The 72,089-nt window shown below is 39.9% G+C and overlaps 1 protein-coding gene across 1 annotated transcript; it reads right to left on the bottom strand.

The window, feature by feature from the left end:
* Positions 1 to 28,410: 28,410 nt before the first annotated feature.
* On the bottom strand, positions 28,411 to 50,111 carry LOC308091906 (peroxisomal succinyl-coenzyme A thioesterase-like). The gene is made up of 12 exons (XM_080437655.1): positions 50,042 to 50,111; positions 49,658 to 49,764; positions 49,069 to 49,167; positions 48,195 to 48,294; positions 46,071 to 46,261; positions 44,466 to 44,635; positions 41,796 to 41,915; positions 34,629 to 34,711; positions 33,615 to 33,708; positions 32,465 to 32,545; positions 31,001 to 31,142; positions 28,411 to 29,047 (listed from the first exon to the last, which is right to left on the bottom strand). The coding sequence occupies exons 2-12, from the start codon at positions 49,734 to 49,736 to the stop codon at positions 28,908 to 28,910; spliced, it is 1,299 nt and encodes a 432-aa protein (XP_080293781.1). The 5' UTR covers positions 49,737 to 49,764; positions 50,042 to 50,111; the 3' UTR covers positions 28,411 to 28,907.
* Between the last annotated feature and the right edge of the window lie 21,978 nt (positions 50,112 to 72,089).

The raw sequence follows: 72,089 nt of genomic DNA, 5'->3' as shown, positions 1-72,089 counted from the left end.
GTCCTTGGCATGAAAAAGGTTGAAAACCACAGCAGTAGGGACACTGGCTCTCATAACGTCGGGTCCGGGGACCACCGGGTCCGTCTCAAGAGACTACCCAAAAATATTTTGCCAACTCAGCGCAAAAGAAGGACTTTTCCCATGAGGGTAACCCACTTTGCAGCATCATTCCATTAAGTTTAACTGTACAAACTGTGCAAAGGCTTTGGCTGTGTTCACGTTGCAGGAATCCCATGGTCTTACTGGACAATTTCTGCAAAGACACTATTTGAATTAGGAATCTGGTGGTACGGATTGATTTGAATTAAAACGGTAAAATCAACACACTTTTTATTTATAAAAACAGAAAGAAAATGTTACAACAATTGGCATAAGCAACTTGTTTGCATTAGTTGTGTGGAAAGAAGGAGTGCCTTTGAAATCTTGTTTCACTGTGCAGTGTAACTCAATGAGGAGACTATTTGGATTGTACATTTTTAACCTACGGAGTAACGACTGAAGATAATATTGGCAATATTATGGAGTTACATCATGGCAAAGTAATACACATCGTGCAATTTTTGTTCTTTAACTGTATCATACAGTAGTTACTCCTGAGGTTTACTTTTATGCTTGAATGAGTGTCTTTCCTTTGTTAATAGAGCACTGGGTAGAAATCACATTGTGTCAACAGTAAGCTGCACTAGCCCTCCTGCTTTCGTGCCTAGAGGGGCGGGTTTAACATCTCCGGCGAGAGAATGCGTGTGATCCCATTGGTTCACCGATCTGTGCGTAAGCCCCCGCCCCTTCAACACAACATTACGAGCGACGCCCACTGCACTCTGGTTGGTTGGGGAAATGAAACACTTCCTATAGGCTACCGGGTACAGGCTGGTCCAGGCTTTTATCTTTTAGCAAAATTAAACAACAAAACAGTAACAGTAACAACCATCAAGGGTTTATTCCAATGCTTTTCCCCCCAATTCTTAGCTTCCCCCCCTTTTCTCCAGATTTAGTCGCTCTGCCGATTCTCTCTTGTAGTCCCTTGTCATTGGTGACCCCTACGGGTTGGTTTGTTAGGGAGGTTGTAGAAACATGTCCCCTCCCGTAGCACGTTAAGACACAAGCTGTTTTTTTTTTACCTGACAGCAGGAGCGGAGTTGGATTTTACAAGATCTTTTTTTCCCTTCTTTTTTCTGGTTGGTCCCTATAATGTTCTCTGGGAAGCAGTGGGGTAAAGTAATTAAGTACATTTACTCAAGTACTGTACTGTACTGTGTCACGATGCGACGCATTGGGAGCTTGTAGATCTGCTATTTTCAAAAAGATTTGTATACATTTGAAAACTTGAAGTGGGACATTCTGCACAATGAGTACTTTTACTACTTTTAAGTACATTTATCCAATACTTTTGTACTTTTACTCAAGAAAATGTTGAATTCTGGACTTTTACTTGTAACAGAGTATTTCTACATTGCAGTATAGCAATTGAGAACTTTTTCCACCACATTCCCTCCGCTTATGCAATACCCATTGTACCTGCCATACCCATACTTGCAATACCCATTGTCATGGAGGCAAGCCTATGACGTCAGTTACTATGATGTCATATTGGTGACATCAGTCATCTCCATATATGGGCATTAAATGGGACATGACAGGAAGACAGACAGATAAACAGATATCTCCATATATGGGCATTAAATGGGACACGGACAGGCATACCGATACAGTGTTTTTTTTATTTTCTGTTCTGGACAGAGATGATTTCAATGCATTTATAGATAGATTTCACTATTTGCCAGAACCAGGGGGTCGGCCTACATGAGGCTTTGTCGGTCGGTCTGTCCCTCTTTTCCTACCTTTTCAACCACTAGGGGTCTGGCAGTGCTCCGAGGAGCACTTTTTCTAGTTTTATAGAGGCCTCTATTTGAAAAGATCTTTCAAAGATATTTTCATAGACAGTTGTCAGGTCTGCTTATTGTAATTTTTCCCCAAGATTCTATTTGAAAATAGCAGATCTACAAGCACACAACGCGTCACGATGTGACGCGTTGTGAGCTTGTAGATCAGCTATTTTCATGCACATGTTTAAGGTTCTCATGTGGCGCATAGTCGCTTCTTTTTTCTAGACCTGGTTGCTTGTTTCTGTCACAGAATCTTGCAACACTGGTGGGGACATAGGCTAGCAGTGAAGAGAGTGAAACCTATGATCCTGATAGTCATTTGCACATCCTGCCTCTCGCTCTAGCACGCACGCAGCCGGGGTTGATCAAGCCCCAACTTACATCCCAGGTAGCTACCCACGGTCAGTCCTATAATACTCTGCCTGAACACAGGGAGGCTCTGGCACGTGGAGGGACAAGGCTCTGTGGGTGGCCTCCTGGCCTGAGCGCTGTACCAGATCAAAGGGTAAAGGGAGAGTGTTTATTTTGTGCGATTAATTCGCATGAATTTAAACTGCTGTTTGTGTTATGAGTACATACATGCACACTTAAGCACCATTATAACGAGGCAATGGAGTGACGTAATTATTTCAACAATTTCCAACCTAGCATATTTCTATTTTGGGCATTTAGGGCAAAAACATTATTTTTTTAAATGTCGGAAGCATGTTTATACATTTTCAATAATGTTCAAAAATAGCTAAAATAGCAGATCTGCAATGTGTCAACGCAATAGTGATCTTGTAGCCATTTTTGAACATTTGTTGAAAGCATATAAAATTGCTTTACATTGTTATCTGTCCCTGAATGCTTGGTGCTGTTTTCATTTGTCAGAAACATGTGTTGTGTTCTCACACTCAAGCTTTCCATGCCGTGTGTGTGTGTGTGTGTGTGTGTGTGTGTGTGTGTGTGTGTGTGTGTGTCTGTGTCTGTGTCTGTGTCTGTGTGTGTGTGTGTGTGTGTGTGTGTGTGTGTGTGTGTGTGTGTGTGTGTGTGTGTGTGTGTGCGCGTGTGTGTGAGTGGTGCTGTGAAAAAGTAAGTACACACCCGTGAAAGGTGTGAAATAGCTCTATATTTAGTTTATTCAGTAACAGGGTGACCCCGTCTCTCCAGTTCTGCAGAAAATACATCTTCAGATCAGGACACCAATTTGATCCAATCAAGAGAGAGAACTCTTACAGCAGGGGGTCAGCGACGGCAACCTTTTTGACATGAAGTGCCATGTTTTTATTTTGTTGATAGTGAGTGTACCATATCAACATTAAATTGAATTATGACACCACATAAAAGTAAAATATTTCCAACAGATTTTGATTTCCTATATACATTACAACCTTGGAATTATTTTTCTTCTTTGACATCAGGACATGGTAATTACCCAGAGCAATCCACCTATCTCCCAATTCCCTCCCAATTCAGAGTTTACAATATAGCAAACATGTAGTTATGTGCATTATTTGTGTTGGTCAATATCTATCTATTTATTTAATAATCTTAAAAAAAAACATATGCATGTTTATGTATTGGATTGGTGTAACTGAGTTGTTGTTGTTTTTTTGCCTTCTTGTGCCTTAGCCAGTGGCAGCTATCTTTGTGTGTGTGTGTGTGTGTGTGTGTGTGTGTGTGTGTGTGTGTGCCTGTACCTGTTCTTTCTCTCCCATAAAATGAAATAAAACATATATTCAAAAACAGATAAGCCTATAAACACATGCAGCCAAGTCCAATGGGCTGAGGAGCAGACTGTGACAGGAGCAACATGGATGGTTCTGTGATGATAAACTGGTCAGGTTCTGAGGCAGCATAAACCACCATGCTACTTTTAATAGTTCACCAAACAAGTGACCTGGCGTCGAGGCCAAATAACTCAGCCTTGGATATGGACTGAATATTTAGGACAGGTGAAAAAGCCCCACGAGAGCGATGGGATATCTCTGACTTGTGGAAAATTAAAAGTGCACATGCAGATGGCAACAGCTCCACCATATCTGTGCCAGAGGACACAGTCAAACATAGCAAACTAATCTTTAACTTTACCAAAGATTAAGAATAGCTCACTTCATTGATTACCTGGCATATATATATCTTTTAAATACATTTCTTAACCCATTAAGACCGGGAATGCATCTGTGTCATTTTTTGATTTCTTTGGGCTATTCAAAAATCGTGAAAATGTGTCCAAGTCTTTGAATATAGGCCATACATATTTAATGGGGGTCCCTGGAACAAAATATTTTGAGATGGGGGTCCGCGGCCAAATACATATAATTTTGAGGGTCCTTGACATGAGAAAGGTTTTGTTCCAGGGACCCTCCAGAAGCAAAGATTTGAGTTAAAAATGTTGTTTCAAAATATATATATATATTCAAAGATTTGCACACATCTTCATGATAAAAACAAAACGGCAGATCTACATGCTCATAGTGCGGCACTCGGTGCCGCGCTTTGAGCTTGTATATCTGCTATTTTTTAATAGCCAAAGTGTAAAATAAGGGTTATAGGTTATAGCTAATATAAATAAAAAAAAACACAGATGCGTTCCCGGTCTTAAAGGGTGAAAAACTTACTACTATGGGACACAGCAGCAGCAGGCTTTCCCACAAACTATTGATAGAAGTTGGCACAAAATGAAACGTTCATGACCTTGCGCTGAAATATAAAGTGAAGCCATCCTGTCCCTGAGTGACACACATCGCTGGTGAGCTCGGTTTGAGGATGGATGCCATTCATGTTGCCCTGCTGGTGTTGCTGTGCTGTCTGGGAGGACAGTGGTTCAGGGACACCATGGAACGGTCAGCGATATGGAGGTATAGGCAGTGGTGTAAAGTAACTAAGTACATTCACTCAAGTACTGTACTTAAGTAAAATTTTGAGGTATTTTTTACTTTACTGGAGTATTTCCAAATTTCAGTACTTTTACTTCTACTCCACTACTATCAGGCAGGCAAATATTGTACTTTTACTCCACTACAATTATTTGAAAACTTTAGTTACTAGTTACTTTGTAGATTTTGTCTATTGACCAAGTGGAGCTTACTATGTAACTCTGCCTGGGTTGTGTGTGTGTGTGTCTCCGTCTGTGTTCATGCAATGCCTAGTAGAGGGCCAGAGGGCGCCAGAGTGCAGGAATTTAGACACAGCCTGCAACACACACCCCCACACACACCCACAGCCGACACACCCACACACACACACACACACAGTCATATTCTCTCCCCATCACAGTGAAATAACACGGATTACAAGTCCGTAAATACACAATATTTTCGAGCTGCGTTCGCTTCCAGCGTTCGCGCGTCTTACTTGTTATTACTAAACCTACATTAACCACTTAAGCTCTGCATACATTTCGGCCACAAAAGATTTCTATACATTTGAAAACTTGAAATGGGACATATTCTGCCTAATGCGTACTTTCTACTTTTGGTACTTTAAGTACATTTTCATACCAATACTTTTTGTACTTTTACTCAAGTAAAGTTTTGAATTCCGGACTTTTACTTGTAATAGAGTACTTCTACACTGCAGTATTGATACTTTTACTTTTACTTTTTCCACCACTGAAGTCAGGTGGAGAAAGCAGCTCCGCCTCAGCCCCTCCAGACCTCTGGACTGAACTGGTGAGACTGAGAGACGAGGTGACGGAGCAGAGGGTGGAGCTTCAGCACACCAATAGCAGGGTGGTACAGCTGGAGACAGAGAATGCAGGTAAGATAAAAAAATGGAAAAGGATATTAAAGGAGCACTAACTACTAACTTTCCTCTTCTATTTCCTGCACACGTGCTGGGATTTTTACCATTGAGCCTGCTTGCTCAGGGGATAAATTGAATCTCAACCATGAAGTCAAAATTGGTGTCAGATCCTGTAGGTGAGACATGACCTTTGACACCATCTAAATGTCTCAATAGAAGAGCAGGGAGACCAAGTACAACCACCACAATTGTATAAGTTATGTTGTATTAACATACTCAACATTTTAACATTACCATACAGATTGGACAAAATGTAATTGTATTCATTACAACAAAGTGAGGCTTTAATGGTTCTGCTTAGAATCAGGTCATGTATCCAGTATTTTTCATTTTATTTTTGACGTATGGCCTTGTTCTGTTTATATTTATGATTTCTTTTTTTTTTAAATTAATACAATGTTTCAATTCTGTGTGTTTGACAGCACTGCATAGGGACGTGTCTGCCCTGAAGACTGACAACTCAGGTGAATTCATATATTCATTCTCATGTGAATTATTGAATATTAAATCAGAATGACAGAATGTTTTTATTAACAACATGTTGTGCAGCCTCCTCAGTGTTACCTACAGTACAACACAACAATAATGAAGACGTAATAAATAGAATACAAATAAACAAAAAGCAATCCACCTATCTCCCAATTCCCTCCCAATTCAGAGTTTACAATATAGCAAACATGTAGTTATGTGCATTATTTGTGTTGGTCAATATCTATCTATTTATTTAATAATCTTAAAAAAAAACATATGCATGTTTATGTATTGGATTGGTGTAACTGAGTTGTTGTTGTTTTTTTGCCTTCTTGTGCCTTAGCCAGTGGCAGCTATCTTTGTGTGTGTGTGTGTGTGTGTGTGTGTGTGTGTGTGTGTGTGTGTGTGTGTGTGCCTGTACCTGTTCTTTCTCTCCCATAAAATGAAATAAAACATATATTCAAAAACAGATAAGCCTATAAACACATGCAGCCAAGTCCAATGGGCTGAGGAGCAGACTGTGACAGGAGCAACATGGATGGTTCTGTGATGATAAACTGGTCAGGTTCTGAGGCAGCATAAACCACCATGCTACTTTTAATAGTTCACCAAACAAGTGACCTGGCGTCGAGGCCAAATAACTCAGCCTTGGATATGGACTGAATATTTAGGACAGGTGAAAAAGCCCCACGAGAGCGATGGGATATCTCTGACTTGTGGAAAATTAAAAGTGCACATGCAGATGGCAACAGCTCCACCATATCTGTGCCAGAGGACACAGTCAAACATAGCAAACTAATCTTTAACTTTACCAAAGATTAAGAATAGCTCACTTCATTGATTACCTGGCATATATATATCTTTTAAATACATTTCTTAACCCATTAAGACCGGGAATGCATCTGTGTCATTTTTTGATTTCTTTGGGCTATTCAAAAATCGTGAAAATGTGTCCAAGTCTTTGAATATAGGCCATACATATTTAATGGGGGTCCCTGGAACAAAATATTTTGAGATGGGGGTCCGCGGCCAAATACATATAATTTTGAGGGTCCTTGACATGAGAAAGGTTTTGTTCCAGGGACCCTCCAGAAGCAAAGATTTGAGTTAAAAATGTTGTTTCAAAATATATATATATATATTCAAAGATTTGCACACATCTTCATGATAAAAACAAAACGGCAGATCTACATGCTCATAGTGCGGCACTCGGTGCCGCGCTTTGAGCTTGTATATCTGCTATTTTTTAATAGCCAAAGTGTAAAATAAGGGTTATAGGTTATAGCTAATATAAATAAAAAAAAACACAGATGCGTTCCCGGTCTTAAAGGGTGAAAAACTTACTACTATGGGACACAGCAGCAGCAGGCTTTCCCACAAACTATTGATAGAAGTTGGCACAAAATGAAACGTTCATGACCTTGCGCTGAAATATAAAGTGAAGCCATCCTGTCCCTGAGTGACACACATCGCTGGTGAGCTCGGTTTGAGGATGGATGCCATTCATGTTGCCCTGCTGGTGTTGCTGTGCTGTCTGGGAGGACAGTGGTTCAGGGACACCATGGAACGGTCAGCGATATGGAGGTATAGGCAGTGGTGTAAAGTAACTAAGTACATTCACTCAAGTACTGTACTTAAGTACAATTTTGAGGTATTTTTTACTTTACTGGAGTATTTCCAAATTTCAGTACTTTTACTTCTACTCCACTACTATCAGGCAGGCAAATATTGTACTTTTACTCCACTACAATTATTTGAAAACTTTAGTTACTAGTTACTTTGTAGATTTTGTCTATTGACCAAGTGGAGCTTACTATGTAACTCTGCCTGGGTTGTGTGTGTGTGTGTCTCCGTCTGTGTTCATGCAATGCCTAGTAGAGGGCCAGAGGGCGCCAGAGTGCAGGAATTTAGACACAGCCTGCAACACACACCCCCACACACACCCACAGCCGACACACCCACACACACACACACACACAGTCATATTCTCTCCCCATCACAGTGAAATAACACGGATTACAAGTCCGTAAATACACAATATTTTCGAGCTGCGTTCGCTTCCAGCGTTCGCGCGTCTTACTTGTTATTACTAAACCTACATTAACCACTTAAGCTCTGCATACATTTCGGCCACAAAAGATTTCTATACATTTGAAAACTTGAAATGGGACATATTTTGCCTAATGCGTACTTTCTACTTTTGGTACTTTAAGTACATTTTCATACCAATACTTTTTGTACTTTTACTCAAGTAAAGTTTTGAATTCCGGACTTTTACTTGTAATAGAGTACTTCTACACTGCAGTATTGATACTTTTACTTTTACTTTTTCCACCACTGAAGTCAGGTGGAGAAAGCAGCTCCGCCTCAGCCCCTCCAGACCTCTGGACTGAACTGGTGAGACTGAGAGACGAGGTGACGGAGCAGAGGGTGGAGCTTCAGCACACCAATAGCAGGGTGGTACAGCTGGAGACAGAGAATGCAGGTAAGATAAAAAAAATGGAAAAGGATATTAAAGGAGCACTAACTACTAACTTTCCTCTTCTATTTCCTGCACACGTGCTGGGATTTTTACCATTGAGCCTGCTTGCTCAGGGGATAAATTGAATCTCAACCATGAAGTCAAAATTGGTGTCAGATCCTGTAGGTGAGACATGACCTTTGACACCATCTAAATGTCTCAATAGAAGAGCAGGGAGACCAAGTACAACCACCACAATTGTATAAGTTATGTTGTATTAACATACTCAACATTTTAACATTACCATACAGATTGGACAAAATGTAATTGTATTCATTACAACAAAGTGAGGCTTTAATGGTTCTGCTTAGAATCAGGTCATGTATCCAGTATTTTTCATTTTATTTTTGACGTATGGCCTTGTTCTGTTTATATTTATGATTTCTTTTTTTTTAAAATTAATACAATGTTTCAATTCTGTGTGTTTGACAGCACTGCATAGGGACGTGTCTGCCCTGAAGACTGACAACTCAGGTGAATTCATATATTCATTCTCATGTGAATTATTGAATATTAAATCAGAATGACAGAATGTTTTTATTAACAACATGTTGTGCAGCCTCCTCAGTGTTACCTACAGTACAACACAACAATAATGAAGACGTAATAAATAGAATACAAATAAAAAAATCACACCGTGTGAAGGAAGCGGTGCCTTTGATGAGGTTATTTAATTGGTGTGTGTGTGTTTGTGCGTGTGCACGTGCACGTGCACGTGTGCAGTGCTGGCGGGCCCCCTGGGTGCCACACGTGGTCCCTGGTGTGACTATTGTGATGGCAGACCCCTGGCAATTTTGGTGCGGATCGGAGCTGCGGTGCGCCTCGCAGGTCTGCATGTTACGTGTGTGTGTGTGTGTGTGTGTGTGCGCACGCACGTGTGCAGTCCTGGCTTGCACGTGTGCAGTGCTGGCTTGTGTGTGCGCATGTCTTTAAGTGGCGCATGTGTTGCAACGGTGCGCCTCGCAAGTCTGCATTTTACGTGTATAGTATGTGTGTGTGTGTGTGTGTGTGTGTGTGTGTGTGTGTGTGTGCGTGTGTGTGTGTGTGTGTGTGTGTGTATGCGTGTGCACGTGTGCAGTGCTGGCTTGTGTGTGTGTGTTTGTGTGTGTTTGTGTGCATTTCTTGAAGTGCCGCATGTGTTGCATCTTTGCCGTCCGCAAACATACGGACGGACGGACGGACGGACGGACGGACGCGGTCAAATTCAGAGCGGCTGGCACCACTAAATACCAGCAGAGATGAATATATGCAATAATCAATATGCAAAACCTCAATAAAATCTGTAAACAATACCAAAACACAATTAAGGAACCATAGCATGGTTCACCTGTATCATCAGGACATTTCATAAATCTTTATATTATTGCACAGCCCCATTTATGCCCAGAGTGTATAATACTATAGCACATTCCCACGATTACGCATCCAATCCAGTGTTGCCATATCTGCTTATTATAAGCAACTTTGGGCTTGTTTTTCTGTAAAGTTGCTTGTAAATATTGATAGCCACGGGTCGAGTTCTGTTTTGGCTTGTTTCTAAAGTGTAGTTGCTTATTTGGGCTTGTTTCTAAAGTGTAGTTGCTTATTTGGGCTTGTTTCTAAAGTGTAGTTGCTTATTTGGGCTTGTTTCCTAATGTCGTTTAAACCAGCAGGTTCTCAAACATTTTCATGTCAAGGACCCCCCTAATGAATACGTACAGTATGTGTCCCTAATCCCCATCTGGAAATGTTTTGTGCCAAGGAGCCCTGTACCAGATTTGTGTTGCTCATGTGGCCGTCACTTCTTTTGGGCTTGTTTTCCTAGACCGGGTTGCTCATTTCTATGACTGCCTATCCAACATGAGTTCAGTTCTCTGATAGCACGTGAGCAGACACTGTTCAGAAAGCTGGTGTTGCGGGTCTGAAAAGCAGGGGTGTAAAGTAACTAAGTACATTTACTCAAGTACTGTACTTAAGTACAATTTTGAGGTAACCTACTTTTACTTTACCGGAGTATTTCCAATTGTCTGTACTTTTATTTCTACTCCACTACATCTCAGAGGCAAATATTGTACTTTTACTCCACAACAATTATTTAAAATCTTAGTGACTAGTTACTTTGCAGATATAAATATATTAAATTATAAAACATACATTAACCATGTTAGCCCTATATGAAAATAGCCGATCTACAAGCAAACATTTTAGTACTTTTACTTTTGGTACCAATACTTTTATACTTTTACTCAAGTAAACTTTTAATTCCGGACTTTTACTTGTAACAGAGTACTTGTACATTGCAGTATTGATACTTTTACTTACGTAAAACATTTTCCGCCACAGCTGAAAAGACATAACATTTCTGGTGCCTCCTTGTAGTAATCAGAGTGAGCTGGGGTTGAGTGCCTTGCTTAGAGAAACCTTGACACTATGAGTCTCTCAAGCAGGAAGTTTGGTGGAGAGATTATTGTAAGGGAGCATGTTCCTGTTTCTTTTTCCTAAAGTCAATTATGAGCTCTTCTTGTCTTGGAGGTATTAAAGCAGCACATGTCACTTTTTTTTATGAATAAAATGCAATTTTGTCCAATCTGTATGGTAGAGTAAGCAAACTTTTGGCCATCTTGTATCAATCCCACTACAGTGGTGTCAACCACAAACATTATGACTGTATTTGTGCTGTGAGTTGGTATGCAATCTGTAGAGACAGGAGAGGAATATTTTTCATTTTATTTCTTAGATGTGTGGCCTTGCTCTGTTTATATTTATTATTATTATCAAAATTAATAAAAGATTCAATTGATGTGTGTTTACACTAACAGCACTGCAGACTGAAATGTCGGCCCTGAAGAGTGAGAACTCAGGTGAACTCATTTTACACAAACTGTAATATGTTTAATTATGACACTAACATGTGTATGCAGTCTTATTATTTTATTTTTGACATGAAACATTATTTAAATGCGTGTAAAAGTTAAAATTAACGTGTGTTTACAGCATTACAGAATGATGCGTTGAACCTGAAGAGAGAAAAGTCAGATGAATTCATCTTTTTATAGCTTTCTTCAAACAGTTATATCTTTCTTTATATTCGTTCTTCAAACAGTCCAATAGCACTACAGTATGTAACCTTTTTAATGAATAAAATGTAATTGTGTCCAATCTGTATGGTAGAGTATGTAAATACACAATATAATATACAATATAACTCATACAATTGGGGTGGTTTTATTTTGTCTCCCTGCTCTTTTATTGAGACATTCGCATCCTGTGTCTAGGTGAGACATGACCTTTGACATGATCCTGTTTCTGGTTTGACATGAATTGTGACCTGAAGGTCAAGATTCAATTCATCCCCATAGCATGCAGGCAGGCTCTATTATCAGTGGTAAAGATTTCAGCACTGGCGCAGGACACAAGGGTTCAAATCCGATGTAGAACAGTAAAGTTACATACTGTAGTGCTGCTTTAAAAACAAAGTGAGAACTTAATATAGCACAAACATAATGGTTTACTTGTTGCGTTCACAGAGAGACGACCACAGGTAGCGTTCTCCGCCGGGCTGAAGACAGACGTAGGGAATGTTGGACCCTTCAACAATGAAACCACACTGGTTTTCAAAAACATTTTCACCAACGTCGGCCAGGCCTACAACCCAGATACAGGTACCATTCTCTTCTACACAAACTGAATCAATGCATAAGTCTGTGATGAAGCCGTCTCTAAATCGTTTCAACCTTTAACCCATTAAAGAACCACTTCACCAATTTTGTTTTTTGATAAATAAAAAAGTTTGAAATCTTGTTGAAAAATCTTGTTGGAGGTGCTGCGATCAATTTTTTTGCAATCGAATCCGATTCCGATCAGGCAGCACCAAAACAGATCCGATTCCGATCAATACCGATCCGATACGGCACATAATAGTCTCTATACTGTCTATCTCATGTTGTACTTAAGTGCAGCACTTGAGTAAATGTACTTGGTTACTTTACACCACTGCGAGAGAGAGGCTCACGTCGCAAAAGCGAGTGTTGTTAATTCAGCCAAAATAATGTCACTTGTGTTTCAAATCGTACGTTTGATCGGCTGGTGATATAACTTAACCGTCACAAGGTATTTATAAACATACTTGTGTGACGGTGACGGAGAATTTTAATGAAGTCTTGATCAGGACGTGATCTCCATTTTTAAGCTGATATTGCGCCGATATAGGATCTGTTAATCGGATCGCGGCATCTCTAGAAAATACCAAACCTGCCTGTAATGATGGTAGCTTTCCGAACTGTCCACAGTCCTCCTCTGAGACACAGAGTGAGTAGACAGAAATGGATGTTATGATGGGCATCAGTGAGGACCAGTTATATGAAGATAAGGTTGCAAATCGGTGAAGTGGTCCTTAAAGAAAGTGAGGCGTTTTGCATAGGTTTGGCTCTTCAGATGTTTATATTTATTATTACACAGTAACCGTATGTGTATTTATCATTGTTTCATACATTTATAGGCTACTTGAGACATTTGAAAATAGCCGATCTACAAGCTCATGACACGTCGTATTGTGACGTGACACATTGTGAACCTGTAGATCAGCTATTTTCTGTTATTTTTGCAAGATATAGAAAATGTGTGTGCCTATAATGAAAAATAGATGGCACATTTAGACCTGAGGCCTTCTAAATCCTGACCTTCTAAATCCTTTTTCTGAAAAACGTCAAATTAATTAATAAAATGAATTAAACAAAAAAAACAAGATGTTACTATATAGTGTATATAGCAACAACTACACACAGAGGTGTTACCGGCTTGAAAGGTGTAACAGGTCTTCCAGGTCTAATAGAAAAAAAGGTATTGTAAATGTTATAAATGCTATTTTAACCCATTAAGACCAGGAAAGCCTATACGTTGTTATACCTTTAAAACTGGGAAAGCATCTGTGTGATTTGAGATGTTTCTATGTATAATAGCAACAGGATTTTCCCATTTTTGAGTGGTGCCAACCACTCCTACATTTGACCGTTTGTGTGTGTCCGTATGTTTGTGTCTGGCCTCAACAGCTGCAGCTGATTGCAACACAAAGATGCAACCAGTTACACTAATTAAACACAAACAGGAGTGCAACACATGCACATAATGAACTCATCAAAGGCACCACTCACTTCACACTGGGTGTGATGTTTTTGAATACAACATTTTAGTTTTACTGAAAACTTAGGTTAGGATTTAGAAGGCGTTTTTAAAATCGGCCTCAGGTCTAAATGGGATGTTATTCTAAATGTGAGATGCTATTATAAATATGTATAAATGATATTATAAATGTTATTATTAATTGAATCCAGCATCACTAATGTGTAATGTGTATATCATCCCGTGATACTAGGTATGTTCGCAGCTCCCGTGAGAGGAGTGTATTACTTCACCTTCACAGCGTTTAACTACCTCTCCTCTGAGCTGACGGGTGTGTACGTCTACCATAACGACAAGATGGTCCTCTACAACAACCAGCCCACTCAGGACTACGTCCGCCTGTCTAACGCGTTCGCTCTGGAGCTGGAGGAAGGAGACCTGGTCTACCTGAGTCTGCCTCCGTACCATCAGCTGTTTGACAACAGCCATTATACCCTCACCACGTTTACTGGCTTCCTGCTCTCTGCCATGTGAACTGAACATCCCTGAGTAAAACAGTGTATGGACTATAAATATCCCTGCTTCTCTCTCTCTCCCTCTTTCTTTCTCTTAATTCTCTCTCATTACTTTGTTTTCCACTTTAAAAGGAGTAGTTCACCCAGACTGCGTGGGGAAGGTGTTAGGACGTGTGGAGCCCCGAGGGGAGACAGTGGCCAATGATAACGCAGGAAAAAAGGTCAATTTGACAAAGTCCATCTGTGTGGTAGGTGGACTTTATGCCGTCACACAAGTGTCATGGTCTTCATCAGGGAGTGATCGGGTTCAGTTCTCGCGCTTTATATAATAATCTGCTTATTCACTTTTTATCCTCTCCTCCACATTTTTTGAGTTGTTCTTTTTAGACATACTGTACGTACAACCCAGTAAACAGATCATGTCATGCCCCAGAGAAGTGTGCATAGCTAAATATCCCAAGGCACAACACACACACATGACGTCGTAGACACCGATCCCGTGGGTGCTCCTCGTCATAAACACACACCTGCCAAAGTTTGCAGGATTGGTTCGTTTTGAACAAAATGCCTCAAATCCTGAACGCAGCATGCGATTTCCATAAAATTTTCCGCATAGATTCCCACTTTGCCAAGGAAGAAATGCCCTCCTTTTCACATTGGCCTGTTATAGCGCTACCTGGAGGCCATAATAACCTACCTGACCTGGCGGAGACTTGTGCTCCGAGGAGCACTTTTTCTAGTTTGATTTTGTGTTAGGATTTTATTTGTATTTCTATAACACATTGTCTATAATACCCTTATTTGCTCATTTCCAAATTAAAATAAAAGTTAAAGGGGATATTTATAATTGTTATATGTCTCATGTGTATGTCTTTTGTTATAAATAAAACAAATCATTATTGAAAAAAAATACAATTAAAGTGATTGTGAAGAACACAATTATTGATTATTGAAAAATGACATTGACTTTTATATTTCAATGACAAGATGCTCCTTAATGGTCAAAACAATATCAGAAAGGAATTATAAATGTCAGAATTAGTTGAATTAGTCTTATTGCACCTGTTTTTAGTCCTAACAATGGCCAAGTTATGGCCAAGGACCTTTCAAGGTCAACATCACCCAAAGTGGTCATAACAATATCAGAAATGAATTCCCCACCCCACAATTAGTCAAAATGGAGGTATTGCATGTGTATATACACTCAGAAACAAAGAAGTTGGATTTTCATCATAGCCGATGGCAGCCATATTTGATTTGGCCATTGCGCCAAATAACAACCCTAACCTAACCCTAAAACCGAAATAAAGTAACCAAAATCCAAGAAAGAAGCCTCCCAAATCCGCAATATAACCAAAATTCCGGCGGCCGCACGCTTCGCGCGCGAGGGACCCCCCCCCAGCCTCAAGACAGATTGACGCCCCTGGGTACAGGACTACTGTGCAGATAATGTGGGGAGATAATGGCAAAAAAAATAATATCCTAAAAAAGTATTAAAGCTACTGAAAAGGCTATCATATCAAGTACTTATATGGACCCTACAAACAAAATGGTGCCAAAGAGATTTTGCCACCTTTCGTGTCCCTGACTTCTGGTCTGGCCCATGGACTATTTAAATAACACGCCCTTAAATAATCTCAAAACGCCCCGATTTTACGACATGAAGAACCAGAATACGACCAAACACATCATGAAAAACCAATAAGAAAGAGTTAACCCCGCTCGCCTCGCCACACACGCACATCTCTCTCTCTCTCACACGCACGCACGCACGCACGCACGCCCAACTGTGTCTGTCATGTAATCCGTAGCGTAGCGGTACAATCTTTATCACGTAGGCTTGTAGCCTACTTGAATGACATATTATGATACCAATCACATCGCCATGAATGGAATACGTTTGTATATTAATTTATTTAACCCATACCGAGCAGTGCACGTTACACTACTACTACACACGAGTTACACTAAAATAAAGCAGTCAGACTCGGACCGTCAGACTGGCGAGTCCCGTCCCGCGCCGCATTAATGAGAGATAGCCTGGAGAGAACATTAATGGATGAAGGCTGGTGTGTGTTGGACCGTGGGTTAAATGTCTGATCTCCCGGTGGCCATGAAAATATAACAGCAGCGCCGCTGCGCTGGTCTAAACTCCTGAAAATGCTCTCGCAAAAGTGCTCGTATATTTTGAAAATAGCAGATCTACAAGCTCACAACGTGTTGCGACACTTGTGAGCTTGTAGATCTGCTATTTTCAATGCAGCCAGATCTGCAATCTTATCTGAATGACTGTTAAAGCAGTTTGTTTAAATTACTTTATAAAATGTTATATTTTCACAGGGATTATTTATTAGTGTAGATATACATTTTGGAGTGGATTATGTGTCCAGATGCCTGTCAGACAGTCAGACAATGCTGCTTCGCAGGTCTAGAATGGAATAAACGGGCACAGCCAACGTCAACAACTGCTATCGACCAGACGTGAGATCTCAGTGTACGGTAGGCTGAGACCAACGTCAGGATATATTGATAAATGACGAAAGTTGCGGTGATCTCGCCGTAAGCCCATTATTTGGTCTGCACCACGTTGATAAATGAGGGCCTCTGTGTTTGTCATTCATTTGACAGCCTGACTGGGGAAACCTTATATGGTGTTTATTGAGTTCCCTTTAACTCAGCCTAACTAAAGGGTGGCGTAGTCTATTTCACGCTGTGTTACATAAGTATTGTGGAGGCCGAGCCGCAGCTATTGTCTGTCAATCACCGAGTGTCAAAGTCTTCAGGATCACTCCGGACAGACATTTCAGGTTGGGATCAAAGTTCACAAAACAAAAACTCATATCTGCTGCTGTGTTTGTTTTACGACATGCCTTCCTGTGTCCTTCCTTGGCTTAATCAATGGCTTATAGTTGGTAATTGCGAACGCAGCGGAAGGAGGCGCGCCGAAGGCGCAAGTGGAGCTTACTATGAAACCGTGCTCGGCTTGGGTGTCCGTGTGTGTGTGTGTGTGTCTGCGTGCGTGCACTGCCTGTGTGCAGCCGCCAGAGTGCGCCAGAGTGCACTACAGTGTGGCTGAAATACAGCAGCTACAGTCAAAAATAACAAGGGCCATGAAGAACGCAGGAATGTAGACAACGCTCTGATTAAAATGCACAACAGCCTGCAACATGCCTAAACTAAACACATTTAAAAAAACTACAAAGACAAAAAACATTTACAAAAAAAACACAACAAACAAACATAACAATTTAAAAAAGACAAAAAGAATGGGGCCTTCTTGTGGCGGCCCTGTTCTCACAAATTTCACTGTACCACCCACTTCTCTACAATTGCTCATTCCTTTCGATTCTTCTTATTGTTATTGTCTCCGCCAGGCCGAAAGGCATGGCGAGAGAGTATGTTTTACCCCTTGTCCGTCCGTGTGTCCATCTGTCTGTGAACAGCTAATCTCCGGCACCGTTGGCCCGCTCGCTGCGAAACTGTGCACACACACTCCCTGGATGCCAATTCAAAACCTCTTTTCACATGGGCCTGTTATAGCGCCACCAGGAGGCCGATTTGTCCAAAACATTTTTTTAAATATTACTCTTACAGATTTTATCCAAACATCATGCAAATCGGTACACAGTATCTCTATAGTCATGTGATCAACATAGATCTGTCAGATTTTCCATATTCCATCCTGATTGGCTAAGATTGGCTTCCAAAGTTTGCAGGATTGGTTTGTTTTGAACAAAATGTCTCAATCATCTACGCAGTATGCGATTTCCGTGAAATTGTGCACGCACATTCCCACTAGGCTGAGGAAGAAATGCCACTTGAAAATGTTCAAATCAGCCTCATGGTGGCTATAACAGGCCGATTTGCGTATTTACCTATAACTGCACCGATCTGCGTGAAACTTTGCACGCACTCTCCCTAGAGGCCAAGGAAAAACCTTTGCCATGCATTTTTCACATCTGCCTTTTAGAGCGCCACCAGGAGGCTGACTTTTGTAAAACAAATGTTTTGCTATTACTCCTTCATAATCTGTCCAAAAATCACGCAAATCGGTACACAGTATCTCTATAATCATGTGATCAAGATGGAAGTGTTCGATATTTCATATTCCATCCTAATTGGCTAACATTGGCTTCCAAAGTTTGCTGGATAGGTATGGAGTTACATTTGTGTCTTTATTAACCAAACAAAAGAAAAACATTTGAGAGAGAAAAAATATAAACAGAGCAAAGAATAGTTTTGAATGAAAACAAATTAAAACAGCAAGCAAAAAATAATAATTTGTAAGCAAAGAAAATTATATAAACAGAACAAAAAAATATTTTTAATTAAAACAAATTAAAAACGCAATCAAAAAAATATATTTGCAAGCAAAAAAATATAAGATTTGAAAGAAAAGAAAAAAATTGAGAACAAAACTTTTAAAATTCAAGAGTAAAAAAATAAGGAAAAACTGTTTAAACTACATAAAACAAAATACTTAGTAAAATGTTTGGGTAATAAAATGTGTTGTGCTAAATAAAATGTTTTTAATGTTTTTTTTCCTCATTTGCGAATGAAAGTTGTTTTTTCTGATTGCAAAATGCCCTCTCTCTCAAAACCTATGTCTTTGGTCTCGATTTTTTTTTTCTCTCTCTTGGATTTGTTTGTGTGAGGGGTTAAAGTTCAGAAGGCGGGTCCTACGCTGATAGATGTAAGACACCTCTCCATTGGTCACTTGGAGTCTGAGTGACAGCTCCCCCTTCCTTATGTAGTTTGTTGAATGCAGGGATGGAGGTGTGTTACGGCCAGCATGGTTTTTTGATTGATTGAATTATTAGCAGTTTGCAAAAAAAAACTAAAAAACATGAAAGTATAATGCAAGGTCAGCCAAGAGTATTTAAAACCCAAGAAAGATGACTTGTTTCCATTGGGGTCCTTTGTACTCAATTCATAGAGACATTTAATGACAGACAGATATACACTACTATGCAAAACATCATAAAAAAACAAAAACAAAAAAAATATGTACAGTAAACAGTTTGAGTAAACAGATTGATGGAATACTTTATTAACAGTAGGATACAGAGGTACAATTGTACAATGATTGTTATAAGGATAACACAAAAAGGCTTGTTTCCATTGTGGTCCTCTGGGACTGAGGTCAGAGCTCCATCCCAGCTCTGGATGCTACACTATTCGTTACAATATTGAGCATTTTAGGCTATTAGCAATTCAGATGATTCCCTAATGTTAGGTTTCTGTTCTACAGTTTGTGATCTGTATTTAAAATTGTTGTATTGTTGTTACTGTTATAGTAGGCCAGTGGTTCCCAAACTTGGGATCGGGACCCTCAGAGGGGGTCCCCAGATTAGCTTAATGGGCAACATTGTTTTCTCTCTCAACAGTAAACAAACCAACCTATACAGTATAAGTGTATACAGGGTAACACATTTCTAAAGTGACAATTTAATGACTTTTAAGACCTTTTAAGGCATTGTGGGCTTGTAGTTCGGCTATTTTCACAATATTTATCTGTGCAACCGAGTCAAACTAAATCTAATGCCTGGGTCAGGGTGGGTGGTCCCCAGTTCAAGTATGATTATTTTGGGGGGTCCCCAGTTCAAATATGATTATTTTAGGGATTCACAGCCTGAAACATTTGGGAACCCTTTGAAATTATAAAATAAAGCTACATTATTTTATGTTATATTCGTTATTCTAATTAAGGCAAGGCTGAAGTGACTGGCCTATTGGCCAGGCCCATTCCAGATAGACTGCTTTGGAAACGTTTCGTCTGATAGTGTGCTTCAGGCTGTGAATCCCTAAATTTGAACTGGGGACCCCCCAAAATAATCATACTTGAACTGGGGACCACCCACCCTGACAAGCACTTGAAAGGCATTAGGCATTAGATTTAGTTTGACTCGGTTCCACAGATAAATATTGTGAAAATAGCCGAACTACAAGCGCACAATGCCTTAAAAAGGTCTTAAAAGTCATTAAATTGTCACTTTAGAAATGTGTTACCCTGTATACACTTATACTGTATAGGTTTGTTTGTTTACTGTTGAGAGAGAAAACAATGTTGCCCATTAAGCTAATCTGGGGACCCCCTCTGAGGGTCCCGATCCCAAGTTTGGGAACCTCTGGCCTACTATAACAGTAACAACAATACAACAATTTTAAATACAGATCACAAACTGTAAGTAGAACAGAAACCTAACATTAGGGAATCATCTGAATTGCTAATAGCCTAAAATGCTCAATATTGTAACGAATAGTGTAGCATCCAGAGCTGGAATGGAGCTCTGACCTCAGTCCCAGAGGACCACAATGGAAACAAGCCTTTTTGTGTTATCCTTATAACAATCATTGTACAATTGTACCTCTGTATCCTACTGTTAATAAAGTATTCCATCAATCTGTTTACTCAAACTGTTTACTGTACATATTTTTTTATGATGTTTTGCATAGTAGTGTATATCAGTGTGCTTTCAACATCTGGAGTGAACTGAGCTCCTGAACTTCTGGGTAGTGAGTATAGCATTTTTCTTATTTAGCAAGTTGCTAGCAGTTGTACTTTAAGTGCTTTGCTACTAGTGCTGTATTATTAGCTTGTGTTAGTCTGTAGTTTATATTTGTATTTGTGCTTTAAGCAGTAGCCCATTGATACTCTGTGTCTGTCTCACAGAGCACTTGAAGTAGTCTCAGGTAGAATAGCCAAATTGATTGACCTGTTAAAGTGGCTGGGAGGGCCAGCACTCCCCGGCAGACAATTAGCAATCAATTGAAGTGGTTTAAACCAGCTCTGAAAGCGGCAGCTTTCAAAGCGGCTAGTGAACAAAGGCAACAGGCGACTTTGTCAAAGCCCGACTTAGTCAATTTACGACCTTCCACATTGAGTGCTTCTTCTCTTCATAAGCAGCAACAGTGTTTAGTGATATATAATAGTGTGATAGCAGTAGTATTTATAGTAGTGTGTATATGTTTAGTGATCTACGATGTGTTTTCTTCCTATTCCTGTCCTCTCCTCTTCCTGGTGGTCGCAAAAACACTGGGTTACACCCAGATGTCGCGATACAACTAATCTAATATATCCTACTCTTTCCACTCACGTCGAGCAAGTGGTAACGGGAGGGCTTTGGAATTGCCACTCGGCTGTGGTGGAAGGCAAATCTGCTTTCATCTCAGCCTACGCATCCTTGCTCTCCCTTAACTTCCTGGCTCTGACTGAGACCTGGATCAGACCAGAAAACACTGCTACGCCCGCGGCTCTGTCAGATGTGTACTCTTTCTCTCACACTCCCAGAGCCGTGCGGACAGGTGGTGGGGCTGGTCTGCTAATTTCCAGAAAATGGAAATACTCTCCTGTTTCACTGTCACAATTCTCTCCTACCTCATTTGAATTTCATGTGGTCACTGTCTCTCATCCAGTCAAGCTCACCATTGCAGTTGTTTATCGCCCACCGGGCCCTGCTGGTGGCTTCCTGGAGGAGCTGGACCATCTAGTCTCCCACTTCCCTGTCGATGGCTCTGGATTCATCCTTCTGGGTGACTTCAACCTCCCGACTGAGAAGCAGCTAGACCCACTACTTTCGTTTCTCGCCGCCTTTGACCTAGTTATTTGCCCATCTCCTCCTACCCATGAGGCGGGCAACCAACTGGACCTGATTTTCACCAGAGGCTGCTCTATTGCTAACCTGTCTGTCACTCCTCTTTCCAGTGAAAAGGGTAAGAAACTCTCTGATCACTACTTCATGTCCTACTCTCTCTCTCTCTCCTCTCCCCCCTCACAGCCCCTCCCTACCCACATGATTGCCTCACGTCACAATCTTCGCTCACTTTCCTCCACTGTTCTTTCCTCCTCTGTTCTCTCTGCTCTCCCTGCCCCTGAATCCTTTGCTCTTCTATCCCCTGATACCGCCACAGATCTTCTTTTCTCTACTCTATCCTCTTCTCTCGACCATCTCTGTCCCCTCACCACCAGGCCTGCACGCCAAACTCCACCTGCCCCCTGGTTGTCGGACTCAGTGCGGACTGAGAGACGGAGCCTGAGAGCGGCTGAGCGCAAATGGAGAAATGGCAACCTCCTGGAGGACCTTCTCACCTTCCAATCTCTCATTTCTACTTTTTCCTCCTCTCTATCAGCTGCTAAAGCTGCTTTTTTCTGCACTAAAATTCAGGCTTCTGCTTCCAACCCTAAAAAACTCTTTGAAACTTTCTCCTCTCTCCTGCAACCTCCACCCCCTCCTCCCTCCTCGTCCCTCCTCCCCGACGATTTCGCCAACTTCTTTGACAAGAAGGTGAACGATATCCGATCCTCCTTCCCTCCTCCCCCGGCTGGTGCCCTGCGCACTACCCACACCCGTCTGCCTGCCACCCCCCCCTCTCTACCCTCATCTACTCCTCTCCCCCCCCCCATCCCCTCTCTATCCCACTTCTCTCCCCTCTCCCCTAACGAGGTCCTTCTCCTTGTTACCTCTAGTCGCCCCACCTCATGCTCTCTGGACCCGGTCCCATCCACTCTGTTGCAGTCTATTGCACCTGAACTTCTTCCCTTCTTAACCCACCTTATTAACACCTCTCTGACATCTGGCTACTTTCCCTCTACTTTCAAGACTGCCAGAGTCACCCCCCTCCTGAAGAAACCGACACTTGACCCCTCTGAGATCAAGAACTACAGACCGGTTTCCCTTCTATCCTTCCTATCTAAAACTCTCGAACGTGCTGTCTTAAACAACTGTCCTCCTATCTCCACCAGAACGACCTCCTGGACTCCAACCAGTCTGGGTTCAAAGTGGGTCACTCGACAGAGACTGCCCTCCTGGCAGTGACGGAGTCGCTCCATGCCGCTAGAGCGAACTCTCTCTCCTCCGTTCTGATACTCCTGGACCTGTCTGCAGCGTTCGACACGGTGAACCATCAGATCCTCCTCTCCACCCTCGAGGGGATGGGTGTCTCAGGCTCTGCACTCTCCCTGTTTGCATCCTACCTGACGGGTCGCTCCTACCAGGTGATGCTGAGAGGGTCTGTGTCAGAACCACACAGGCTCACAACTGGGGTTCCCCAAGGCTCGGTTCTGGGTCCTCTTCTTTTCTCTCTCTACACTACATCTCTGGGTGCTGTCATCCACTCCCATGGCTTTTCCTACCACTGCTATGCCGATGACACCCAGCTAATCCTCTCATTCCCCCCCTCTGATACCCAGGTGGAGACACGCATTGCTGCTTGTCTGGCTGACATCTCGGAGTGGATGTCGACAAACCACCTGAAGCTCAACCTGGACAAGACCGAGCTGATGTTCCTCCCGGGGAAGGGCTGTCCGCACCGAGACATGGCCATCACCATTGATAATGCTGTGGTGACCTCAACTCGGACTGCGAAGAATCTGGGTGTGACCCTGGACGATCAACTGACGTTCTCGGCAAACATCGCATCAGTGACGAGGTCCTGCAGATTCCTGCTCTACAACATCAGGAGGATTCGCCCATTCCTCACGGAGAAGGCAGCCCAGGTGCTCATCCAGGCTCTCGTCATCTCCCGCCTGGACTACTGCAACTCCCTCCTTGCTGGTGCTCCGGCATCTGCCATCAAACCCCTGGAGCTTGTTCAGAAAGCTGCGGCTCGTCTGGTGTTCAACCGCCCCAAGTTCTCCCACACAACCATCCTTCTCCGCTCTCTACACTGGCTCCCCGTAGCGGCTCGCATCCAGTTCAAAACCCTGGTGCTAGCCTATAGGGCAGTGAAAGGAACAGCTCCTTCCTACCTCCGGGCTATGGTCGATGCCTTACACCCCTGCCCGACCACTTCGGTCTGCCACCTCGGGGCGACTGATTGCCTCGTCACTCAAGGGTCCTTCTGGCCGATCCACACGGTCACGACTCTTTTCTGTTCTGGCCCCACAGTGGTGGAATGAACTTCCCACTGATGTTAGGACAGCAGAGTCACTGCCCATATTTCGCCGCAGGCTGAAAACTCACCTCTTCAGGAAACACTACCCTTCCTCTCTGCCTGACCTACTTGTTGTTAACTAGTTGTACGAACGCTTGTTTTCTATTGCTGTATTGTTTATTGGATTATTGGATTGTTTATTGGATCTTGTTTAGTCGATTCACTTATTTGTTTTAGCTCATGCTCATTTGATTTAGCTATTTTGTCTCATCTGTTTAAGGAAATAGGTAGCTGATATATTGCACTTTTACCTTAGCGCTAGGTATACTCTTGGTTGCTTGTTTTTGCAGATAATGCACTAAAGACTTCTGGTGATTAGTAGTTTTCGTTCCCTACCTATGTTGAATGCACTTATTGTAAGTCGCTTTGGATAAAAGCGTCTGCTAAATGACTGTAATGTATATCTGTCTGTCATTAAATGTCTCTATGAATTGAGTACAAAGGACCCCAATGGAAACAAGTCATCTTTCTTGGGTTTTAAATACTCTTGGCTGACCTTGCATTATACTTTCATGTTTTTTAGTTTTTTTTTGCAAACTGCTAATAATTCAATCAATCAAAAAACCATGCTGGCCGTAACACACCTCCATCCCTGCATTCAACAAACTACATAAGGAAGGGGGAGCTGTCACTCAGACTCCAAGTGACCAATGGAGAGGTGTCTTACATCTATCAGCGTAGGACCCGCCTTCTGAACTTTAACCCCTCACACAAACAAATCCAAGAGAGAGAAAAAAAAAATCGAGACCAAAGACATAGGTTTTGAGAGAGAGGGCATTTTGCAATCAGAAAAAACAACTTTCATTCGCAAATGAGGAAAAAAAACATTAAAAACATTTTATTTAGCACAACACATTTTATTACCCAAACATTTTACTAAGTATTTTGTTTTATGTAGTTTAAACAGTTTTTCCTTATTTTTTTACTCTTGAATTTTAAGTTTTGTTCTCATTTTTTTTTCTTTTCTTTCAAATCTTATATTTTTTTGCTTGCAAATATATTTTTTTGATTGCGTTTTTAATTTGTTTTAATTAAAAATATTTTTTTGTTCTGTTTATATAATTTTCTTTGCTTACAAATTATTATTTTTTGCTTGCTGTTTTAATTTGTTTTCATTCAAAACTATTCTTTGCTCTGTTTATATTTTTTCTCTCTCAAATGTTTTTCTTTTGTTTGGTTAATAAAGACACAAATGTAACTCCATAGATAGGTCTGTTTTAACCTCGCATCACCAGTCTTTCCACCTCGGAGGAAAGCCTGGTGTCTGTTACTAAAGACCCATATGATCCGGTCTAGGCCACGCCTACTGAAAAAAAAATTTAAAAAAGAATCCTGTTTCCGGATTCTGCCCATCCGGTTTTGCGGTGCTGCTTTGTTTTGGTTCCCCAATCCCTATTTAAATGGAATAGAATTTCCCCGTGGGATAATACAGACGCTAAATAGTCTCCGGATAGTGCACGCACATTTACATTTAAAAAATAAGCTAAACTATGCCGCATCAAGGATCATATACCCGAAAACTTCTGCTCCCGACCGGATCATATACCCGAAAAGGAATGGTGCCCAGGCTAGGTCTGTTTGAACAAAATGCCTCAAATCATGAACGCAAAGTGCGATTTCTGTGAAATTTTGCACACATATTCCCACTAGACCGAGGAAAAAATGCCACCCTTTTCACATTGGCCTGTTATAGCGCCACCAGCAGGTCTAATTTAGCAAAACACATTTTTGGAACAAAATGCCTCAAATCATGAATGCAGTGTCCGATTACCGTGCAAGGCTTAAGGAGAAATGCCGCCCCTTTTCACATTGGCTTATTATAGCGCCACCAGGAGGCCACAATAACCTACCTGACCTGGCGGAGACCTGTGCTCCGAGGAGCACGTTTCGAGCTGCGTTCGCTTCCAGCGTTCGCGCGTCTTACTTGTAAGTAATATATCCATATTCATATTAAAAGGTAGGGTAAGTGATTTTGTTTTGTTTAGTTTTTTTGTGTTAAAAGGTTAAAGTACTATATTCTGATAGTAATCATTGCTACAGAGCGTTTTTTCGGTCACAGGGGTCTCTCCAGCTCTTTAGTAAACAGAATATAGTACATTTTCAGGTAGGTGACAACAATTAAGCCAATCAGGAGAGAGCAGTGAAAATAGATGTTCTGTTTAATAAAGAGCTGGAGAGACATGGGAGACTCCTTTTACTGAACAAACACTCTATAGCAATGATTACTATCAGAATATAGAGCTATTTAACACTTATTTTAACCAAAATAAATCACAATACCCTACCTCAAGTCTTCCCACGAGATATAAGCAACACGTCTATCACTAGATATAGGCTACGTGCTGCGTAGCTACAGTAGCTTTGCAACTTGTTCCTGGCTTTGGCACTTTTTCCATTTACAACCCGCACATCTACATAAATGTTCAAATTTCAAATATAAAGTGCTGACCCCACGACGATAGATGTAATAAGTTGAAACGCTTGTGTCTAAGTATTCGCATCTTCTGTATTGTTAAAATAAAAAGCATTTTAATCCGATTGACGGACATTTTCTCACAGAGCTATAGTTGCGAACGCCGACCAAGTGGAGCTTACTATATCATCGTGCTTGGGTTGTGTGTGTGTCTGTCCCTTATTTATGGTCTGTCCGTGTGTGTTCACGCTCTCATTGGCTCGCGCCTCCATGTGACTCGAAACTCCGTGCTGAGATGCCAGCAGCTGCACTGCCTGTATACAGCCGGCAGAGTGCACTACTACAGTGTGGTTGAAATATAGCAGCCACAGTCAATCTGCGTTCACTTCCAGCGTTCGCGCGTCTTACTTGTGTATCAGAGTGCAATACACATCCCAAACGATAGAGTCACGAAGTTGAAAGCATATGAAGGAAATTTTGAAAAATGGCCACCGATCGGATTGAAACTGCTTTCTTAATGAACAATACGGAAGATACGGGTACTTAGACCAAAGCGTTTCAACTTGTTACATCTGTGGCCGTGGGGTCAGCACTTTATATTTGAAATTTGAACGTTTATGTAGATGCATGAGTTGTAAATGGAAAAAGAGACACAACCAAGAAGAGGTGGAGCTCTATCATAACGTAACTGTTAACACTTAATGCTCACCACCAGATGGCGCAATTGTTCTTTCTAGCCCAGTGTGTGGCAGCATATAGTCTGGGGGCGCCACCTGTCAGCGGGGGAGTGTTGGGCGGGAGGAGTAGGACGAAGGCTCTACGTCCTCCTGGTGGGGGCTCCTCAAGAAATGATTGGCTACTCAAAAAAATTAAAATAAGAAAACACACAACTCTTGTATGGGGGTCCCTGGCTCAAACTATTGTCAGATGGGGGTCTGTGGCCAAATACGTGTACATTTTGTCCTTGATACTGTATGACAACGTTTGAGAACCACTGTGTAGCATATCCCATCAACAAATCTACATTCATTGACAGCCTGATAGAGGCTATATCAAACAAGTAAAGTATAAGTACTTAGTCAAAGTACAGTGTAATTTGGAGGTACATACAATTCCATGATTATTTCCACGTTTCAATAATTTATACTATACTATTTGTGTCTGACTGACTGCAAACTGCAGAAAACTAGATCCCTGGTAGAGAACATCATACAAGATTCACTCATTCTGTGTGATTCTATATTTATATAATAAAGAGCATAGTCTGTTGTGTCTCTTGTGTAATTGACAGCACCGAAGTCTGACGTCACTGCCAGTAGACGGCACTGTTCCAGGGTTTGTGGCTTTATTTTTTGTGCTGAAATCCCCATTGGAGAATATTAGATCACGTCATATAAGAACTGTGTTCCAAACATAAACACACCACCCTGGCGAAAATGGAATTAATTCTGCCTTAAAAGTCTTAAGAACTACTACTTCCGGGTCTGAAATCACTGTCCCTACAGCAGCCGTGTTCATGGGAAATGTAGTCTTTGGGTTGTTTGACTCGTTTCTAGTGTTTATTTTGTGTTAATCTTTGGGTAAATGTGTACATTTACACCTTCAGTCGATGCTTCATATCCATATAAGTAAAAACGCCAGGATGGTGTGTTTATTTTTGGAACACAGTTCTTATATGAAGCGATCTAAGATTCCCCAATGAGGATATCAATACAAAAAGTAAAGCCATGAACCTGCGGAAAGCGCCCTCTACTGGCAGTGACGTCAGGACTTCGGCGCTCTATTCTCTCTACAACAAGGGTTCCCAAACTGAGGGTCGGGACCTCCAGATGATTAGCGTTGCAACATTGTTTTCTCACTCAACAGTAAACAAAACAACATACAGTATTTTAGGACGTTTAAGACCTTTTTAATACCTCTAAAATAGAATAAAATAAACTAATAATAAGACCATTACTACGTCAAAAGTAACCAACAAACTCTACTGTAAAATGATCAAACATTGGCCAAATTGTCAAATATTACCTAAGAAAGAGCAAAAATTGTGGAAAGTAGCCGATCTACAAGCTCACAACGCCTCACAATAGTTGGGCTATTTTCACAATATTTATCTGGTGAACCGAGTCAAACTAATTGTAATCGCTCACCTCCTACAATTCCAAGTGCTTGTACGGGTGTGTGTGTGTGTGTGTGTGTGTGTGTGTGTGTGTGTGTGTGTGTGTGTGGGGGGGGGGTCCCCAGTTCAAATGTGATTATTTTGGGGGGGGTCCATTGTTTCATCATCACAGACATGATGAAGGCATGGAGGTGTTCAGCTCTGTGCTGCGATAAAGGTTCTCCTCCAGGAAGTGCAGTGTCTTGTTCCAGGCATCTTCCTGTGCATGACTGTGCGCCTTCGTCTCCCCTCCCCATAGAACTACCACTGCAATGGAAACAAGCATGAGGACAATTATTATCGTGATGCCAGAGCAAGGGGCTAGCATCCGGGTTGTAAATTGATGCTATTTATTTCATATGAATGGTCTGTAGTCTCGCTGTTTCACCCCTGCTGGTGTCATAAGCAATTAAGCGGGTTTTTGCCAAACTTTACACTCGATTTCATTACCTTAATAAACATTGTCATAAATACTATATGCTTCCAGTCGCTAGTTTAAAGTCTTCTTTCAATCACCATGATATGCGTTTTGGTAAATGATGGTCCCATTTATTTTCAAATTGATGATAAAGTAGGGTATGCTGTAGGAGGGGCGTGGCTACCTTGTGATGATTTGATTGGCAAGCTACATAGCCTGAAAGAGCAAGCCCTATCGATGGTCTTGAAGGGCGGATCCAAACCCAGGCGGTTGGATTCCAGCGCCGCTTCCTATTGCTTCACCAATCTATGTCCCCGCCTCCCCTCCCCCCCGGCCTGTGCACGGAACACGCTGACGTCAGCAAATTTAGAGCGACGCCCCTCTGCACTCTGATTGGTTAGGAGATAACCAGGTTCACTCCCACTCCAAAACCACCGTTCCTGCATGGTTCCCCCAGACTTTTTGAGCGGTGTAGCCGCTCCTATAAGTGGGTTTGGGACCGTCGTGAAAAGACCGTCGTGAAAATGTGTCTTTCGCTGTACTGTGATTGGTTGACTCTATTCACACCCTTTGCTCAGTACTATTTTTTTTTTAAGTGATGGAAGCTCAATTTTTTTGAAGTGAGCTTCCATCACTGTGATGACCACTGTTGTTGCTAAATAACACCGCTCACTTCACACTGGGTGTGATTTTTTTCTTTTGTAACAAAAAAAAAGGCATGGGTTTCCGAGGCTACAAGCTACACAACCAACAACATTGATTCCCCACCCCCCGCTCTGGTCCCAACCAATAGCATTAATTTCCGCATACATTTTTCGGACCCAATATAGAAATTGGGTTTGAAATTGCTGAAATATAGGCTTCATTTATGGTCTGTAGTCTATGAACGTAACGCTGTCCATATTTTTTACAGTCTATGTGCCAGAGACCATCTGAAAAATGTTGCTTCGTCCGCGGGCTGAGCAGTGTTTCCAGCGTATTTACACGCCGATGTATCACTATTTCGGGACTATTTCTGCACCATTACTTGCATAAGACCCACACTCTGCTGTATACGTACGACGGACACCGTATACGTCCATGTATGTATACACAGTTGAGTGACAAATGGACACAAATGGAGCATTGCGCATGGATTAAAGCAAAATAAAATCTCAAAACTGAAAATGTTTGTATGGCCAAGTCCTAATGTGCGATTTGTGAAACAATATGAAAGGAGCCTCCCACGCTAGCGCTGATTCCTAAACGATGAACACAATGTGTGACATTATAATGTTTTATTAATATTGTTCCTGCTGTTCTTCTTACTGCCAACTCGGTGAAGAAATCACAGATTGAGGCTTTAAAAGGGATATTTCACTTTCAAACATCATTCTAACGTCTACTCGGGCTTAAAAGAGCACCTCAGACAGTTTTAAGTTGCTTGATTCAATATTCATTTTAACAGACACGCCCCCTTCCTATACAAACCTATTGTATCTTCAAACTCCATTTTAACCATGACGGATTCATCGAAAACACCCGTCCTTGGTTCTGGTGACTGATATTGTCCTTGTAATGCGTGAGGAGACCGTGTTTTTTCAAATAGTTTTTTTATTTATTTAATTTTTTATTTATTTTCATTTTCCCAAAAGTTATAAGAAAATATAGATTATTGAATCTATCATGGTTAAAATGGCGCTTGCACGGTTTATTTTGCAGTATCATAGGAGCAGAGACACTCCGCCAAGTACAACGCAATATCATTGCAATTAATGGTTTCCGTCTTGGCGAGCGTGTCTGACTGAACAACGTGATCCTACCTTTCTTCTTCAAGCCGCCTGCCATGAAGTTACTAGAGCGGGTGTGAGGGCTGTGAGGAGGCTCGATCAGATGGCCTGTGCCGGGGTAAGACAGGACGGTTAACAGGTGACTGTTGCCTGCCCTCTCCATCATCTCTTTCATCTGCATGGGGAAAGAAGAGCATGTATTTTCAATAACAAACTGTGCTTCGAACATCTCAAACACACCTCAAAGTTTGGGCCATTATTTATTTAGGTTCCTCGACTGGAAGAAGCCCCTAGGTCAGCATGTTTTTCAGTATCTGTTTGGGTTGTAATGAATTCATGAATTCATTCATTCAGCAGCATTCTTACAGTAAGGCAATGGACATGACAATTCAATTAAGACAGGCAGCATACCAGCAGATTGGCCTCATTATAAAATTACAGGGTTTACATACTAAAACCATTAAGCAGACAAATTGTTTTTGAAAGCAACAGATTTCAGTCAGTTCTACTGAACCGCAGTGTATAAAGAAGTAAGTACTGTACTTTTTCTCCATTGAGCTCTTGAATGTAATGGCAACAAAGTGTCAATGGATGTCCCTTAACTCGAGTAACATTAATTTGCCAAGCATGGAGTACATTTTGCGTGAGTAATCTCTGACGTGTTAATCTACTATACACCATTCGAGTTCCTCAAAAAGAGAATTGATACGAGGATGAAGTTTTAAAACGATTTAATTTGTGCTGTTTGTAATGTATGTTTGATATGTTGAGTTAGGACCACAATACCACACACTGGCAGCATAATCAATATGGCTTTGCCCATTGAATCTGTGAACGCATGTGTCATTTTTTATTTTAGTCATATTTTATACTTTGGCTATTGAAAAATAGCAGATGTACAAGCTCGTAGCAGCGCTACGAGCTTGTAAATCTGCTATTTTTGAAAAATCTTGAAAATCAGTGCAAATATATATGTTTTTTCAAGCAAATATTTTTAGATGGGGGGGCCAAATACATACCATTTTGGGTGGACCTTGACGTGAAAATGTTTGAGAACCACTGACATAGAAAACTGATAGGATTTAGAAGACATTTGTAGAATCGTATCTCAGGTCTAAATAGGTTAAAGCCCCAAGCTAACATTAGCACACATATAGCTGGTATTCGTGGTTTTCACTGGTGCACTTGTCATGCGTAACCAGCTCAGTGGCCTTGTGGTTAGAATGTCCTCCCTGAGACTGGGAGATGGGGGTTTCTATCCCAAGTCATACCAAAGACTATACAAATTCAATATCAATATCTATTCACTTCCTCCCTAGCAGGCTGCAGGTGTAATGCAGGTAATCAGTGTGTTGCCAGATTTTGCAAGAGAAACAAGCGGCCATGTCTATTAAAACAAGCCCATAAGAAGCAACTAAGCTACGTTTAGCACATATATCCATATTTCAGCCCTGATTAATCCCATCATAACACAATATGTAAAAGTCAGGAACTCACATCTTCAGCTGATTCTGCAGCAGCCCAGTTCTGGTCATCCTCACCCACAAGCAGTAGAAGAGGACACTGCAGCTGACCAACCTGATAGGATACAGTCTTTATTGCCGGGGTTTATTTCTCTAGCATTTTCCTCATTGTACCTCATCTGTACATGAAATGTTTTGCATTGAATGAGAGCTTGGTCCCTTTGGGACTATAAGAGGTACATACAGTCAGGGTTCAATTAAAAAAAAACAAAAAAACAACAACAATAACTCTATAAACTCTACTTCAACAAATAACACAAATAGCATATCTACAAGCTATAACAAAATGTCACACCGCAACGCTTTGTGACATGTAGATCTGCTATTTTCGCAATGTATGTATTTTTATTTATTTATTTTTGCACATTTTTGACAAATTCAGAAAAATTGCCCAAATTAGGGACACCAGGGTAAATTGTTAAATGTATAATATCAAACATAAATCAAACATATCAGACAGTCCACATTTCCCAAAAGGAATGTACAACCGGGAAAGCATTTTAGCTATATGAATATAGCAAATTGGTTGGCTATTCAAAAATAGCAGATCTACAAGCTCATAGCGTGTCACATATTTTATACTTTGGCTATTCAAAAATAGCAGATGTACAAGCTTGTAGCGGCGCTACGAGCTTGTAAATCTGCTATTTTTTTTAAATCTTGAAAATCTGAGCAAATCTTTGAATATATGTTTTTTCAAGCAAATATTTTTTGTGCTATGAATATAGCACATTGGTTGGCTATTAAAAAATAGCAGATCTACAAGCTCATAGCGTGTCACTGTGTGCCACGCTATGAGCTTGTAGATCGGCTATTTTTGAAAAGTCTTGAAAATGGGTGTAAATCTTTGAATATAATATATTTTTTAAGCGAAATCTTTTTACTCAAATCATTTGCTTCTGGGGGTCCCTGGAACAAAATATTTTGAGATGGGGGTCGGCGGCCAAATTATGTATAATTTCGGGGGTCCTTGACATGAAAAAGTTTGAGAACCACTGTTACAGCAACATAAGTTTTTCAGAATACTGTTAGGATTTAGAAGACATTTGTAGAATCAGCCTCAGGTCTTAATGGGTTAATTCAGTCTGACCAAAAACAGAGATGTGTCTCAAACACATACTTACATCCACTTTCTTGGAGGGGTCCGTTGGAATGGGCAGAATCAGATCGTGCCAGATAACTCTATTCTCCTCATCATATCGTGTGTTCTTGGCATTCCTAGTTGGAGGTTTACACAACGTCTGTAGTAAGTCAGTTCAGGTCCTGAAGTCACAGGAAAATTTGAAAGTGTGATAACAATTGCTATTTAGCACAAGACAGATCAGGCACTGCAATGCCCTGGCTCTTATTTAAAAAAATAGTTTTTAGGTAGCTGTAGTGGTATTTTTGACCTATTCATGGAAAACACAAATATTGATGATGCTTCCTGAGTTCAGGGGCATATACAGTTTTTTGCATCCACTTCATAGATTTACTTATGTCCTGCCCCCAATTCTATAAAATTTTCCAGTTTCCCACGGTACCAAACAAGGAACATTACTTTCTCTGGCCACCAGGCGGCAGCACTGTGCAGCAATAGGCTACAATGAGAAAGAGACAGCCAACACCGGTTTGACTGACCCAAAAATGATATTTATTTGGCTGCGGACCCCCCATCTCAAAAATATTTTGTGCCAGGGGCCTCCAGAAGAAAATATTTGAGTAAAATACGTTTGCTTTATAACATATATAATCATATTCAAAGATTTGCACACATTTTCAAAATGTTTCAAAAATAGTAGATCTACAAGCCCTGAGCTTGTATATCTGCTAATTTGGAATAGCCAAAGTATAAAATATGGTTAAAGTGGTTCAAATCATTGTGACACTATATTAACTACTTTTGCTGGGGACCCCCTGGAACCCCCCCAAGGAACCCTGGGGATCCTCGGACCCCACTTTGAGAACCAAAGCATTAATGTACGTTATAGTTTTAATTTGGCCAATCGCCACAGCACTCATGCACTAACTCACTTATATTGTGCTGCTAACGCTGTGCATGTGGCTGTTGTTTCTGGTGTGTTATCTTATGTCATGCAGCAGACTTTCTGCAGCATAGAATATGTTCTTTGATAGAAAAGCAGTTTGAAACAGCATACTTATTATATTCATGAAGGATTTCAGAGAGGGTTCCTCTGACAGGCTGGACATGACTCCCACTGACACTCACCAAACACCTGGGCTGGAAGAAAACATATAAATAATGAAGGCATGATTCATAAATGTATCCTAATATAAATCAAAATCATTTAAGCCAGGGGTGATGCAACTTTGATGATGGAGAGGGCCACTATATTTCCACACTCACTCCAGAGGGCCACATTGCATATACTGTCGGGCAGACACCTTATCTCCGTATTTTAACTTTTTCGTAAATTAATGCCGTACTTCGCCATTCTATATCACACAAAAGTAGCAAAAACAGCCGATCTACAAGCTTGCGACGCATTTTGAGCTTGTAGATCTGCTATTTTTGCTATTTTTTTTTAATTGATTTTTTTGTGCTATTTTTTTATTGCAAGCCTGAAAAGTAACAATTTAGCATTTAGTTACTGTATACTTATTTTAACTATGAACTTAAATACAAATAAATTGGACATAAAAAAGACAATAGAATTTTAATACTAGTCATTAAGCTACTAATATAGACTGAAGTAATTCATGCGGATCATGTATGCATGTTTGGAATTGTAACAGCTGAAATCAATAATATATCACTATTCCGATATTAACCTGCGGGCCGCATTAAGTGACGGTGGGGGCCGCATGTGGCCCCCGGGCCACCAGTTGCCCATGTATGATTTAAGCATAATAGCTTGCTGCTTAGCCGAAAAGGAAATAAGAAAATAAAATGTAAAGATATTTTTAAATATATTTTAACGGAAGTAAACGGAAATGATGAACATATGCCAGCTTCTGTGTTCGGATTTCAGGAGGTGTAGTTCCAGACTCTATATAGCATTCAGAGATTGTGGAATAGATGTCTGGCTACGCGAGACAGAATGTCCTCTCCATCAAGGGCAGCGTACGATGGAATAGCCTCCCAGCCACTCTAAGGGAAAGCCCCAACCTGTGTACCTTTCAAACACAACTAAAACAATGGTTAAAGTAGTTCACCCAAAAAATAACTTATTGTCTCCGCCAGGCCGAAGACGCACCCTGTCCGTCCGTCCTTCTGTCTGTGAACAGCTAATCTCCGGCACCGTTAGCCTGATCGCAGCAAAACTTTGCACACACACACTCCCTGGATGCCAATTCCGAACCTCTGCCCCAAAATGTTCAAATTTTTCACATGGGCCTGTTATAGCGCCACCAGGAGGCCGATTCTACCTGACCTGGCGGAGACCTGTGCTCCGAGGAACACTTTTCCAATTACACACCCCATGAAGCATTGAATTCATGGGGATTTTGTTGTTTTTGTCGCAATCCTAAGCCAATACTTTGATGATAATATTAAGACCCTAATGTATCTGGTAGGAGACACAAAGAGTCTCCTTTGTGTCTCCTACAGGATACATTAGGGTCTTATTATTATATTGGCTTAGGATTGTGTAGTGGATAAAATTCATATAACAGTCATTGTGGTATTGATTAATTGAATGTATTAGTAGATGCAACAATCATCACCTGTTCTTGCTTGTTAAACTCCTCTCCCTGACAAAGTCCTTTACAAACAGTCGACTCATGCAAACCTATTTCAAACATACTGACTCTGGGTGAGTCAGTTATAGAATAAAGCCCATGTAAGGAGTGACCATCTGTTGTTACCTCTTGTGTACCATCCTGCCAGTATAAATATGTGTAAGACATTGGTGTTGGAGGGTGATGGGAGAAGCCCTGGAGGGAGACACTAGTCTCTCTCTGCTGTGATGAGATCTACAATAAAGTATGGAGTTTGGTTCCTGACAACTGAGTCCTGCATCTTCCTGATTTGCTTAACGTACATAAAGTAACATGTAAAAGCTGCCATTACAATTGGCGCTGTGAGCAGGGTGGATGCTTTGCTGTTATAGCAAACACTCCACTTAGAAAATTATAGAAAATGAGAGAGAGAGAGCTCTCAAACCCAAACAAGTAGATCTACGTTGGATATTATTATTAGGTTAACGGCAGAGTCAGTGATGCCTTCTGTGTCAGGCAATTATGCATCAGTTATAAGTCGCACGTCCTGTCTCCTGATATTTTTGTCTGATTGATCATACAGTAAATGGTTGAGTAAATATATAGCTATATCAACATGTAGGTAGGAAAATGTCTATTGATTTGGCATTCTATAAATCACCTGTCGTATGTACATGAATATGATTATTTATGTACAAAAACAAAACTCTGGAATGTAATGGATAAATTAGAATGCCAACCTGTTCTTCTATCATTTCTGTACTATCTAACTTTATCTGAACTAAGAAAGTTTAAACTCACAGCAGGGGTCTTTAGTCAACCACTCTACACATGAATGTGCTAAATGTAACTCACCTACAGCTGTAAATGGAACAGCTGATCTGAATCCTTCATGCTACTCTCACTGTGTCAGCTATGTGTATTTGTGTAGCTATGGTTGTGTCTCTCTTATCTTTAGTCCATACCTTATAAGACCATTTAGAAAAGCCTCTTTGGTACAATGTGGAGTATAAAGAACTGTGGTAGAGGAGGTTTGGGAGGCTTGTGCCCCGAGGGGCTGGAGGAGAGGCTGCTGGAGCAGGCCTGGAGGCCTGCTTCTCATGATCTGTATGCTGTTGCTCTCTGCCTGAATCTTCCTAATAAATGATCTAAAACTTCACCCGAATGGAATATAATATTTCTATAACATTTGGCGATAAAATGAATTCGTTTGAGATAACCTCCTTAAAAAATTGCAGTACAGTCCGATCCAAAATTTAAAATTATATTCTACTAAATTAATGTAAGAAAAATATTGTTTAATGGTACTTCCTTAAAAATCGCAGTACAATCCGATCCAAAATTGAGAATTATATTCTACTAATTAATGTAAGGAAAATATTGTTTAATGGTGGGGTAATATGCCTAAAAGAAAAGACAATAATGTCATAGAACTTGAGTAAGTCAGTATTGTAATCTATTTCCACACACATGAACTATATAGTTCACTCATCAGTCTGGTTCCCCTACTTTCTTTCCTCTCCCCAGAATAGCTGACAGGGGGGAAGGGGGGTGGCAGGTGCGATAGGGGCTGTGTGTGTCTGTGTGTGTCAGTGAGATAGACCAAACACTGGAACAGGAATACATTTGAGTTTTTAAATGTATCAAAGTAATTATTCAAAATGTAGTGTTTCAAGGCGCTCAATTAGTAATGTGAAACGGGTAATTTAAAACATATTTTATTTGTCTCCAGTCCACTTATTCTGCTCTTGCTAGATACATGTTAAGTAAAACTCGGATTAAAATACATAATTCTATATATTTTATTCCATGTAGCGAAATGCCCGAGTAATGAAAATTCCATGGTGTGTTGATAGTGCCATACTGTGATGAAAAATCCATTCGGTTGCAAATTCCACGTGTTGATATAATTTAAAATAAAAGAACTAAAAGAATAATCCGTAGGCTAGAACTTTAGGGGTTATCAAGCAAATTGTTACAGCAATTTTTGAGTGACTGATGGAGATAGTATTAAGACAGGTTAAACTGTACCTCGGTTGAGTATTACATGTTACTGCAAAAAGTTTGTGTGCAGCTTTCCGGATCATGGGTCCGGCCGATGGTTTCTGCAGAACCATTGGTCAGTCCATTATTCTATGAAAGTACTCACAAACTGTGGGGGGTCAGGGAACATTTATTTCCGACCATTATTTGACCATTGGTCAGTCCATTATTCGACCATTGGTCAGTCCATTATTCGACCATTGGTCAGTCCATTATTCGACCATTGGTCAGTCCATTATTCCGTGAAAGTTACTCACAAACTTTGGGGGGTAAGGGAACATTTTTATTAAGGGAACATTTTTATTTAAATTGTATTTTCGATTGAGGACTTTTATGTCAACAAGATCAGGAGTCTAAAACAGAGACCTGTGACAGGCCGAGATAGTTCTATTTTCAAAGGGTAAATTACCTGACCTGATGGGTACATTTAGGTCTTAACTAGCTACTAAATAGGTAATTCAATAAAGCTATGAGGTGTAGTGTGGAACTACACCACCATAATAGTATTTATATATTTTCCCAAAAATGGCAGATCTACAAGCTGCAGATCAGATATAACATTTCCAAAAAATTGTATAAATCTACAAGCTGCATCAGTTGTTTAACAAATGTCAAAGAGCATAGCATTATCAAAGATACAGTATGCCAAAAGGTCCTATGATTTTTAAATACATAAGAAGTGAAGTGTGGGGGGAAAATGGTTATTGGTGTTGACTTTCTCTGTAACCATTACTGTAGAATTGTTGAATACACTGTTTGAGGATACGTGACCAGTAGCATATGCGCAATGCTTGCTTGTCACTGCCATCACACGTGTATCTAACAATACAGTTTTGTTTTGAATATTTGTACATGATTGCATCCTGTCATTCTATGAATTTTCTCTATTTTTATAGGACATAAATACTTTATATTTATGCCCTAAGGGGTCAAATGTAGTAGATAAAATTCATATAACAGTCATTGTGGTATTGATTAATTGAATGTATTAGTAGATGCAACAATCATCACCTGTTCTTGCTTGTTAAACTCCTCTCCCTGACAAAGTCCTTTACAAACAGTCGACTCATGCAAACCTATTTCAAACATACTGACTCTGGGTGAGTCAGTTATAGAATAAAGCCCATGTAAGGAGTGACCATCTGTTGTTACCTCTTGTGTACCATCCTGCCAGTATAAATATGTGTAAGACATTGGTGTTGGAGGGTGATGGGAGAAGCCCTGGAGGGAGACACTAGTCTCTCTCTGCTGTGATGAGATCTACAATAAAGTATGGAGTTTGGTTCCTGACAACTGAGTCCTGCATCTTCCTGATTTGCTTAACTTACATAAAGTAACATGTAAAAGCTGCCATTACAATTGTGACAAAAATCTCCATGAATTCAATGCTTCATGGGGTGTGTAATTGGTAGGCAATAAGTACTTTTTTGGGTGAACAACTCCTTTAAAAATGTCTCAAACATGTGACCATCGATACATGTTAAATCTTAGATATGTCAAAATAGGCTTTAGATATTCTATTAGGTAGGTAGGTTAGGTATTAGACTTTATAGTAGGTATTTAGGTTGTTAGTTAAATGTATGTGAAGGCAGTTATTGTATGTTTTTGTCATGTTTGTTGTTTTTAAATGTGGGACTACGGATGGAAATGAGCTTCTAGCTAAATCCGGCATGTTTCCATGAGATCATGTTCAATTGATTCATTTACATGCATCGAAAGTTCATTAATGTGCACTGTCCCGTAAATAAACAAATACAGTAAGTAAAGTAAGAAACAAATGTTCAATATGCAATTGTGTAAAGAAAAAAATCCCAAGTTCAACGACATGCGTGGCTGGATCTCTGCCTTCATGTGAACAGCCTGTCATGTGATGTCATGGTACTGATGTCATACTGATGTCACTGTAGATCACTGACGCAAGCACCCAGAACCCAGTGTTTGCATTGAATTTCATTGGACATGCTGGCCATAGGTACTGCAGCTTAAAACGGCTGGGGCCACTGTACATGAACGAGAGAAAACGGTTTCGACCAATGGGCTCGACTCACGAGCTTGCGCACGGGGCTGCGCACCTCTGTGACGCAAAACGCGTCACCTCTGTGACGCAAAACGTGTCACAGTGGCCCCAAATAGGCTACGCCCATCACATTTTCCAACCGGAAGAAGGGGTGATTTCGCCTCATGCACTGGGTGAGCAACTCAATGCAAGTGGATGGGACGGGATTTCGGGTGCCCTCTCTATTGTTTTTAACTCTATGCACTGACGTCAATACCAGTGGCCACATGACGTCTGAGATGCACATGGAAGCTATGCTGTTATTAGACACAGTTTTGATTCTTATCATACTGTACAGCAGTGGTTCTCAACCAGTGGTCCGGGGACCACCAGTGGTCCCTGAGGGGGTTCCAGGTGGTCCCAAGCTAAATGATGGAGAGTTGTTAACCAAATGGACCCTTATAGATCTTTAACTCTTTGAGAGCGTAAAATGAAACCAAATGGACCCTTATAGATCTTTAACTCTTTGAGAGCGTAAAATGAAACCAAATGGACCGTCACGGGTCGATTTGGTTTCATTTTACGCTCTCAAGAGTTAAATTATTGGTAAACATCTGCAAAATACTTAATTAAATACTTGTTATTTTCATCAACGTTTGCCTGTTATTATCTCTCCTATGGTACCAACAACAACACAGCATGGAATTGTGGACAAAATCGTATCCTACGATAACAAAATATTCGAAGTCTTGGGTCGGAGTCTAAATCTCCTCAAATGGTGGTCTGTGGCTCAAATGCAGAATAAATAATGGACCTTGATATGAAAAGGGTTGAAAACCACTGCTGTACAGCACCATGACACATTAACACACAATTTAGAGCAACTGACATGAGACACCCACACCTTTATGACTGTGGAGTACACAGACATTCTACACATCCATATACCTTTATGACTGTGGAGTACACAGACATTCTACACATCCATATACCTTTATAACTGTGGAGTACACAGACATTCTACACATCCATATACCTTTATGACTGTGGAGTACACAGACATTCTACACATCCATATACCTTTATGACTGTGGAGTACACAGACATTCTACACATCCATATAGCTTTATGACTGTGGAGTACACAGACATTCTACACATCCATATACCTTTATAACTGTGGAGTACACAGACATTCTACACATCCATATAGCTTTATGACTGGAGTACACAGACATTCTACACATCCATATAGCTTTATGACTGTGGAGTACACAGACATTCTACACATCCATATACCTTTATAACTGTGGAGTACACAGACATTCTACACATCCATATAGCTTTATGACTGTGGAGTACACAGACATTCTACACATCCATATAGCTTTATGACTGTGGAGTACACAGACATTCTACACATCCATATACCTTTATAACTGTGGAGTACACAGACATTCTACACATCCATATACCTTTATGACTGTGGAGTACACAGACATTCTACACATCCATATACCTTTATAACTGTGGAGTACACAGACATTCTACACATCCATATACCTTTATGACTGTGGAGTACACAGACATTCTACACATCCATATACCTTTATGACTGTGGAGTACACAGCCATTCCCAACATCACAGAGGTCCCGAAGGACAAGCCCATCATGGCAATCCTGTCACTGCACACCTTAGGATGCTCTTTAAGGAACGTGAACGCAGTCTGAGGAGAAAGACAGGAGAGAAACACTACTTCATATAAGACAAGAACATCATGTAACAAAGATATTGAACCAGTGTTTCTCAACTCCAGTCCTTTGTACTGTGACTGTTTCCAAACTCTGCTCTTCCTTGCATTCACCTAGTGTTTGTAATTAGTCCTTGATGAAATGGCTGAATTGAAACCTGCAGTCCTGTGGGTTCCTCAGACTGCAGCTGACAACTAATTACTAATACTTAGTGAGCAAAATGATTTACCCTTAATTTAGGGAACCCCTATACGTAACTATACCTTTCAATCCGGGAACGCCTTTTGGGGTAGTTGTTGCTATGTACAGTATATAGCAACATATTTAGGTAGTTGTTGCTATGTACAGTATATAGCAACATATTTAGGTAGTTGTTGCTATGTACAGTATATAGCAACCCATTTAGGCCTCAGGTCTAAATGGGTTAAGGACACTAATCTAATCTTATCTAATTTAATCTAATCTAAAGAATCACAACTTTCACAATAAGGATTTCTATGCAAAGTGTTTTTTGCATGATACTCAGTCATCAATATGTTTTGGGAAGTCACTAGACAGGACTGGTGTTGACTCTGTCTAGTTTGCTATAAAACATCTGTTAAAGATAACCAATGCCACTTTTGATGAAGGGGAGGAGTAGGGCGATGTTACAAATTTAAGTTGACGATCCATTGTCACACAAATAATTGCGATTAACGATTTAATTGTGTTTTTTGTATTGTGGCCATTAAGTGGTTTTGACAACATGTGTGGTTTGTGTATACACTGTTGTACTGTGGACACCCACAGATGGTACTTACTATTATGACATTAAAACATTGCATGAGGTAAAAAATATATTTAAACATATTCAGCCTTAGGCAACAGGAGTACATGCTCAGTCTACTGGGGAGTTAATTCTCTCTACTCACTCTGACTTTTGTCAGGAGATAGTCACAGAACACAGACAGATATGCTCTGCCCAGCTCGGCAACACACCCAGAGACAGATGCACATCGGCGTAGGCTGTTATTTAATTACAGGGGAGGAGAGAACAGATGTTTGCCTTATCATTTGTTAATTTACTCTCGTGGTGTTTTTTTCCTCTCTGTCACTCTCTCTGGTTCCATAAGGATATTTCCACATGTCTTCTCATCAAGTTGTAAACATTGACAACTGTTTTGACGTGAGGGGGAGGCGGAGCGCTCCGCAACTAGCGTAGGACTCGATCAGACCACCCGCAATTTTTCTAACAGTGAATAATTAAGTGTTTTTTGGTGAAGATTTAATTTCATCCTGAGGTCCTTTTATCATTGCAGGAAGGGGCATGTGGGGAAAATGTGAAAGCTGAATTAGTAATAAATAGCCAAAATAAAAACATATTGTATTGTATGCGCATTTGAGGTGACGGTACACCTTCTAGAGGTAGCGGAGCGCAGGAGGGAGGTCCCGGAGCCCAGCTCCAGCATTAATTAACCCATTAAGACCGGGAACGCGTCTGTGTCATTTTAGATGTCTTTGTCTATTCAAACATAGCAGATATACAAAATGAGCTTGTAGATCTGCTATTTATTTTTTTGAAAGTGAAAATGTGTGCAAATCTTTTAATGTACATTTATATATATATATATATATATATATATATCAACCCGATCTCCAGAGATTACCGTAACATTGCACGGAACGAGTGCACTTCATTCCGTGGATAGCCGCCTCGGAACTCCCGAATTGCGTGCATATGGTACGGCGCTGCCTTTGTGACAAAACCATTTCGGAGGCGCGCAGTCACAGGCGAATTGTCCCCCCGTGAAGGACCACCGAGGGAGCTAAGGCGACCGAGTTGCCGTCCTGAACGGTGGGACATTCGCCTGTGCCTACTCAGCGCCGTTTGAGTTATGTACCGATAGGCACAGAATCGTAAATTTTATTGTGCGGACTGCTCTGCTTCCGGGTTTTTCCGTGTTGCGACTGGTTACGCCCACCGTGGGACTCGCCGTACATATGCACGCAATTTGGGAGTTCCGAGGCGACTATCCACGGAATGAAGTGCACTCGTTCCGTGCAATGTTACGGTATTCTCTGGAGATCAGGCTGATATATATATATACATTTTTAACTCAAATATTTGCTTTTGGGGTCCCTGGAACAACATATTTTGAGATGGAGGGGGTTCGCGGACCAATACATATCATATCATTGAGAACCACTGATATTATAGCAACATACGGTTTTTTTCTCCAAAAAACTGTTAGGATTTAGAAGGAAAGATTTGAGTTAAAATGTTCACTTTAAAAATATATATATTCAAAGATTTGCAAACATTCTCAATTTCATTTTTAAATAGCAGATCTACAAGCTCATAGCACGGCACTCTGAGCTGCGCTATGAGCTTGTAGATCTGCTATTTTTGAATAGCCGGAGAAATTTAAAAAATAACACACAGATGCGTTCCCAGTCTTAATGGGTTAAGCACTGATGTTTACATAAACAAACACACTCACATGCACACGCTCTCACGAACAAACAAAAGCAAACACCTACGGTACCTCAAAGTAGTCGTTGCCCACGTGAGCGGTCGTGCCTCCGATGGTTCTGGGAGCCATGTAATCCAGGGTGAAAGATGCGTAGCCGTGAGAGGCCAGCAGGGCAGAGCGGTACTCCGGCCTCCCCCCGCCTCCCCCCCACAGGTCCAACAGGCCTGGGAAAGGTCCAGGGCCTTAAAGAACAACAACAAACCAGTCAAGTAATCGCTTGGGCAGAATACATTTTCCTGTGTATTGATGTGTGCTTTACAAAAAAACATTTAGACTTGATTTGATGTATACCTGCTTATTATAAGTGACTTTGGGCTTCTTTTTTCTGTTAAGTTGCTTGTAAGTTATTGGTAGTTGCGGGTTGCAGGGTTTTTGGGCTTGTTCCTAAAGTGTAGTTGCTTATTTGGGCTTGTTTCCAAATGTTGTTTAAACCAGGGGTTCTCAAACATTTTTGTGTCAAGGACCCCCAAATGAATATGCATTTGTCCATGGATCCCCTTCCATCTAAAATATTTTGTGCCAGGGACGCCCGTACCAGATTTGTGTTGTTAAAATGTTTTGCTTTTTTTTTTTTTACGATTTGTTTGAATATAGTGCTCATATGGCCTATAGTTTTCAGGGACCCTGGTGTTTATGGACCCATATGCAGCAACTCAACTTCAAAGTAAAGGCAGGAAACCAAGGAGGACAGTTTAACAACGACTTTACTTCATAATAATAATGCAAACAGAGGTACACCTCACAGGGCGAAATACAGGACCCGGGGGAATACACGGAAACACGGAATAACATACAACAATACAACAGTGATCCAGCCCATGGAGCAGTCACAGGCAGTCTAAATGCGTGACATTGTTCTACCTTGCGATTGGCTGAATGCAAAAACGAGAAAATAAGGACTCCGCCCCCAGAGGGGACGGTGCAAGCGTTGTCACAGTCTAATACAGCCCAAAACCCCAATTCTCAAACTGGTCTGGTGGCGTGCCTCATTAAGTGTTAGACTGCCAACCTCAACCTCTAGTGATCGAATCCCGCTGCTGACACTCTTTTTCCGACAACCGTGGACAATTTTTTTTTGGCCCAAAAAGTATAGTTTTGGACCGTGACAGAAGCGCGCAGTCTCAAGCGAACTTGAGCCACGAGAGGCACCACCGAGCGAGCTAAAGCGAGCGAGTTGCCGTGCCGAACGTTGCGAAGTTCGCTTTGAGCCTACTCAGCGCCGGTCGAGTTATATACCGATAAGGACAGAATCGTAAATCATGTTTTGGGGCGTTTGCCCCAACTGCCACTCAAAGTGACTACTGGCCAATCACAGCGCGTCTTTTCCGGGTCTTGCTCGAAGTGGGTTGCATTTCACTATCACGTGTCTTAAATAGTCTCCGAGGCTGGTTAGCCAACTAGGCACGGCTGACACCCGCAGGTAAGTCCACTCTAGGCAATCAGACACTGGGCAAAGTCACCCCAGGGCAAGGGCACATTACACAGGGCAGGGGCAGAGGCAGGCAGCGCATGGGGCAGATTGTGACAATAGTTGCTTCTTTTGGGGCTCGTTTTCATAGACCTGGTTGCCTATTTCTCTCGCAAAACCTGCCAACGCTGCTGTGCGACGTACTGTACCTGGTGGCAGGAAGAGGGTTCCTGTGAGGCCACCCTCGGTGACATCAACCCTCCGGACACCAGGAGCCATGTACCAGCGCTCTATGACGACACTGGCCAGGGCTGCCTGCTCCTTGAAGCCCTCACTCACATGGTGTTGGTACAGTGAGATGGTGATCACCGTGGGCTTCTGGACGTCCATCTTCCTAAACCTAAAGGACACATAAAGAAAGGGGGATACACAAGAGAGGTTCAGAGCATGCTGGACACTACTTTATACTGTCACACTTGACACTGCGGTCAAGCTACAACAAAGCAAGCTTGTGGAGACTTAAAAAATGGGAAAGCACTCAAATCTTTTACTAAAGTAAAAGTATCAATACTGCAATGTAGAACTACTCTGTTACAGGTAAATTAAAGGGATACTCCACTTTCAAATAAAATAAACATATATTTTTAAAACTAGTAACTAAAGTTTTCAAATAATTGTAATGGAGTAAAGTATAATAATAAAAAAATAAAAAAAATACAATCGGAAATACTCCAGTAAAGTACCTCAAAATTGTACTTAAGTACAGTACTTGAGTAAATGTACTTAGTTACTTTCCACCACTGCTTACAGTGATCAATGAGAGAATAATATTCTAAATACCGACATTTGCGTAGTGCAAGTGATAGTTTGTGGCTGCATGTGTCAATACAGTACCTTCAAAGCTTTCTTTCTTTTTCTTTTAAAAAATACATAAAATAAATCTAATGTAAAAAGCTATATTCTGGCTAAAGGACTCTGGAAATTAGATCATTCTGGTTTCAAAGGACATTAGCCATAGGTTCAGTGCCACAAACAACATTGGCACCCTGTCTATTTGTGGGACATGTGATGTGTGTTACTGTTAACCATGTTATTTCATGTTTTGCCTTCATGTGTATCTTCATATATGTTACAGTATGATTGGAGAACCAGGACGATTGAAGAAAGCGCGCTCGTTTTTACCACCCACCCAGCAATTCTGTAGAAGCAACACTAGAGGGAGCCACAAGCCAGGCTTGTGCACAAACATATATGGCCACGACCACACACACACAGTCTCACACACACACACACACACACAAACACACACACACACACACACACACACAAGCGCACACACACGCGCACACACACGCGCTCATGCTTTTTTTGGTTTATTGAAAGCAGGACTGTTAAGATACTTTTATTGTGTTCTGGCTTTTGTTTTACTTTCTCCCTGACACACACACACACACACACACACACGCAGTGATCCATGAAAAGAACTATTCTGTCCCTATCGGTTTACAACTCGAATGGCGCTGTGTCGACTCAGCAGAGCATCGGCCGGTCAGCGTGGGCACTCGCGCCTGGAGGCGCAAGGGCGCGCCTCCTCTGCCTCAAGCTCTGCTGAGTCGGCGCGCCTCCGTCATGGACATGCGTGTGCGTGTGAACGCGTGTTCAGCGTTCCCCTAGCGTAGCTTCCTGGTTGCTATGTGGGGGGGAACAACAAAAGACAGGTCCGCGTCGGCGTCGCATCAAAGCCCCGCCTCGTGGCGCCGCGTTCACCTTCTCCTCCTCCTCCGAGGAGAAGGAGGACGGTTTATTACGCGAGGCTCGCGAGGAGGAGGACTAGCGAGTCTCGCTAATAAACCCTGTCTCGAAAAGCCCCGCCTCGCCCCGAAGCCCTGTGCCTAAAAACGAGCGCTCTGTCTTCAATCGTACTGGTTCTCCAATCGTACTGACATATATCGGTTGTGTATTTGTATTTGTGCTGTCCAGCAGAAACCAGCTAACTCCATTTTCAAAAATATTGAACCAATGAAAAGCATTAAAAAGCGCTTCTGACAAAACCAGCTAACTCCATTGAATCCTCAAATGTTCTGCTAGACCAGCAAAGTCCACCGGATTTAGCTGGTTTAGCTGACTCCAGGCTCCACCCTCTTTTGACCTCCAACCTCATTGTGAGCTTGGAGGTCCATTCAGCTGTTCTTATCAATGATGAACAAAACCTCCTAACTCCACTTTTTTTTTTTCCGGAAAAATGAACATTTTGGAGTTAGGTGGTTCCTGCCGGACAGCAGAGATATGATTATATGGTTATATTGAATTGCATTATTACTCAATTGTCTTACCGTAGTCCAGTTCTACTGCCAGGTACGGGTCTCATGCTCCAGATCAGACCCATGGGTTCCACCCCATCATAGGTTCCCCCCAAACATGCATCACTGACAACTATGGAAGGAATCCAATGAAATAAGATTGTTTGTTTATGATCTCTGTGAAGAAATCCTGTTTCGATAGGAAAAGAAGACAAATATTATGTGAAATGTAAACCACATTGGTGGTTTTTAATTTAAAGCTGCACTATGTAACATTCCTCTCCTCTACCCCAGATTTGAACCCGGTTTCCTGCGCAAGTGCCGACATTTTCACCATTGAGCTAATAGAGCCTGTCTGCTTGCTCAGGGGAGAAATTGAATCTTGACCATCAGGTCAAAATTTGTGTCAGATCCTGTGTCTAGGTGAGACCTGACCTTTGACACGACCTAAATGTCTCAATAGAAGAGCAGGGGGAGACAACATACAACTACCCCAATTGTATGAGTTCTGGGGTCATCAATATGTCCGTACACACGGACAAATGTGTCCGTGGCAAAGACTTGGTCTTGTCCGTGGCAAATTTTAGATTTTCTGTGGCAAATTTTAGATTTTCCTTTTTACACTTTTACACTCCATTTGAACACTCTCAGAGTTACTGACCTGTTATGGTATTTCAGGGCTATAGCTCTTGTGTTTCTGGTAATATTATTGTCCACTCATTTTGTATGTCCGTGGCAAAAATGGCATTTAGACAAAAATGTCCACCTCAAGCCAGCATGGCGATGAACCCTTAATATAAGTTATATTATCTACCATACAGATTGGACAAAATGACCCTGTGTTCATTAAAAAGAAATGTTATGTAATGTTATGTTTATAATGTAGCCTACATGTCTTAATGCCTACCATTCACATCTCCTCGTGCATCACTGGTGTAATGACCATAAGCCTCCCAGAAGTCTCCATCATCTGACTGCAGCAGAGAGCGTAAGGTCTGCTGTTGACCTGGTGCAGTGGTGGAAAAAGTACTCACATTTTGTACTTAAGTAAAAGTATCATTACTGCAAGGTAGAATTACTCTTTTACAAGCAAAAGTCCGGCATTCAAAATGCACTTGAGTAAAAGTACAAAAGTATTCGCATTAAAATTGTACTGTGTAAAAAAGTACTGTAAGTAAAAGTACTCATTTTGCAGAATGTCCCATTTCACAATTTTCCAAATGTATAAACATGCTTTGATAATAGCATATCTACAAGCTCACAACACTTCGCTTCACCTATAGTCTAAGTAGGGGCCTATGCATTCGGCTGAAGTGGTTAATGTATGTTTTGTAATAATAATCAAAATCCACAAAGTAACTAGTAACTCAAGTTTTTTTATGTATTTGAATAATCGCAGTGGAGTAAAAGTGCAATATTTGCCTCTGAGATGTAGTGGAGTAGAAGTAAAACAGTACAGTAAAGTTTGGGTAAATGTTACTTTCCACACCACTGACCTGGTGACGTGTTGTTCCTCACCAGTACAGCGACCTTCTCATCCACCAGCCCCCTCAATGGTTGAACACAGAGCATCATTCTCTTTCTCACACAGTCCAATGTACAACTAGTAGAGATGATGGCAGGATAAATACTTATTGAGGAGCCCTAGCAGCAGCTATTCCTGTCAATCAACGAGTGTCAAAGTGTTCAGGATCACTTTTGACTGGACTGTCAGTTCAGGTTGGGATCAAAGTGCACCGAAAAAAACGTCATATCTGCTGCTGTGTTTGTTTACAACTAGCCATTAAACATGATGACTGTCGTACCATGACAGTCATGGCGCTACATTTACAACCCGTACATCTACATAAACGTTCAGATTTAAAATATAACGTGCTTACCTTTTGGCCAAGTGAAAACGCCCGGGTCTAATTACCCGTATCTCTTCCGTATTGTTCAATAAAAAGCTTTTTAATTCGATCGCCGGCCATTTTCTCCGAATTTACTCCATATGCTTTACGCGCCCTTATCGGTTGGGAGGTGTATTGCACCCTGATACATTATAAAAAAGATAATAAACAAATGGCCGGCGATCGGATTAAAACACTTTTTATTGAACAATACGGAAGATACGGGTACTTAAACCCAGACGCTTTAACCTGTTACATCCGTAGCCGGGGGGTCAGCACGTTATATTTTAAATCTGAACGTTTATGTAGATGTACGGGTTGTAAATGTATAATTTTCAAAAAACGGGAACAAGTAGCGCCATGACACTTGTGACAGACGAGCGTTATATGTGAACCATGGCTAGTGTTTACAACATACCTTCATGCGTCTTTCCTTGGCTTATAGTTGGTCATATTCATATTCATATTAAGCCTTGCCACGAGATAGAAGCGACACGTATATCACTAGATATAGGCTACGTGCTACGTAGCTATCTATAGTAGCTTTGCAAATAACAACGTTTTCCAAAGGCAGGAAGTTCCTGATACAAAGGAGTAGCCCTGGTCCAACAAACAGGGCAAAGATTAAGACGAGACCAGATCAAGTTGAGACCGCGTCTACTGTTGTCCTAGTAACAGCAGATGTTGTCCACGGTGAAAGAACACGTAGCTGTCCTCGTCAATGCCTGTTGTTTTTTGTTTTCATATCACAATGTCAAAACATACCGATCTGATTCTTGTTTGGATGAAGAAACGTCAGACAGACGAACACTCACGTTGCGTTGGGCGCTGGCTCTCCGTTGGTTTTGTTGTTGTTGAGAAACAGGAAGACTCTTTCCTGTGTCAGTCTCTCTAACAATAGATTTAAACGTTTTATAAATGCTACTATTCGCCATTGGAGTCATTGTGTGTAAGGTACAATATCTATTCAGCCCATTTAAAGCGTGGAAATAAACGCATCAATGAATACATAAATAAATAAATAATTGTTTATCCCCTCGGGGATTCGAACCACTCCCAATGTCAGCATAAATTCACCAGACAGGTGCTTACACCAGTGAGCCATTCTTCTCACAACAATTGCGTACCGTTAACAACTCATACAGTATACAACCAGCCATTAAAAAAACAAAACAGACATGGTCGCCAGATCAACTTGAGACCTCAAGTCACCACACTGATTTTATTTTACTGGTCTCTAACACACGGCTGTTTAGTACAGATTTGTTTCTCAAATATCTCACCATGATCATCTATTATTCATTATGTTATAGGCTACTTAGAAATAGTAAATATGACGCATGATAGGTTAGATAAACTGTTCGTTTATGATCAATGGTAGGCCTAATGATCAATGGTTATTTATATTGACCAGATCTGTAGAGGGCGCAGGTGAGTAATTTAATACTCACCTGCAATACATATTTTATTTTCTGCACAAAAAGTGTATTATACAGAGAAGGTGGTGTGCTGAGATGTAACCCACCGTGGAGAATAGTTTTTCAGCAACACAAAACAGCCTTTGTTTCGATGAGTAGCAAAATCGTTTTCTTTAGTTTTACTACAGTTGGAGACCTCGCACGGTAGTGGAATTTGCAGTCAATGGGAGGAGCACCGCTCCTAACGGAGACCAGAGCTCTAAATGGACATGCCTTGAAATGCCATTTTCTGTGCAGCGACTGCAACTGTATCTTAAACATACTATTTCCAGGTGATTAGATTACATAAACATTAGCTTCAATAATTTGTAGGACATTTAAAATTGACTGGTCAATAATCACGTCACTGTAATGTGGGGTTTCAGACACTTTTGGCCATATTTTCTCTATAATTGGTCATGTTATAAACAGTTTATCTAACCTATATCATGCGTCATATTCACTATTTCTAAGTAGCCTATAACATAATGAATAATAGAAGATCATGGTGAGATATTTTAGAAACAAATCTGTAGTAAACAGCCGTGTTGGAGACCAGTAAAATAAAATCAGTGTGGTGACTGAGGTCTCAAGTTAATCTGTGACCATGTCTGTTTTGTTTTTTAATGGCTGGTTGTATACTCTATGATTTGTTTATGGTACCTATTTGTTGTGAAAAGAATGGCGCACCGGAGTAAGCGCCTCTCTGGTGTATTTATGCTGACATTGGGAAGAGTTCGAATCCCAGGAGGGAATGAACATTTATTTATATATTTATTAATTCATTGATGCGTTTATTTGCACGCTTTGAATGGGCTGAATAGTGATTGTACCTTACACATGTTGACTCCGACTCCAATGGCAAATAGTTGCATTTATAAAACGTGTAAATCTATTGTTAGAGAGACTGACACAGGAAGTGGTTGTCTTCCTTTTCCTCAACAACAACAACAAAACCAACGGAGAGCCGTCCACAACGCAACGTGAGTGTTCGTCTGTCTGGCGTTTCTTCACCCAAACAAGAATCAGATCGGTATGTTTTGACATTGTGATATGAAAAAAAAACGGCATTGACGAGGACAGCTACGTGTTTTTTTCACCGGGGACAACATCTGCTGTTACTAGGACGACAGTAGACGCGGTCTCAACTTGATCTGGTCTCCTTACAATTTGAAACACCGGAGCGTTAGTGACTTCTTTCTAACGCTCTGCCAGTGGCTCGGCTCTGCTTATAGACAAATAATTCCACTGCCCTGCAAGGGCTCTAACTGTAGTACAAATAAACAAAACTACTTCTCTAATCACCAAAACAAAGGTTATTTTGTGTTGTTGAACGTCTATTCTCGGAGGTGGGAGGCCTCAGCACCCCACCTTCTCTGTATAATACACTTTTTGGGCAGAAAATTAAATATGTCTGCTGCCAGACGGAAATTATTTTATGTACTCCACTGCGCCTTCTACAGATGTGGCCAATGGTAATTTATATTGACCAGATCTGTAGAGGGCGCAGTGGAATAAATACAATAATTTCCGTCTCGCGGAAATATTACATTTTCTTCCCAAAGAACGTGTATTATACAGAGAAGGTGGGGTGTTGTGAGGCCTCCCACCGTGTAGAATAGACTTTCACCAACACAAAACAGCCTTTGTTTTGGTGAGTAGCGAAGTAGTTTAGTTTAGTTTGAGCCCTCGCAGGGCAGTGGAATTTAGTGTTTGTCTATGAGCAGAGCCGAGCCGCTGGCAGAGCGTTAGGGAGATTGCACTCACTAACACTGGACCGACATGACAGAGCCCAGGGCTAGAGGAGGTGGAGCTTTATTAGAACGTAACTGTCAACACTTAATGCTCACCACAAGATGGCGCAATTTTTCTTTCTATCCCAGTGTGTGGCAGCATAGGTTCAGTGCATAATATTATTATAGAGTTAAAAAAAATATGGTTCAGCGTGCTTGAGGATTATAAAGGTTCAAGGTTAAGCAGTGGTGTAAAGTAACAAAGTACATTTACTCAAGTACTGTACTTGAGTACGCTTAATAGAGTTTATAAAGGGTCGTAAATCCTGCTCTATGTTAATTAAAACTATTTGTAGTTAAACAGCTGAAAACCCAGTGTAAAAAGGATGAGACGAAATCAAAGGCAGACACAGGCTGGTTCTCATATTAAAAGGTTGACATTGTATTAAGAGAAAGAATCCATCCACGAGGCACCGTACAGCAAAAGTATCTCTCTGCCATTACAAAGACAGGCAATAGTATTTATACACAAGTTGGAGTCCGGACATCAGTTATGAGGTGGATCCTAACGATTGGTTAAGACCCTCATACGTCAGATCATATCTGATGAGCTGTCAGGCATCAGGGTGTCATCATAATAAGTTGTTGTTCATCTTATAGTATCCTTGTGTACATCTTATGGTTTCATAAACAAGTTATCCCTTCGATATCATAGGACATGTGGCAGGTTTATCTGTGACAGGGTGACAGCTGACAGAGTACATTAGTGACGATGTCAGGTCATACAGAGATATAGGTCATTAGGACATTAGATCACAAAGCGTTGACCAAGACATACTGATTGGAAACATATGGAGCCGGCACCAGATAGCAAATATGGAGGTGTTGTTGCTTTGTCATAGATGGTCAAGTTAACTCCAATGAGCTGTTATTGTATTCCTCCAGAGATAATCAGTGACCTTGGAGGGCCTGCGCTCTGTACAGCTCAAAACACATGCAGTCTCTAGAGGAAAGGAGAGACCTGATACTAGGATTAGTTTTGTCCAACCTCGAACTTAATAAAATCATAAGATTGGTAGGCAAACTTGAGTTATGCCAAGATGGCACACTAAAATAGGATATGAGGGCATATATATCAATATTGTCGACAAAAGACATAGTTTTAACTCTAACAAGTCCCCAGTTCTTGTGGACAAGATTGGTAGATGACGTCAAAATAATATGTAATTAATTAATTAATATAAGAAAACAGATACATGTAGACTTAAATACCTTTTTAAATTGTATTAAAGGACTATAAGGGCAAAAACAAATGTTTCTTTGTTCAGATAACATACACATTTTTTTTCTTCTTCAAAAGGACTGAATTGTTTATTAATTTGGAAGCAAAATGGTTATATTTCATGAGTAAATAATCAGCGTTAGTAGGATGAAATCTTACATAGACTAATTAAAATGGTAAGTGGGTTCTATATGCTGTTAAATGAGAAAAATGACATCACCTCATAAGTTCCCAGAATAAGGTATTATAATTATGAACAGATCAAACCTTTCTTTATTTTATTTTATTTTGAAGGCCATCCCTTGGCAGGATCTGAATTTTTTTTAACTTTTAACTTTTCCTGAAAATCCCACAATGTATGTACCACCAGGAACTTTAGCCAACATAGTCTTGTTTCCAAGAAGTTGTTGTTTCAGGTCCCGCCCCCAAGTGTGTATAGGCTCAGTCGAATTTTAGCCCTACTTCTCCTTGAAGCAATACTGTGGGTAGATATTTTAACCCTAAGCAAAATAATTTATGGCGGGAAAAACTCACGTGATGCCTCTTTACTCACACAGACGTATAGGACCTACTTTTCCTCTTTGAGCAGTCGAGAGGAGAGGCTTCTGTCACTCAATTTAACCAGGAAGATTATTTTATCTGTAAATGAATTAACCACAGAATTACTGTGTGTAGAAAGTGTACATGAAATGTATTTGACAAGACATAAGTAGTTTAAAACAGTTAAGAACTCTTGAAAAATATAATACAAATGTTGTCCATCGGAGTTTTAGACCCTCAGTCTCCCCTGGGGAGGTTTTGTAAACTTCAATGACTCCTGGGGCAAGATCTGAAATGGATGAATGTGACTAAGACTGTAAGTTAGTATTTATCGTTAAATGACTATGATAAAGGACAAAAAAACAACATCAAAAAGATATTAAGCAAATCACATTTAAATCAAGTTAATCAAACTCCCCTCTATTTGACACCCATATATCTATAATATAGTGTGTGTCAGATGAGAAAGGGGAAAAAAATCAAACTGAAAATCAAGATTTTTTTTTTAAAGTTATAATTAAAATATTTAAAATTAAAATATAACAATGAAAAATAAGGAATAAACATCTTTGTTCTGAAGAGTATATTGAAATGAGATAAGTAGAGAATTAAACAGTTTCGAAAAGTAGTTAATCTACAAAAGCTCATAAAAAATCTTAAGTTAAAATGATTAAATATTAAAAACTTTTTTTTTTTTAATAAATCAAAATGACGTTATAATCTTTGTAATATTATGTGTTAATGTTTTCTAAATAATATTATAACATATTGAATCTTATAAGGGTTAATTTAACTGAGATGGGTTCAATTGAATTCAATGGAGGAATTCAATGTCGTTAGGATGATATTGCCATAGTTATGTGTTAGTTACCAGGGAAGCTAACACTGCCTGTAAGGAATTATGGGTAATGGAGTAGATAAGAGGTCATTTTGGAATGAGTTGCCATAGCAACGTGGCTGTTACAGACCCTAACGGAAACGGAAATCTCCACAAGGGATTGTGGATATTGGAGTTTGCTTAACAGTTAAAGTTACTAAATTAGATGAACAAACTCATTCACATATGCTGATGGTGCTGACATTATGGCAAAAATAAAGGAAATAATATTAATAATGGGCTGACAGTAATAGAACTGATATTATATATATATAGATAGATAGATATATAAGGGAGTTACTGTAATTGGAAGGAATGGGTTAAAGTTATATTGAGCCCAATGGCCCTCACAAGGTCAGAATGTTCTCATAACAATTCAGTCACAGACTTTTCTGAGACAGCAAAACTGGTGAAAAATAAAATAAAATGAAATACTTTGCATTCTACATTCTGTCTGATCACTTTCTTTACTTTCACTACTCGACATAACTGACTTTCTTTACCTTCACTACGACATAACTCACTTTCTTTACCTTCACTACGACATAACTCACTACGACATAACTCACTTTCTTTACTTTCTTTCACACTTCTCATTACTTTTTTTTTCTACCCTCGAGCCACAAATGGCTACGCTCGCTCTACCCTTCTCTTACCTCCTTTCTAAATGAAAAAAAAGATATATAGATGGTAATATTTGTGAAAAAAGGTTTTTACAACAAAATACTATAGGGTGGAATTTTAACATGAAGTCAAAAATGATGGGTATAGATCAAATAAACAAAAGGGTGGGATTCCGTTTATGCCAGAAAAGATTTCCCCGTCGTCATAAACAGGACCCCCTTAGCTACCAAAACAAAATAAAAGCTTGAACTACCCGCTAACGAGAAAAGAAAAAAAAACATTAGATATATAACTTAAAACCAACCCATCAGAAACTGGACTAATTAATGTAAAATACTCAAATGGAATTAATATGCTGGTGTGCCCTGGGTGTCTTGGAGAATAGCCAAGTCCTAATCACACATTAGGCACAGCAGAGAAGGAGAGGGCAGCGTCATAGGGGTCATAGGTGGGTGTCTAGCCAATATGAGGGCCCCAGCAGGGAGGATAGACACTAAACACAAACAAAGCAACATTAGTGTACAACAGTGGTATGGGGTGTGCGAGCACATACTGTGACATCAAGGACTAATTCTGTATATATTTGAGTACATTTTCTGTTAACAATTGAAAGTGGGACCCATATAAATGGGAACAAGACAACAATGTGAGAGATTAATACTAAATGGGTTAACAATCTGAATTGTCTTTGGTAAATATAAATGTAACAGGTATCAGATTATTTGAAGATGGGTATTCATAAATACTATATTGACACATATCATATTAGAACCTCTAATTTGAATTAAGTGAGTGGGCTAGGGTAGATGATTTTATATATATATGAAATATATATATATATTAAACTCATATATATATATATTTTTCAAAACAAGCCTTCATAGTATAATATTATAGTGTTAATGTAGTGTTCTCTGTGAGCAATTATTAACCATAGCCTACTTTGTTATGAGAGCAGTTCCGAACAAGAGAATGTAAACAGATAAGAAACTGGAGAAATGAGAGGCAGAGAACCTAGGATGAATCTAACATACTTAGTAATGGGTAAAGTAACCATGAGGAATAAGTGTAAGACTTTAAAACCAACTTGATATAAAATAAAATAAAGTTATTTAAGTGAATGGATATGAATTAATTAAACTAATCAAATTGTACCAGGATTCATGAAATGCAAAATAGCAGATCTACAAGGACTGATTCCTTTTGTGTTTTAAAAGTTAGGACACATCAAATTCATCTATCTCTGTATCAATTTCATCTATTTGCGGCCAGAGTGTCTTTGTCCGTTTAAAGGGAAGTTCATCTATGTCTAATTATCTACAACAACCCGGTTGTCAAAACCCCAGTTTGGCCGTCGGTGCCAAAGTGGAGGTTTGAAAGGGAGCGCTGTGTTCGGCTGGGGACATAGGGTCAAAGTATGGTCCGCCGTGGTCCCACATGACCAACAAATATAAGTTCGCGGGGGCCGGCCTGCAGTGTGTGAGCCCTGTGTAGAGAGACCAGGGGTGTTCTGGGTGTGGTGTGTATTACCTTGATTCCATGGTCCTGGTTGGTTCTGCTGTCGGTTTGCCCCGGATCCCCCGTTGTGGTTTTGGTTATTCTGTGGTGCCTGTAGGCTGATGTGTCCCTCCCCAGTAATCACGGCCTGTAGTTTAGCCCTAGGCTTTGGTTCGGCTATGCAATTGTTGTAATACTGAGCTAGAGTATTGAGTTCCTCTGTGGTTTTCATTTTCCATAAGGGATCATTCATAGTGATGGCCTGTTTTAAGTGAGGGCGTAGAGCCTCCATTAAGAGGAGGTTAAACAATTTCTGGTAGCCCACCTGGCCACTGGTTAGGCCTGAGTGGCGGTTAAACTGGGTTTTAAATTTCTGAATGAATTCCGAGACATCCTCTCCGTCTTTCTGCTTGATGTCGGTGAGGACAGATAAATTAGTGTCAGCACGCAGGAGACCTAGTGCGTTCCCTATCATTTTGTTTACAGCTTCCTCGTGGTCTACCTGTCTTATCATATGGGGTCTCTGTTCGTCCAGAGCTGGTGGCTCGGTACGGAAACATTGGATCGCACGGCCATGTAGGTCGAGGAGGTGGGCCCCCTCTGAAATCTGATGTGACATGGCTTTGGGGCTACTTTTTGCAATAAGGTCCCTGACTTCCGTAGTGTTAAGCTGGTGTTCTATTATCTCTGCTTTGAGCGCGGTCTCCCACCCCTCTTGTTCTTAATATCTTCAGGAGACCATTTCCTGTACCTATAAGCCAAATTGCCATCCCCCTGTGTATAGGCCATTAAGGGAGCAATCAGTGTTTCTATCTGATCTACTGTATGCTGTGCAGTAAGTGATTGTGTAGGGTGTGTTTTAGTGTTAACCCGACGTTCATGTGAAGATTTTGATCTCTTACTAGTGCTTGTGTCAGATGGAGGAACGTGGGGTAGGGGTGAAAGTCCTGAAGGCTCACCGACAGCAGGTCCAAGCACAGGTCCAAGCAGGTCCACATCCTGAGAACGTGGAGAAAGAGTAATTTTTGTTAAAACCTCATCAACATCATCCTCACTTTCAAACATTGACTTATCAAATGAAGGTAGAATGTCAGTGTGAGTGGTGCACTGTGCTTTGTTACCACTGGTGGGTCCCTGTGACGGGGAAAGGATATTTCCCATAATGTAAAAATTTAATTATTCAGACGTGACTAAAACGTAAAAGACGGTGTTCAAAATCTATTTAGTATCTATCAAGAAGTGGGTGGGCAGGTAGACAATTTACTGATATAAAATTTTAATGAAACAATTCTGAGCAGATGCACGGCTTGTGGGAGAGAGAGAGAGAAACAGTGACAGTGACTACAGATTGTTGACACGTTCAAGGGACCGAGAGAGTGAGTGAGTGAGATAAAGAGGCCGTCAGCCCTACCCAAGGTTAAATACTTCTGTCTGTGGCCAAGTGGAAGGTTTAAATGACTAGTTTCTTAGTTTCTTTAAAATACTCAAATCAGCAGGCTGTGTCTTATCCTAGAAAATAAGTAAATATCATACAAACGGTTCAGTGCTGATGTAATGCTGTTTAGGGTCTGATTGGATGTGATGCCTGTAGCTGGTTTTAGTAATACAGAGGTTGCCTGGAGCAAAGGTGGCTGGTTTCTAGGTAAATGGGAATGAAATCAAATATTAAAACATTAAATAATATATATTTAATGTTTAAATTGACCAAAGGTAGGAATAGAACAAAATCTAAATAATAGGGCAGTATGGTCTTATTAGTTTAATATCTAACCTCTGTCCTTTTTGATTCATGATCTGCAGCTCATGAGTCAGAAACTGAGTTTGGCTAGTATTAGTGACTTTGGATGGGCTAGCTGGGTTCAGTATTGGTGTATCTGGACTATGTTATACTATAATAATTCCCCTCTGATTGGCACCCACAGAAGGTATCTGTGTGTGTCAAGGTTTACATGATTTACAAAATCAAAGTAAAAATATAATCATTCAACAGGTTGGCTAAAAAGCGGCACACCTGTGGATTATTATAATCTAACAACAGGTTTGCTAGAAAAGCAGCACCTGTGGATTATTTAAACAGATATAATCTAACAACAGGTTGGCTATAAGGCAGCGCCTGTGGATTATTAAACAGTTCACACAATATAATCTAACAACAGGTTGGCTAGAAGGCAGCGCCTGTGGATTATTAAGTGGTACAGTTCACACAATATAATCTAACAACAGGTTTGCACCTGTGGATTATTAAGTGGTAAAAAAACAGATATGAATATATGTAGGCCTATCTATGTACAACTGTAGTTAAAAACCAAGGAACAAATGTACGAGGCAATAAATATCTATGCACACACTGGTAGACGTCTGATATGCGCATATATATGTATTGAGAGTATCTGTCCAAAAAAATTATAATAATAAGAGTAATAATAATAATATATATATATATATACAAGTACGGCCAATGAGCCTCGTGATAAAGTTAATACAATGTCAAAATTACAAGTCAAGGAACTGAACCAAAAGGGAACCTGTGTCTTGTAGTCAGCTGGACGGAGAATCCCCACGCGTTTGAGGAATGTCTGTGAGCCGCTTGTCTCCAAAAACAATATTTGGAAAAGAGGCTATTTGTAAGATAGCTGACCGGAAAGAGTCCTCGCGAAGAGGAGTCGTCCGGAGCCCCTCAGAGTCGACCTGAAAAAAAATCTAAATTTTTAAGGCTGATTCTAAACGCACCGTCCGAGAAAAATATTAATAATAATTATGATAATAATGTCGGACAGGCCTTTAACCGTTCGAAGGACCAATTAATAGAGTTTATAAAGGGTCGTAAATCCTGCTCTATGTTAATTAAAACTATTTGTAGTTAAACAGCTGAAAACCCAGTGTAAAAAGGATGAGACGAAATCAAAGGCAGACACAGGCTGGTTCTCATATTAAAAGGTTGACATTGTATTAAGAGAAAGAATCCATCCACGAGGCACCGTACAGCAAAAGTATCTCTCTGCCATTACAAAGACAGGCAATAGTATTTATACACAAGTTGGAGTCCGGACATCAGTTATGAGGTGGATCCTAACGATTGGTTAAGACCCTCATACGTCAGATCATATCTGATGAGCTGTCAGGCATCAGGGTGTCATCATAATAAGTTGTTGTTCATCTTATAGTATCCTTGTGTACATCTTATGGTTTCATAAACAAGTTATCCCTTCGATATCATAGGACATGTGGCAGGTTTATCTGTGACAGGGTGACAGCTGACAGAGTACATTAGTGACGATGTCAGGTCATACAGAGATATAGGTCATTAGGACATTAGATCACAAAGCGTTGACCAAGACATACTGATTGGAAACATATGGAGCCGGCACCAGATAGCAAATATGGAGGTGTTGTTGCTTTGTCATAGATGGTCAAGTTAACTCCAATGAGCTGTTATTGTATTCCTCCAGAGATAATCAGTGACCTTGGAGGGCCTGCGCTCTGTACAGCTCAAAACACATGCAGTCTCTAGAGGAAAGGAGAGACCTGATACTAGGATTAGTTTTGTCCAACCTCGAACTTAATAAAATCATAAGATTGGTAGGCAAACTTGAGTTATGCCAAGATGGCACACTAAAATAGGATATGAGGGCATATATATCAATATTGTCGACAAAAGACATAGTTTTAACTCTAACAAGTCCCCAGTTCTTGTGGACAAGATTGGTAGATGACGTCAAAATAATATGTAATTAATTAATTAATATAAGAAAACAGATACATGTAGACTTAAATACCTTTTTAAATTGTATTAAAGGACTATAAGGGCAAAAACAAATGTTTCTTTGTTCAGATAACATACACATTTTTTTTCTTCTTCAAAAGGACTGAATTGTTTATTAATTTGGAAGCAAAATGGTTATATTTCATGAGTAAATAATCAGCGTTAGTAGGATGAAATCTTACATAGACTAATTAAAATGGTAAGTGGGTTCTATATGCTGTTAAATGAGAAAAATGACATCACCTCATAAGTTCCCAGAATAAGGTATTATAATTATGAACAGATCAAACCTTTCTTTATTTTATTTTATTTTGAAGGCCATCCCTTGGCAGGATCTGAATTTTTTTTAACTTTTAACTTTTCCTGAAAATCCCACAATGTATGTACCACCAGGAACTTTAGCCAACATAGTCTTGTTTCCAAGAAGTTGTTGTTTCAGGTCCCGCCCCCAAGTGTGTATAGGCTCAGTCGAATTTTAGCCCTACTTCTCCTTGAAGCAATACTGTGGGTAGATATTTTAACCCTAAGCAAAATAATTTATGGCGGGAAAAACTCACGTGATGCCTCTTTACTCACACAGACGTATAGGACCTACTTTTCCTCTTTGAGCAGTCGAGAGGAGAGGCTTCTGTCACTCAATTTAACCAGGAAGATTATTTTATCTGTAAATGAATTAACCACAGAATTACTGTGTGTAGAAAGTGTACATGAAATGTATTTGACAAGACATAAGTAGTTTAAAACAGTTAAGAACTCTTGAAAAATATAATACAAATGTTGTCCATCGGAGTTTTAGACCCTCAGTCTCCCCTGGGGAGGTTTTGTAAACTTCAATGACTCCTGGGGCAAGATCTGAAATGGATGAATGTGACTAAGACTGTAAGTTAGTATTTATCGTTAAATGACTATGATAAAGGACAAAAAAACAACATCAAAAAGATATTAAGCAAATCACATTTAAATCAAGTTAATCAAACTCCCCTCTATTTGACACCCATATATCTATAATATAGTGTGTGTCAGATGAGAAAGGGGAAAAAAATCAAACTGAAAATCAAGATATTTTTTTTAAAGTTATAATTAAAATATTTAAAATTAAAATATAACAATGAAAAATAAGGAATAAACATCTTTGTTCTGAAGAGTATATTGAAATGAGATAAGTAGAGAATTAAACAGTTTCGAAAAGTAGTTAATCTACAAAAGCTCATAAAAAATCTTAAGTTAAAATGATTAAATATTAAAAACTTTTTTTTTTTTAATAAATCAAAATGACGTTATAATCTTTGTAATATTATGTGTTAATGTTTTCTAAATAATATTATAACATATTGAATCTTATAAGGGTTAATTTAACTGAGATGGGTTCAATTGAATTCAATGGAGGAATTCAATGTCGTTAGGATGATATTGCCATAGTTATGTGTTAGTTACCAGGGAAGCTAACACTGCCTGTAAGGAATTATGGGTAATGGAGTAGATAAGAGGTCATTTTGGAATGAGTTGCCATAGCAACGTGGCTGTTACAGACCCTAACGGAAACGGAAATCTCCACAAGGGATTGTGGATATTGGAGTTTGCTTAACAGTTAAAGTTACTAAATTAGATGAACAAACTCATTCACATATGCTGATGGTGCTGACATTATGGCAAAAATAAAGGAAATAATATTAATAATGGGCTGACAGTAATAGAACTGATATTATATATATATAGATAGATAGATATATAAGGGAGTTACTGTAATTGGAAGGAATGGGTTAAAGTTATATTGAGCCCAATGGCCCTCACAAGGTCAGAATGTTCTCATAACAATTCAGTCACAGACTTTTCTGAGACAGCAAAACTGGTGAAAAATAAAATAAAATGAAATACTTTGCATTCTACATTCTGTCTGATCACTTTCTTTACTTTCACTACTCGACATAACTGACTTTCTTTACCTTCACTACGACATAACTCACTTTCTTTACCTTCACTACGACATAACTCACTACGACATAACTCACTTTCTTTACTTTCTTTCACACTTCTCATTACTTTTTTTTTCTACCCTCGAGCCACAAATGGCTACGCTCGCTCTACCCTTCTCTTACCTCCTTTCTAAATGAAAAAAAAGATATATAGATGGTAATATTTGTGAAAAAAGGTTTTTACAACAAAATACTATAGGGTGGAATTTTAACATGAAGTCAAAAATGATGGGTATAGATCAAATAAACAAAAGGGTGGGATTCCGTTTATGCCAGAAAAGATTTCCCCGTCGTCATAAACAGGACCCCCTTAGCTACCAAAACAAAATAAAAGCTTGAACTACCCGCTAACGAGAAAAGAAAAAAAAACATTAGATATATAACTTAAAACCAACCCATCAGAAACTGGACTAATTAATGTAAAATACTCAAATGGAATTAATATGCTGGTGTGCCCTGGGTGTCTTGGAGAATAGCCAAGTCCTAATCACACATTAGGCACAGCAGAGAAGGAGAGGGCAGCGTCATAGGGGTCATAGGTGGGTGTCTAGCCAATATGAGGGCCCCAGCAGGGAGGATAGACACTAAACACAAACAAAGCAACATTAGTGTACAACAGTGGTATGGGGTGTGCGAGCACATACTGTGACATCAAGGACTAATTCTGTATATATTTGAGTACATTTTCTGTTAACAATTGAAAGTGGGACCCATATAAATGGGAACAAGACAACAATGTGAGAGATTAATACTAAATGGGTTAACAATCTGAATTGTCTTTGGTAAATATAAATGTAACAGGTATCAGATTATTTGAAGATGGGTATTCATAAATACTATATTGACACATATCATATTAGAACCTCTAATTTGAATTAAGTGAGTGGGCTAGGGTAGATGATTTTATATATATATGAAATATATATATATATTAAACTCATATATATATATATTTTTCAAAACAAGCCTTCATAGTATAATATTATAGTGTTAATGTAGTGTTCTCTGTGAGCAATTATTAACCATAGCCTACTTTGTTATGAGAGCAGTTCCGAACAAGAGAATGTAAACAGATAAGAAACTGGAGAAATGAGAGGCAGAGAACCTAGGATGAATCTAACATACTTAGTAATGGGTAAAGTAACCATGAGGAATAAGTGTAAGACTTTAAAACCAACTTGATATAAAATAAAATAAAGTTATTTAAGTGAATGGATATGAATTAATTAAACTAATCAAATTGTACCAGGATTCATGAAATGCAAAATAGCAGATCTACAAGGACTGATTCCTTTTGTGTTTTAAAAGTTAGGACACATCAAATTCATCTATCTCTGTATCAATTTCATCTATTTGCGGCCAGAGTGTCTTTGTCCGTTTAAAGGGAAGTTCATCTATGTCTAATTATCTACAACAACCCGGTTGTCAAAACCCCAGTTTGGCCGTCGGTGCCAAAGTGGAGGTTTGAAAGGGAGCGCTGTGTTCGGCTGGGGACATAGGGTCAAAGTATGGTCCGCCGTGGTCCCACATGACCAACAAATATAAGTTCGCGGGGGCCGGCCTGCAGTGTGTGAGCCCTGTGTAGAGAGACCAGGGGTGTTCTGGGTGTGGTGTGTATTACCTTGATTCCATGGTCCTGGTTGGTTCTGCTGTCGGTTTGCCCCGGATCCCCCGTTGTGGTTTTGGTTATTCTGTGGTGCCTGTAGGCTGATGTGTCCCTCCCCAGTAATCACGGCCTGTAGTTTAGCCCTAGGCTTTGGTTCGGCTATGCAATTGTTGTAATACTGAGCTAGAGTATTGAGTTCCTCTGTGGTTTTCATTTTCCATAAGGGATCATTCATAGTGATGGCCTGTTTTAAGTGAGGGCGTAGAGCCTCCATTAAGAGGAGGTTAAACAATTTCTGGTAGCCCACCTGGCCACTGGTTAGGCCTGAGTGGCGGTTAAACTGGGTTTTAAATTTCTGAATGAATTCCGAGACATCCTCTCCGTCTTTCTGCTTGATGTCGGTGAGGACAGATAAATTAGTGTCAGCACGCAGGAGACCTAGTGCGTTCCCTATCATTTTGTTTACAGCTTCCTCGTGGTCTACCTGTCTTATCATATGGGGTCTCTGTTCGTCCAGAGCTGGTGGCTCGGTACGGAAACATTGGATCGCACGGCCATGTAGGTCGAGGAGGTGGGCCCCCTCTGAAATCTGATGTGACATGGCTTTGGGGCTACTTTTTGCAATAAGGTCCCTGACTTCCGTAGTGTTAAGCTGGTGTTCTATTATCTCTGCTTTGAGCGCGGTCTCCCACCCCTCTTGTTCTTAATATCTTCAGGAGACCATTTCCTGTACCTATAAGCCAAATTGCCATCCCCCTGTGTATAGGCCATTAAGGGAGCAATCAGTGTTTCTATCTGATCTACTGTATGCTGTGCAGTAAGTGATTGTGTAGGGTGTGTTTTAGTGTTAACCCGACGTTCATGTGAAGATTTTGATCTCTTACTAGTGCTTGTGTCAGATGGAGGAACGTGGGGTAGGGGTGAAAGTCCTGAAGGCTCACCGACAGCAGGTCCAAGCACAGGTCCAAGCAGGTCCACATCCTGAGAACGTGGAGAAAGAGTAATTTTTGTTAAAACCTCATCAACATCATCCTCACTTTCAAACATTGACTTATCAAATGAAGGTAGAATGTCAGTGTGAGTGGTGCACTGTGCTTTGTTACCACTGGTGGGTCCCTGTGACGGGGAAAGGATATTTCCCATAATGTAAAAATTTAATTATTCAGACGTGACTAAAACGTAAAAGACGGTGTTCAAAATCTATTTAGTATCTATCAAGAAGTGGGTGGGCAGGTAGACAATTTACTGATATAAAATTTTAATGAAACAATTCTGAGCAGATGCACGGCTTGTGGGAGAGAGAGAGAGAAACAGTGACAGTGACTACAGATTGTTGACACGTTCAAGGGACCGAGAGAGTGAGTGAGTGAGATAAAGAGGCCGTCAGCCCTACCCAAGGTTAAATACTTCTGTCTGTGGCCAAGTGGAAGGTTTAAATGACTAGTTTCTTAGTTTCTTTAAAATACTCAAATCAGCAGGCTGTGTCTTATCCTAGAAAATAAGTAAATATCATACAAACGGTTCAGTGCTGATGTAATGCTGTTTAGGGTCTGATTGGATGTGATGCCTGTAGCTGGTTTTAGTAATACAGAGGTTGCCTGGAGCAAAGGTGGCTGGTTTCTAGGTAAATGGGAATGAAATCAAATATTAAAACATTAAATAATATATATTTAATGTTTAAATTGACCAAAGGTAGGAATAGAACAAAATCTAAATAATAGGGCAGTATGGTCTTATTAGTTTAATATCTAACCTCTGTCCTTTTTGATTCATGATCTGCAGCTCATGAGTCAGAAACTGAGTTTGGCTAGTATTAGTGACTTTGGATGGGCTAGCTGGGTTCAGTATTGGTGTATCTGGACTATGTTATACTATAATAATTCCCCTCTGATTGGCACCCACAGAAGGTATCTGTGTGTGTCAAGGTTTACATGATTTACAAAATCAAAGTAAAAATATAATCATTCAACAGGTTGGCTAAAAAGCGGCACACCTGTGGATTATTATAATCTAACAACAGGTTTGCTAGAAAAGCAGCACCTGTGGATTATTTAAACAGATATAATCTAACAACAGGTTGGCTATAAGGCAGCGCCTGTGGATTATTAAACAGTTCACACAATATAATCTAACAACAGGTTGGCTAGAAGGCAGCGCCTGTGGATTATTAAGTGGTACAGTTCACACAATATAATCTAACAACAGGTTTGCACCTGTGGATTATTAAGTGGTAAAAAAACAGATATGAATATATGTAGGCCTATCTATGTACAACTGTAGTTAAAAACCAAGGAACAAATGTACGAGGCAATAAATATCTATGCACACACTGGTAGACGTCTGATATGCGCATATATATGTATTGAGAGTATCTGTCCAAAAAAATTATAATAATAAGAGTAATAATAATAATATATATACAAGTACGGCCAATGAGCCTCGTGATAAAGTTAATACAATGTCAAAATTACAAGTCAAGGAACTGAACCAAAAGGGAACCTGTGTCTTGTAGTCAGCTGGACGGAGAATCCCCACGCGTTTGAGGAATGTCTGTGAGCCGCTTGTCTCCAAAAACAATATTTGGAAAAGAGGCTATTTGTAAGATAGCTGACCGGAAAGAGTCCTCGCGAAGAGGAGTCGTCCGGAGCCCCTCAGAGTCGACCTGAAAAAAAATCTAAATTTTTAAGGCTGATTCTAAACGCACCGTCCGAGAAAAATATTAATAATAATTATGATAATAATGTCGGACAGGCCTTTAACCGTTCGAAGGACCAATTAATAGAGTTTATAAAGGGTCGTAAATCCTGCTCTATGTTAATTAAAACTATTTGTAGTTAAACAGCTGAAAACCCAGTGTAAAAAGGATGAGACGAAATCAAAGGCAGACACAGGCTGGTTCTCATATTAAAAGGTTGACATTGTATTAAGAGAAAGAATCCATCCACGAGGCACCGTACAGCAAAAGTATCTCTCTGCCATTACAAAGACAGGCAATAGTATTTATACACAAGTTGGAGTCCGGACATCAGTTATGAGGTGGATCCTAACGATTGGTTAAGACCCTCATACGTCAGATCATATCTGATGAGCTGTCAGGCATCAGGGTGTCATCATAATAAGTTGTTGTTCATCTTATAGTATCCTTGTGTACATCTTATGGTTTCATAAACAAGTTATCCCTTCGATATCATAGGACATGTGGCAGGTTTATCTGTGACAGGGTGACAGCTGACAGAGTACATTAGTGACGATGTCAGGTCATACAGAGATATAGGTCATTAGGACATTAGATCACAAAGCGTTGACCAAGACATACTGATTGGAAACATATGGAGCCGGCACCAGATAGCAAATATGGAGGTGTTGTTGCTTTGTCATAGATGGTCAAGTTAACTCCAATGAGCTGTTATTGTATTCCTCCAGAGATAATCAGTGACCTTGGAGGGCCTGCGCTCTGTACAGCTCAAAACACATGCAGTCTCTAGAGGAAAGGAGAGACCTGATACTAGGATTAGTTTTGTCCAACCTCGAACTTAATAAAATCATAAGATTGGTAGGCAAACTTGAGTTATGCCAAGATGGCACACTAAAATAGGATATGAGGGCATATATATCAATATTGTCGACAAAAGACATAGTTTTAACTCTAACAAGTCCCCAGTTCTTGTGGACAAGATTGGTAGATGACGTCAAAATAATATGTAATTAATTAATTAATATAAGAAAACAGATACATGTAGACTTAAATACCTTTTTAAATTGTATTAAAGGACTATAAGGGCAAAAACAAATGTTTCTTTGTTCAGATAACATACACATTTTTTTTCTTCTTCAAAAGGACTGAATTGTTTATTAATTTGGAAGCAAAATGGTTATATTTCATGAGTAAATAATCAGCGTTAGTAGGATGAAATCTTACATAGACTAATTAAAATGGTAAGTGGGTTCTATATGCTGTTAAATGAGAAAAATGACATCACCTCATAAGTTCCCAGAATAAGGTATTATAATTATGAACAGATCAAACCTTTCTTTATTTTATTTTATTTTGAAGGCCATCCCTTGGCAGGATCTGAATTTTTTTTAACTTTTAACTTTTCCTGAAAATCCCACAATGTATGTACCACCAGGAACTTTAGCCAACATAGTCTTGTTTCCAAGAAGTTGTTGTTTCAGGTCCCGCCCCCAAGTGTGTATAGGCTCAGTCGAATTTTAGCCCTACTTCTCCTTGAAGCAATACTGTGGGTAGATATTTTAACCCTAAGCAAAATAATTTATGGCGGGAAAAACTCACGTGATGCCTCTTTACTCACACAGACGTATAGGACCTACTTTTCCTCTTTGAGCAGTCGAGAGGAGAGGCTTCTGTCACTCAATTTAACCAGGAAGATTATTTTATCTGTAAATGAATTAACCACAGAATTACTGTGTGTAGAAAGTGTACATGAAATGTATTTGACAAGACATAAGTAGTTTAAAACAGTTAAGAACTCTTGAAAAATATAATACAAATGTTGTCCATCGGAGTTTTAGACCCTCAGTCTCCCCTGGGGAGGTTTTGTAAACTTCAATGACTCCTGGGGCAAGATCTGAAATGGATGAATGTGACTAAGACTGTAAGTTAGTATTTATCGTTAAATGACTATGATAAAGGACAAAAAAACAACATCAAAAAGATATTAAGCAAATCACATTTAAATCAAGTTAATCAAACTCCCCTCTATTTGACACCCATATATCTATAATATAGTGTGTGTCAGATGAGAAAGGGGAAAAAAATCAAACTGAAAATCAAGATATTTTTTTTAAAGTTATAATTAAAATATTTAAAATTAAAATATAACAATGAAAAATAAGGAATAAACATCTTTGTTCTGAAGAGTATATTGAAATGAGATAAGTAGAGAATTAAACAGTTTCGAAAAGTAGTTAATCTACAAAAGCTCATAAAAAATCTTAAGTTAAAATGATTAAATATTAAAAACTTTTTTTTTTTAATAAATCAAAATGACGTTATAATCTTTGTAATATTATGTGTTAATGTTTTCTAAATAATATTATAACATATTGAATCTTATAAGGGTTAATTTAACTGAGATGGGTTCAATTGAATTCAATGGAGGAATTCAATGTCGTTAGGATGATATTGCCATAGTTATGTGTTAGTTACCAGGGAAGCTAACACTGCCTGTAAGGAATTATGGGTAATGGAGTAGATAAGAGGTCATTTTGGAATGAGTTGCCATAGCAACGTGGCTGTTACAGACCCTAACGGAAACGGAAATCTCCACAAGGGATTGTGGATATTGGAGTTTGCTTAACAGTTAAAGTTACTAAATTAGATGAACAAACTCATTCACATATGCTGATGGTGCTGACATTATGGCAAAAATAAAGGAAATAATATTAATAATGGGCTGACAGTAATAGAACTGATATTATATATATATAGATAGATAGATATATAAGGGAGTTACTGTAATTGGAAGGAATGGGTTAAAGTTATATTGAGCCCAATGGCCCTCACAAGGTCAGAATGTTCTCATAACAATTCAGTCACAGACTTTTCTGAGACAGCAAAACTGGTGAAAAATAAAATAAAATGAAATACTTTGCATTCTACATTCTGTCTGATCACTTTCTTTACTTTCACTACTCGACATAACTGACTTTCTTTACCTTCACTACGACATAACTCACTTTCTTTACCTTCACTACGACATAACTCACTACGACATAACTCACTTTCTTTACTTTCTTTCACACTTCTCATTACTTTTTTTTTCTACCCTCGAGCCACAAATGGCTACGCTCGCTCTACCCTTCTCTTACCTCCTTTCTAAATGAAAAAAAAGATATATAGATGGTAATATTTGTGAAAAAAGGTTTTTACAACAAAATACTATAGGGTGGAATTTTAACATGAAGTCAAAAATGATGGGTATAGATCAAATAAACAAAAGGGTGGGATTCCGTTTATGCCAGAAAAGATTTCCCCGTCGTCATAAACAGGACCCCCTTAGCTACCAAAACAAAATAAAAGCTTGAACTACCCGCTAACGAGAAAAGAAAAAAAAACATTAGATATATAACTTAAAACCAACCCATCAGAAACTGGACTAATTAATGTAAAATACTCAAATGGAATTAATATGCTGGTGTGCCCTGGGTGTCTTGGAGAATAGCCAAGTCCTAATCACACATTAGGCACAGCAGAGAAGGAGAGGGCAGCGTCATAGGGGTCATAGGTGGGTGTCTAGCCAATATGAGGGCCCCAGCAGGGAGGATAGACACTAAACACAAACAAAGCAACATTAGTGTACAACAGTGGTATGGGGTGTGCGAGCACATACTGTGACATCAAGGACTAATTCTGTATATATTTGAGTACATTTTCTGTTAACAATTGAAAGTGGGACCCATATAAATGGGAACAAGACAACAATGTGAGAGATTAATACTAAATGGGTTAACAATCTGAATTGTCTTTGGTAAATATAAATGTAACAGGTATCAGATTATTTGAAGATGGGTATTCATAAATACTATATTGACACATATCATATTAGAACCTCTAATTTGAATTAAGTGAGTGGGCTAGGGTAGATGATTTTATATATATATGAAATATATATATATATTAAACTCATATATATATATATTTTTCAAAACAAGCCTTCATAGTAT

The sequence above is a fragment of the Gymnoscopelus braueri genome, assembly GCF_963280865.1.
Source record: "Gymnoscopelus braueri genome assembly, chromosome: 9".
Classification (NCBI taxonomy): Eukaryota; Metazoa; Chordata; class Actinopteri; order Myctophiformes; family Myctophidae; genus Gymnoscopelus; species Gymnoscopelus braueri.
The sequence above is the reverse complement of the archived record's forward strand: the minus strand, read 5'-3'. Positions and strand labels throughout refer to the sequence as shown.

Coding starts and splice junctions, on each gene's coding strand:
- LOC308091906 (XM_080437655.1), bottom strand. CDS start 49,736: ATGATGCTCTGTGTTCAACCATTGAGGGGGCTGGTGGATGAGAAGGTC. Junction 46,262..48,194: donor GGCAGTAGAACTGGACTACG/GTAAGACAATTG, acceptor TGTGTCCTTTAG/GTTTAGGAAGATGGACGTCC. Junction 31,143..32,464: donor CTGCAGAATCAGCTGAAGAT/GTGAGTTCCTGA, acceptor TTCCCCATGCAG/ATGAAAGAGATGATGGAGAG.